General features: G+C 44.7%; 1 protein-coding gene across 1 annotated transcript; it reads right to left on the bottom strand.

Annotated features, from left to right (window-relative positions):
- Positions 1–27,944: 27,944 nt before the first annotated feature.
- On the bottom strand, positions 27,945–62,235 carry enox1 (ecto-NOX disulfide-thiol exchanger 1). The gene is made up of 14 exons (XM_039014269.1): positions 62,199–62,235; positions 58,638–58,790; positions 49,728–49,895; positions 48,936–49,142; positions 48,116–48,349; positions 42,061–42,273; positions 40,778–40,884; positions 38,449–38,566; positions 37,216–37,406; positions 36,073–36,180; positions 33,014–33,073; positions 32,335–32,437; positions 28,231–28,316; positions 27,945–28,076 (listed from the first exon to the last, which is right to left on the bottom strand). The coding sequence occupies exons 1-14, from the start codon at positions 62,233–62,235 to the stop codon at positions 27,945–27,947; spliced, it is 1,917 nt and encodes a 638-aa protein (XP_038870197.1).
- Positions 62,236–72,089: the final 9,854 nt, after the last annotated feature.

Genomic DNA, 72,089 nt, shown 5'->3' with positions numbered 1-72,089 from the left:
ACAGGTCAGGGCTCGTGTGTGCTTGGCTGATCTCTGCTGTCCCTCCTGTGCATGGGTCTATTTCTAGCCATTCCTCTTCCTGTGAAGAACCCACATGGCCCTCCTGAGCCTCTCTTTCCCTGACCCCTCTCTCCCACTGCCACCCCACCTTCTCCATCAGGGTATCTTTCCATTACCACGTGTGAAAAGATTTTGCTTCGCCAGCTTCCTGCTGTCCAAAAGGTTTGTTTTGCCAAGCTTCTGCATCTGTGCGGTACTGCCATGCTGGAGAGGGGAAATGACTCGCTTTTATAACCCACACCTCGTAAAAACTCTTAACAGCTTGTGCAAACATACATATGCAGGGCTCTGGGAATTTACTGATAAAAAATAAAGCTAACTGCCAAAATAAAGGAAACTTGTGTAAATGAGGATAAAGTATATTGAAAGCTTGTGCTTTTTCGCATGTCTGGTTCCTGAGTTAATTAAGCAATTAAAAACATCCCATCATGCTTAGGGTCATGTATAAAAATGCCCAGTTACCCATTATTTTGGCTACCATGGCTAGAGATTTTGGGGTGTGTGCGCAGCTGTCACCAGATCTCAACCTAATTGAACACTTCTGGAGCGGTGCCTGAGACAGCGCTTTCCACCACCATCAACAAAACACAATTATGTCATTTCTAGTGGAACAATGGTATTGCATCCAGACACTTAGAATCTATGGCAAGGCGCATTGAAGATATGCTGGAGGCTTGTGGTGGACCAACACCCTATTAAGACACTATGTTGGTGTTTCCTTTACTTAGGCAGTTATCTGTATTTATACCATGGCATTGTCGAATACTGATTGGCTTGAAGGGCATTCTAGAGCTTGCATTATTTAAGCAATAAGGCCCGAGGGGGTGTGGTATATGGCCAATATACCATGGCTAAGGGCTGTTCTTAGCACGATGCAATGCGGAGTGCCTGGATATACAGCCCTTAGCTGTGGTATATTGGCCATATACCACAAAACCCTGAGGTGCCTTATTGCTATTATAAACTGGCTACCAACTTAATTAGAGCAGTAAAATGAATCATGCAGCACCTTGTGTCGCGAATGCAGATTTTAGAGAAACAACATATGTCGGTACGTATAAATTATTGTTAATATAACTGCACTGTCCAATTTACAGTAGCTATTACTACGAAGAAATGCCATGCTATTGTTTGAGGTGTGCTCCTAACAACAAAACACTTTTCTTCACCGCGATAGGTTTGATAAATTCATCTTGCTCTGATTTATCATCCAAAGGGTCCCAGAGATAACATGAATTGTCATTTTGTTAGATAAAATCCTTTTTCATATCCTAAAAAGGTCCATATAGCATGCACGATCGATTTTGTATTTCCACTCATTCAATTTGCAAATAAAGGAATCTGTGAAAATCTAACCCTAAACGTTGTGTCAACCAGGCAAATCACGTTCGTATGTATTCCTCAGAGATCCTAGAACATAACGAGACTTCACTATATCATTAGGGGTGTAGTATATCCAATAGGACACCATATTTGGTCAGAGAGCGACGCCTTCATGACACGCCGATGATGCGGTCGGCCTTCACTTGAACGACTCCAACTTTGTCATATAAGCACCAATCGGGGTCAAACAATGCTAGCTAGATAGCCAATGAGCTGGGCTTTACGGGAGTATCCGGACCCAATCATAAACCAGGTATTTACGGGAGTATGGGCCCAATCATAAACCCTATATCTGTCGTAAAATGTAGCTGCTAACCTTGTGCGACAGCAAGCCTTTTCCTTTTGGACAACAATTATAAGAATATTCAGAGTTATGAAGTTATGAAAACTGGTTGTTTTGCAAATGTTGAACTTATATGAATACTAATACTGAAAAAGCTAAATCAAAGTCCAAGTATACAGATTTGACGATATTCTTGCAGAAAAATGTCATATGAATGCAAATGTCTCCTTCACGATTTGCCCAAATGTACCTGGGTGACTTCACACTAAATGTCATTTAGTTCGCACATACTTCAAGTGATCCGTCTGAAACTTTGCACATACACTGCTGCCATCTTGAGGACACCATCGGAATTACAACAGTGATGGCTGGAACAGGGACCTTTCTTTCTGCATTTCAAAGATGGTGTTAGGAAAAAAAAACTGTTGTTTTTTCTTTGTATTTTCTTCTGCCAGATCTATTGTGTTATATTCTCCTACATTCAATTCACATTTCCACAAACTTCAAAGTGTTTCCTTTGAAATGGCACCAATAATATGCATATCCTTGCTTCAGGGCCTGAGCTACAGGCAGTTAGATTTGGGTCATTTTAGGTGAAAATTGAAAAAAAGGGGGCTATCCCTAAGAAGTTACCAAATTAATTAGAGCAGTAAAATGAAATGTTTTGTCATACCCATGGTATATAGTCTGTTATAAACTGGGTGGTTCGAGACCTGAATGCTGATTGGCTGACAGCCCTGGTATATCAGACCATATAGCACGGGTATGACAAAACATTTATTTGTACTGCTCTAATTACATTGTTAACCAGTTTAAAATAGCAATAAGGCACCTTGGGGGGTTGTGGTATATGGCCAATATACCATGGCCACAATGCAATACAAACTGTAGTCACATGTCAAACTCTGCTGGCCGTGAAGTGTAAAATTGAATCAACAAGGTTAGATTTTCGGCATGTCAGAAAATAATATAAAGCTAGCTTGCTAAAAAAATATATATATAGACATTGATTTTAGCGTTGGCATAGTCTCGTAGTGAGGGGCCTATAAAACGTAGCTCGGTTCATAAACATATTTTGGGGAATTTTGAAATGTATTGAAATAAATGACCAAACTATAAAACTAGCTAACGTAAACTCACTCACTTTTGTACATCGCCATTGGCCTTATTTTAGCGCCCCAAAAACATAATACTTCCAGATCAACTGTAATGTCAATACCATTGTAAAGCACAATTTCTCCCCTTTCCAACAGAATCAATGACATGACCTCCACGCTGCCCGTTTCTGCATGATTCAAGAAGGCAATGAGCTCCGTCGAGTCTTTTTAAAATTGGCGGGTGGGGAAGTGAAACTAATGCATGATAGTGAGAAGGAGAGATATCATGTGGGAAAACAACTTTTTTTCACTCGATCTGTCCAACTTATCGCCTCTAAAATGTAAATAAAACACTATAAAGAGTTTATATAATGTGTCATTACATACCTATTTGAAGGTTTGTGTCGAATTTGAATCGGGTTTTTAGGGCGGTGCTAAAGTGATCTTCAGAAGTAAACATTGTCTTTTGAGAGTCATGATCGATTGTAGTGAAGGCGCAAAAAATGACTAGGTATTCCCCATACCCCCGTCACTGTCCATTTCTTGTTTTTAAACGATGAGAGAAGTGCTACACCTGGTGGAGAGAGATTGTAAGACAGAAATAGTTGCTTTACGCGTGCTGTAATTTACGGCATGACACGTCACGATGTAACTGAGGGTCCGTTTTTTCAACTTTCTCCAATACTGTAGAGCCATTACCATGTCGATCAACGCTTGAATAGAAACGTAGTTCACACCCCAGATTTTGAAGTCAACACAGTCGCATTAGTTTTCTTTGCAGCCTCGTTTGAATGTCGCGGTTGCGCACATTTGTACGGAATGGGGTGAGTTTACGTTAGCCAGTTATGGGTAACTGTAGCTAGCTACCTGACAGGAGTGCTAGCTAGATACGTTAGCTTACTAGGTACATTAATAGCTTTAGGTTGGTTGTTTTAAACTCAACTTCCAGATTTCCAAGGACGTTGCCTCTTCGATCATCACTCTTTCTCGCTTGGGCAAGGGACATTTTAAGGTACACTCGGGTGTAAAACGTCATTTGAGGGTTTAGGGTCCAGGGCTGTCTACTTTTAGTTTGAAATGCCGCCGGACTGATGGTTTAGTTAGCTAGCTAAACTAGCAAGTATGTTTGTTTTGTTACCACGGCAACTGCTGTAACTATCTAGTAAACTTGCTAGCTACTGCAGTAGATGTTGGACACATTTTTAGCAGCAAATGTGTTACATTATACCCATCGTATCAAAGGTATAATCAACTCGGGGCTCTATGCATTCTCTGGAAAATAATGCAACTCAGTGGAATGTCAGTTCCACTCCGCTAGCACATCGTTGAACACACCTTCCACGTCTTTCATTATTTTCCATAAAACGCATAGGCCCTCATTGATCATTATCCCAACCCTTACATATCAAATGTTTTACATAAAGATATCACATGATATACCCTGAGACAAGAATGGACTCAGGAATGTATTGTGTGGCATGCCCTGTTGTGATGAGTCAGATTCATCATATTATCTTTCATAATATTCTAGACAGAGCATAGCATTCCAGAGCAATCTATTGAGTTCTAGAATTCCGTCACTCTTGCCATTCAAAACTCGTTGGATGCATTGTATCCTCAGGTGTATCCTTAGCTGCTGTGGATAGACTCTGGCAGACAGACTGACAGGCACGCAGACAGGCACACAGACAGGTCTTTGATCCACATGTCTGTTTCCTCTCCTCTCATATAGCTATAACAGAGAAGTGCAGTAGCGCTGCAGCGGTGATGTCCTCCACATGTCTCTGAGCAGCACACCATCAGATCAAGACTCTCTCTCTCTGTCCCACTAATATCTTTCCACTGTTAATATCACAATAACATAACCCAAACCATATGGCAGAGTATCCAGCAGTCACATTGAATATTTCCTCATTCTTTCCAACTGGCAGCAAAAAGCAGTGAGATGAATGATCATATGGTCCACAACAACAGAATGTGAGAGAGAACAAAAGAGTGGACGTGTAGCTCAGGGAATGTACTCTCGCCATGATCTAGATTCTAGAGTATTTTGGATGAATGTGAGTGTGCATGCATAGATATATCTCATTCTAGTTGTGTGTGTGCATGCATAGATATATCTCATTCTAGTTGTGTGTGTGCATGCATAGATATATCTCATTCTAGTTGTGTGTGTGCATGCATAGATATATCTCATTCTAGTTGTGTGTGTGCATGCATAGATATATCTCATTCTAGTTGTGTGTGTGCATGCATAGATATATCTCATTCTAGTTGTGTGTGTGCATGCATAGATATATCTCATTCTAGTTGTGTGTGTGCATGCATAGATATATCTCATTCTAGTTGTGTGTGTGCATGCATAGATATATCTCATTCTAGTTGTGTGTGTGCATGCATAGATATATCTCATTCTAGTTGTGTGTGTGCATGCATAGATATATCTCATTCTAGTTGTGTGCATGCATAGATATATCTCATTCTAGTTGTGTGTGTGCATGCATAGATATATCTCATTCTAGTTGTGTGTGTGCATGCATAGATATATCTCATTCTAGTTGTGAGTGTGCATGCATAGATATATCTCATTATAGTTGTGTGTGTGCATGCATAGATATATCTCATTCTAGTTGTGTGTGTGTGTGCATGCATAGATATATCTCATTCTAGTTGTGAGTGTGCATGCATAGATATATCTCATTCTAGTTGTGTGTGTGCATGCATAGATATATCTCATTCTAGTTGTGTGTGTGCATGCATAGATATATCTCATTCTAGTTGTGTGTGTGCATGCATAGATATATCTCATTCTAGTTGTGTGTGTGCATGCATAGATATATCTCATTCTAGTTGTGTGTGTGCATGCATAGATATATCTCATTCTAGTTGTGAGTGTGCATGCATAGATATATCTCATTCTAGTTGTGTGTGTGCATGCATAGATATATCTCATTCTAGTTGTGTGTGTGCATGCATAGATATATCTCATTCTAGTTTAGTGTGTGCATGCATAGATATATCTCATTCTAGTTGTGTGTCTGCATGCATAGATATATCTCATTCTAGTTGTGTGTGTGCATGCATAGATATATCTCATTCTAGTTGTGAGTGTGCATGCATAGATATATTTCATTCTAGTTGTGTGTGTGCATGCATAGATATATCTCATTCTAGTTGTGTGTGTGCATGCATAGATATATCTCATTCTAGTTGTGAGTGTGCATGCATAGATATATCTCATTCTAGTTGTGTGTGTGCATGCATAGATATATCTCATTCTAGTTGTGTGTGTGCATGCATAGATATATCTCATTCTAGTTTAGTGTGTGCATGCATAGATATATCTCATTCTAGTTGTGTGTCTGCATGCATAGATATATCTCATTCTAGTTGTGTGTGTGCATGCATAGATATATCTCATTCTAGTTGTGAGTGTGCATGCATAGATATATCTCATTCTAGTTGTGTGTGTGCATGCATAGATATATCTCATTCTAGTTGTGAGTGTGCATGCATAGATATATCTCATTCTAGTTGTGTGTGTGCATGCATAGATATATCTCATTCTAGTTGTGTGTGTGCATGCATAGATATATCTCATTCTAGTTGTGTGTGTGCATGCATAGATATATCTCATTCTAGTTGTGTGTGTGCATGCATAGATATATCTCATTCTAGTTGTGTGTGTGCATGCATAGATATATCTCATTCTAGTTGTGAGTGTGCATGCATAGATATATCTCATTCTAGTTGTGAGTGTGCATGCATAGATATATCTCATTCTAGTTGTGAGTGTGCATGCATAGATATATCTCATTCTAGTTGTGAGTGTGCATGACAGTCTCAAGGTAGCGGTTGTTTAGCTGACACCGTCCTAGTTGAAAAGAGGACATGGCTAGTATTAGGAAATGAGGAGTCATCCTTTACCAGTGACTGATGCTGAGATACACACTGGTCTCTGCTCTGAGCTCTGATCACCACAACAACAACACCACCAGACAGGTCACCTGCTCTGCTCTGTTCTCCCTCGATATAATTACTTCACACAGATTGCTTAGAAACTGTTATTCAACATTCTGTTGTTTACAATGTTAAAATGTCAAGATGCACTTAATTAGTTGCAGTAAAGAGGTCAATGGAACTCAACCCAAAAATTGAAATTCCATGGAAACTTGTGGGGGAAGAATCCCAGATCTCCTCATTGCCCGCTAGTAAAATGTGCCTATATTTATGGATGTCAACCCCAACACAGGTTCATGTCATCGTCACCAATCAACTGCATTGCAGTTAAAAAAAACTTTGACGAGCACCACTGATGTCTGTATGCCAGCTATGCTACCAGCTTATACAAAAAGGAGTTATCATTTATCAGTCACTTCTTCTATACCTGAAAAGAAACAACTTCTACATGTTATGCAGCAAAAACAGCCAAATATATCCAAATCAGACTTTAGTAACCACATTGTGGGGCTGTTACAATACATCAATCATGACGGATTAGACAAATATCCACTTTGTTAGATCAGATTTGTTTTATGTGCCCCAATCCTGCGTCCTTCTTCTATCCCCCACAGTCTGCGTTCCATTGACCTCTTTACCACATCTATGGCTCTATTGTACTGTATGTGAGAGGCATTCTGAAGGGCAGAGTGTCAAAACCACTCTTGATCTGCCAACTATGAGATCATATGACAGGTTCATTCGTAGTGGCAATAATTTAATTGAGAAAGCATTTCAAAGATTAGCACGTTTTGGTTTTAACTCAGTGGGATAACTCAGTGTTGTGGTGCACAGATGATCCTGGTTCAATGTCAGTCACTCACACGTGCACGCACGCACGCACGCACGCACGCACGCACGCACGCACGCACGCACGCACGCACGCACGCACGCACACACACACACACACACACACACACACACACACACACACACACACACACAGGCTACTGCTCTGCTGCATCTCCTCTTCTCATCCCCTCATCTTTTGACACAAATAAAATCTCTTCTCTACCTGTCAGTCCTCACCTCTCAGATCTTAGAGGATTTCTCACCTCCTGCAGCTGTGCTGTAAGACACACGGGAGGACTAGAGGTTCTGTTCAGATGTAGGCCAGCCAGAGAAGTTACACCATCAGCCCTCAGGATGTCTGCTCCAGGGCTGGGCGCGGTGGAGTGTCTGTCTGGCAGAGAGATGGCTGGAACAACACATGCAGTGAGGCCTCAGTAAAGAGGCATGACATTTGAAGCTTTGAAACAGGTGGAATGTGAAATGCCTCAACGCTGTAAACAAAGACACAAAGGCCCTTGGCTAATTAATGCTGTCAACAGACGTCATTAGAACAGACTGTCTGGATAATGCTGCTGCTGTCTGCACTCCCTCGGCTGCTAACACTACTGATATTTATAGATGGAGCCCTCATTTATACACACACACTGACATTAGCAGGCAGACACAGGAGCGCACACACACACACACACACACACACACACACACACACACACACACACACACACACACACACACACACACACACACACACACACACACACACACACACACACACACACACACACACCTACCTAAGCAGACAGACAAGCACACCTCTGAGCTTAGAGAAGCAGCGACAGATTTCTTGACCCAGAGGCATACATGTTGGTAGCCTAGCTGACAGTCTGCAGCTCTCTCTCTCGCTCTAAGATATTTATTTGCATTGTAGAAATGACTGTAAATAACCGCCATGTCATTGAAGGTCACAATAACGTAGTACTGTTGTCTATTATCATACGTAAATCAATTCTCTTTGTTTACTCCTTACTGTCATATGGGCCCAATCATAACTGGAGATACAATACAAGTGCATAAATCAAACGTTTGAACTGTTGTGTAAATCTTACATTATGTCAATGGGAGATTTCCTCAATTTCCCTAGACACTTCCCAAACTATTTCAAATATTATGGTTTCCTCTTGTCTTGGCCTTTGTTTCATGTCGACTGATATAGATGATAGACTGTATGGGTTTCCAAATATTGCCTCCACTCCACCTATCCTGGGTTTTCAGATCCAAGCATATGAAGGAGAGGAGACAAGAATAGAAGCCAACTTGACACAATGAAAGGAGATGAGTATAGTAACTACTCCAGAATATTGAGACTCTTGGATCCCAGCAGACAACTAGACTATACGACCTCTGTATCTGCTAGCAGCTAGCTGGTGATGTCACACACACCAGAGAACAAAAAAGACAGAATTGGCAGAGAGAGATCATGAGCTCATGGGCTCATGAGTTCTGCAAAAAAATAGAATTATAGTAGGATAAATGTAGATAAACTTGGATTTTTTTCCCAAGGACTTATACAAAATACTACCCTCTACATCAAAACCTTCAAACCAAATCAAATTCCATTCTTAAAACCTTGATTTTGGACAAAATTACTTTTGGGACTGTCAAGAAAAAACTTCTAACAAACTAAAACCTGCAGAAGAAACACAGCGGAAACCTGGAAATACCATCCATAATGTTCAGTCTGAACCTACTTCTGAAGCCAAACAGTCAAAGATAAAAATCTCTAGGTAATTTTGTTATATAAAGCTTATTAAATAAGGCTACTAAGCTACCAAGCTGCTAGGACAGAACAGACCTGGCTGCAGCTTCAATTAGCACTGAAGTGAGAAGTGAGATGTGTGAAAACTCTTGAGCCTAACAATGGCAGCAGAGTTTCACAGCCTCCCCCACCCAAATGCAGAGTCCTTTGAAACCCCCTGTGCCATGGCACATCCCTGTGCAGATGTCATCACAGTAGAGTACCCCTTGGATATTAAAAATAACACTGCACAGAATAAGTGCAAAAAGAAGATCCTCAAGGACAATCCAGACATTTGCTGACTGCCACAAAGAGGGGAACGTAAGCAACTTCATTTTCCACACAGACCATCCCCTGGCATGGCCCGGTGCTACAAGAGCAGGGTGGAAACTCAGAATAACTTGTCAACGTGTACAGGTCTGGGACAGTAATGGTGCAGGGCATCCTCAAGCAGTTACAGCAGGACCTTTACGGGATAAAAGAGAGAGCACAGCAGGAAAAGCTCTCTCTCGGTGATGACTCCCCCTTCCTGAGTGAGTCTGATCACACCTCTTTAAACTGTCCTGCAGATGAGGATAGTCACCCCCCCAGCACTGAACACACCCAGGTCCCACAACTGCACTGCTCCTCCATCATAGAGAGGACGGCTGGCTGCACTCTGGACTGAGGTGAGAGAACTTAAAGAGGATGGAGATAAACACATGGCACAGCTAACAGCACTGAAGGAGGAGGTGAGAAAGCTGAGGTGTGACAGAGAGCAAGACACTCCTCCAGAAAAGCCAGCAGAACAGCCCACCTCAGACCCAGACCACAACCTCAACACCAAAATTGGACAGACAACACAGGACCCCATCAACCCAACAGAGCCCACCCCCTCCTAACAGCCCCCCCTGTTAGCTCCCCCGATAGCCCTCCTGACAACCCCCACACATCCACTGAGGACACTCAAAAGCCAGAAACTGTGCTCCTCATTGATTCAAATGGAAAATACATTCAAGAGAATAAGCTTTTTCCTAAAGACAAAGTGGCTAAACTCTGGTGCCCAAACCCTAGGCATGCCCTGGAGCTGTTGTCAGAGGACAGACTAGGTTTCCCCAGCCACATTATAATTCACACGGGCACAAACAACCTGAGGGCCCAGCAGGAAAGGGTGAACACAGCACTCAAGGGAGTGATTGAAAAATCTTCTTCCACTTTCCCCAACGCACAAGTGGTTGTTACCACAAAAAGACATTCACCTTGCCACCATACACTGGGTGAACGCAAGCATTTCCCGGGACTGTGCCTCAAACCCAAATGTTTACCTGGCCCACCACTCCACCCTGGACTTGAACAGGCTTTATGAGCAGGTCCACCTCTACAAGGCAGCAATCCCAACTTTTGCCAGGACCATGAAGGACTTCACCCTTAACCGCAGCTCCAGCACCTCACACAGGAGAAATAGAGCAATGGACACCCCGCCAGACCAGCAAGACACCCTCCCAGACCAGCAAGACCCCCTCCCAAAGGACCTGCACCGAGAGGACCCACGCCAAGAGGACCTACACCCAGACCACCTCAACCAGCTGAGACCACCCCAAACAAACCCTGGCCAAACCCTATACCCCCACCCCCAGATCAGACCTATGCCCCTTCTGCTCCCCCCATGCCCCCCTCCTTTGCAGCAAGTACCTCAACATATGCCCAGGCCTTGAGCAGAGCAACAGGCCCAACCTCCACTAATGCACCCCCCCCAAACCCCATCCTGCAACCTATGAGGTATGTATCAGATGCTCAACATGCTCTGCTCACACCTACTGTTACAACCTCATCTTGGAATATACAAGGTCTAAAGTCACCTGCCTTTGGCCTAAAGAGCAGGAACTGTGACTTCGTCAAAGAAATTGCAAATACAGACATTGTCATCCAACAAGAAACATGGTATAGAGGAGATGGACCCACTGGTTGCCCTCTAGGTTACAGAGAGGTGGAAGTACAATCCACCAAACTACCAGGTGTGAAAGAGGGTATGCTCACTTGTCAGTGCAGACCTAACCTACTCTATTAAATTAGTCTAAACAGGAACATTTTACATCTGGCTAGAAATTAATAAGGAAATGTTCTCAACAGAGAAAAATGTCCTCATGTGAGCTACCTATATCCCCCCAATAGAATCCCTATACTTTAACGATGACAGCTTCTCTATCCTAGAGGGGAAGATCAACCATTTCCAGGCTTAGGAACATGTACTAGTCTGTGGCGACCTAAATGCTAGAACTGGACAAGAACCTGACACTCTCACCACACAGGGGGACAAACACCTAACTGGAGGTGACAGTATTACGCTCAAGATTGAACTACCAACGGGACATTCAAAACTACAATATCTTATGCTTCACGGAGTCGTGGCTGAACGACGACACTATCAACTGGTTATTAGCTGTACCGGCAGGATAAAACAAGCGATGTCTAGTAAGACAAGGGGCGGCGGACTATGTATTTTTGTAAATAACAGCTGGTGCATGATATCTAAGGAAGTCTCGAGCTATTGCTCGCCTGAGGTAGAGTATCTCATGATAAGCTGTAGACCACACTATCTACTGTGGCGTACAGCAGGTCAGCCACCAGGGGGAGACTCGTCGAGGCCTGGTGACAGACGGAGTATACATCAAGAGGCGATGGCTCCATCTGCTGGAAGTGCCAGGTCTCGACGGGCTCTCCAGCCAGGACTAATTAGGGCTGATTGGGGATTGGGGAGTAATCAAGGGCTGATTGCTCAGCAGCTGTACAAGTCCCATAAAGCTGCCAGAAGGGCAGCACACAGGAGAGAGACTGGGGGAGGAAAGGACTCCCGTGTAGTTGGGGATGGTACCAGAGGTAACAGAAGGGAGTTCAGTTTTTGATCCCCACAGGATACAGCAAGACCCGGAGCCCAGAAGACGGTATCCCGGAGAGGGTCTCTTGGGGGATACCTATTATTTTCTTTTGACTTATGGCTGCAGGGGCAGTATTGAGTAGCTTGGATGAAAGGTGCACAGAGGTGCCCAGAGTAAACGGCCTGCTCCTCAGTCATAGTTGCTAATATATGCATATTATTATTAGTATTGGATAGAAAACACTCTGAAGTTTCTAAAACTGTTTGAATTATGTCTGTGAGTATAACATAACTCATATGGCAGGCAAAAACCTGAGAAAAAATCCAAACAGGAAGTGGAAATTCTGAGGCTGGTCGATTTTCAACCAAGATCCTATTGAAATCACAGCGAGATATGGATGAGTTTGCACTTCCTACGGCTTCCACTACATGCCAACAGTCTGTAGAACCTTGTCTGATGCCTCTACTGTGAAGGGGGGCCGAATGAGAGAGGAATTAGTCAGGTCTGCCATGACCTGACCATTCTTTGACCATGCGCGTTCACATGAGAGGGAGCTCTGTTCCATCGCTCATCTGAAGTCAATGTAATTCTCCGGTTGGAACGTTATTCAAGATTTATGTTAAAAACATTCTAAAGATTGATTCAATACATCGTTTGACATGTTTCTACTGACTGTTACGGAACTTTTTGACATTTCGTCAGCTTTTAGTGAACGCGCTTCCTGACGTTGGATTTGTTTACCAAACACGCTACAAAAATAAATATTTGGACATAAATGATGGACATTACCGAACAAAACAAACATTTCTTGTGGAAGTGGGAGTCCTGGGAGTGCATTCCGACGAAGATCAGCAAAGGTAAGTGAAGATTTATAATGCTTTTTATGAGTTTTGTTGACTGCACAATTTGACGGGTAACTGTATGGCTTGCTTTTGTGGCAGAACGCTGTTTTCAGATTATTGAATATTGTGTTTTGTCGTAAAGCTTTTAGAAATCTGACACAGCGGTTGCATTAAGAACAAGTGTATCTTTAATTCTATGTAAAACATGTATCTTTCATCAAAGTTTATGATGAGTATTTCTGTTATTTGACGTGGCTCTCTGCAATTTCTCCGGATATTTTGGAGGCATTTCTGAACATGGCGCCAATGTAAACTGAGGTTTTTGGATATAAATATGAACTTTATCGAACAAGACATATATGTATTGTGTAACATGAAGTCCTATGAGTGTCATCTGATGAAGATCATCAAAGGTTAGTGATTAATTTTATCTCTATTTGTGCTTTTTATGAGTCCTCTCTTTGGCTGGAAAAATGGCTGAATTTTTCTGTGAGTTGGTGGTGACCTAACATAATTGTTTGTGGTGCTTTCGCTGAAAAGCCTATTTGAAATCAGACACTTTGGTGGGATTAACAACACGATTACCTCTAAAATGGTATAAGATACATGTATGTTTGAGGAATTTTAATTATGAGATTTCTGTTTGAATTTGGCGCCCTGCACTTTCACTGGCTGTTGTCATATCATCCCGTTAACGGGATTGCAGCCATAAGACGTTTTAATAAACACCTTTGAAACTGAGCTAATCCTACTCTGTCTGTGTCTGATCTGTGTAAACGTTTTGACCCAACCCCCTGGTCTGCTACAAGTGGTGGAGAATGCAGGCACTCTGACAACGTGGTCAGATCAGGGTTGACATTTATGCAGCGTCAGCATGGACGAGTTGATAGCTCCGTTCATCTGGGCCCAACAAGCCCAACAGGCTTAGGAACGAACGCTGGAGCAACAGCGGCTACAAAACGTTCGCCTCATTGAGGAAATCAGGAAGCTACAAGGAGGAGCGTCTACAGAATCACATCCAAACCAGTTTTTAATCAAGCTAACAGAAGATGACGACATCGAAACAGCCTGGCCCATCAGGCTCAACTATTCCACAACTGGAGGTTCGTAGCTGACGCATCCCCCCCGAGCCCAGATGAGCGACCTACTACGCGTAACCAGGGGATGGCTCCAAACCGATGTACCCACCCTCTCCCTCCTAGACAAAGTGGTTCTGGATCGCTTCCTACGGGCACTACCCCACGACATGAAGAGGGCAGCGAGTCTATGCGCGCCCCAGACCTTGGAGGGCCTCCTGGAAGCAGTGGAGAAGCATCAGAACACTCGGGCCCTGCTGAGTGGGAGCCGGGCCAAGTCGGCAATCCATTCGAGGAGTCGGAAGGACAACCCCACTGCTGGGTACCCCGAACCGACAGTTGGCAGGGCCAAAGGACCGCAAACCCATGGAGAGACGGCTGGGGTAGGGCCGACCCGTCACCGACGACCCCAGGTAGATGGAGACCAAAGGAGGTGTTTTGAGTGTGGCGCCCGGGGGCACGTGGCCTGGAATTGCCCTGCTCGAGAGGAGTCGATGCCATCAGCAAGCCCTGGAAGCGAGGTGGGTCACGCAGTGAACTACGTCACCTCCTGTTGGGCACACCGACACGGAAGCTCTATTAGACTCCGGAAGTATGGTTACCCTCGTAACCACGAGCCTGCTGGACCAGGAGACCGAACGTGGTAGGGAGATGTCCATTTCCTGTGTTCACGGGGACACAAAGCAGTATCCAACCGTATGGGGCAACATCGTGACGCCACAAGGGAACTGCCAGATGGCGGTGGGTGCAGTACCCGAGTTGCCGGTACCTCTCCTAGTGGGACGAGATTGTCCACTGTTCGCAGCCCTGTGGGGGCACGAGCTGAGGAAGAAGGTACGAGCCGTCCAAAGACAAGAGCAAGGACGACGCATCGCCTGTGCGGCCCGGAAGCAAACGGTTGACCAACCTGTATCTACGGGTCTGGAGTCGGAGGGGGTGCTGGAACCCGACCCCCCTGGGGAACCACAGGAGAAAGAGCCCAGCCTCCCCCTCCTCGATTTCGAGGGGCCAGTCGAGACACCCCCTGGAGGCCAACTGAGGGGACAATTCGGGACGGCCCAGTGGGAGGACCTTAACTTGAAAGCCGCCGCCGCCCAAGTGATAGCGGTGGATGGACAACTACTTCCGGGGGTGAGTGACTGGCGATACCCCCATTTCCAAATCAAGAATAACCTTTTGTATCAGGTGTCGCGCCAACAGGTGGAACTTCGAGAAGAAAACAGCACGAGGACACCGGTACATCATGGTAATAGTAGACAATGCCACCCGGTCTCCCGAGGCCATTCCCCTACGGGCGGCGGTGTCCAAGGGAATTGCCTGGGAGCTGTTCCACCTCTTTACCCGGGTGGGCATCCCGAACGCGATCCTGACAGACCAAGGTACTGAGTTTATGTCCCGCCTAATGAAAGATTGGTGAGCTCTCCTGCAGATCCGGACCTCCGTCTTTCACCCGCAGATGGATGGGCTCGTTGAGCGGTTCAATAAAACGCTCAAACAAATTCTGTGGAAGGTCATCGAGCAGGACGGGAAGAACTGGGACCAGCTACTACCCCACCTAATCTTTTCAATCCAAACAGTACCCCAGTCCTCCACAGGGTTTTCCCTTTTCAAACTCCTCTACGGGAGGAGGCCACACGGCCTACTGGACCTCGCCAAGGAGGTTTGGGAAGCCCAACCGACTCCCTTAAGCAGCGTGGTAGAGCACGTGGGGACGATGAGGGAGCGGATGACAGCCATATGGCCAGTCGTGAGGGAACATATGGAGAAGGCCCAACGCTAAATGACTTAAATGTAAATGTAAATGTAAATAGGCAAAGCGTCAATACAGCACCAAGATCGAATCGAACTACACCGGATCTGACGCTCGTCGGATGTGGCAGGGCTTGCAAACCATTACAGACTACAAAGGAAAGCACAGCCGAGAGCTGCCCAGTGACACGAGCAAGTGTCTTCACTGACATTTTCAACCTCTCCCTGTCCGAGTCTGTAATACCAACATGGTTTAAGCAGACCAGCATAGTGCCTGTGCCCAAGAACACTAAGTAACCTGCCTAAATGACTACCGACCTGTAGCACTCACGTCTGTAGCCATGAAGTGCTTTGAAAGGCTGGTAATGGCTCACATCAACACCATTATCCCAGAAACCCTAGACCCACTCCAATTTGCGTACAACCCCAACAGATCCACAGATGATAAAATCTCTATTGCACTCCACACTGCCTTTTCTCACCTGGACAAAAGGAACACCTATGTGAGAATGCTATTCATTGACTACAGCTCAGCATTCAACACCATAGTTCCCTCAAAGCTCATCAATAAGCTAAGGGACCCTGGGACTAAACACCTCCCTCTGCAACTGGATCCTGGAATACATGATGGGCTGCCCCCAGGTGGTAAGGGTAGGTAACAATACATCCGCCACGCTGATCCTCAACACAGGCCCCTCACGGGTGCTTGCTCAGACCCCTCCTGTACTGTTCACTCATGACTGCACGGCCAGGCACGACTCCAACACCATCATTAAGTTTGCCGATGACACAACAGTGGTAGGCCTGATCACCGACAATGACGTGACTGCCTATATGGAGGGGGTCAGAGACCTAGCCGTGTGCCAGGACAACAACCTCTCACTCAACGTGATCAAGACAAAGGAGATGATTATGGACTACTGGAAAAAATGTACCGAGCACACCCCCGTTCTCATCGACGGGGATACAGTGGAGCAGGTTGAGAGCTTCAAGTTCCTTGGTGTCCACAACACCAATAAACTAACATGGTCCAAGCACACCAAGACAGTCGTGAAGAGGGCACGACAAAACCTATTCCCCATCAGGAGACTGAAAAGATTTGGCATGGGTCCTCAGATCCTCAAAAGGTTCTACAGCTACACCATCGAGAGCATCCTGACTGGTTGCATCACTACCTGGTATGGCAACTGCTCGGCCTCCGACTGCAAGGCACTACAGAGGGTAGTGTGAACAGCCCAGTACATCACTGGGGGACAAGCTTCCTGCCATCCAGGACCTCTATACCAGACAGTGTCAGAGGAAGGCCCTGAAAATTGTCAAAGACTCCAGCCACCCTTGTCATAGACTGTTCTCTCTGCTACCGCACGGCAAGCGGTACCGGAGTGCCAAGTCTAGGTACAAGAGGCTTCTAAACAGCTTCTACCCCTAAGCCATAAGACTCCTGAACATCTAATCAAATGGCTACCCAGACTATTTGCATTGCCCCCCTCTTTTACACCGCTGCTGCTCTCTGTTGTTATCATCTATGCATAGTCCCTTTAATAACTCTAACTACATGTACATATCACCTCAACTAACCGGTGCCCCCGCTCATTGACACTCTACTGGTACCCCCCTGTATATAGTCTCACTATTGTTATTTTTCTGCTTCTCTTTAATGACTTGTTACTTTTATTTCTTATTCTTATCCATATTTTTTTTAAACTGCATTGTTGGTTAGGGGCTCGTAAGTAAGCATTTCACTGTACGTGTTGTATTCGGCGCATGTGACTAATAACATTTGATTTATTCCCTCCCAGATATGCCCTCCTAGACACAAGAATGACAAAACAACCAACAAAAATGCGTCAACTCCTGCAGCTCTGTCGCACGCTGGGGCTGTACATAGTCAACGGTAGTCTTCGAGGAGACTCCTATGGTAGGTACACCTACAGCTCATCCCTTGGCAGTAGTACGGTAGATTACTTTATCACTGACCTCAACCCAGAGTCTTTCAGAGCGTTCACTGTCAGCTCACTAACAACCCTTTCAGATTAGAACAAAATCACAGTCTACCTGAAAAGAGCAATACTCAATCATGAGGCATCAAAGCCAAAGAAGGAAAGTAGTGTAGAAACCTACCAAAAAACTATTAGGCAAGAACAAGTTAAATCCCTTTTAGACAACTTCCTGGACAAAACATTTCACCGTAATAGTGAAAGTGTAAACTTGGCAGTAGAAAGCCTAGACAGTATATTTGACCTTTCAGATTCCCTATCATATCAAAAAACGTCAAACAGACAACCTAAGAAAATGAACAACAATGACAAATGGTTTGATGAAGAAATCTAAAACCTAAGAAAGAAATTGAGAAACCTATCCAACCAAAAACATAGATACCCAGAAAACCTGATTCTACTGCTTCACTATGATGAATCACTAAAACAATACAGAAATACACCTCGGAAAAAGAAGGAACAGCACGTCAGAAATCAGTTCAATGTAATTGAAGAATCCATAGAATCTAACCACTTCTGGGAAATTTGGAAAACTCTAAACAAATAACAACATGAAGAGTTATGTATCCAAAACAGAGGTGTAGATAAACCAATTATCCAATATTTTTGGCACTATAACAAAGACCAAACAGCAAAAACATATACATGATCAATTACAAATCTTAGAATCAGCTATTAAAGACTACCAGAACCCACTGAATTCTCCAATAACATTGAATGATCTATAGGACAAAATACAAACCCTCCAACCCAAAAGGTCTATAGTGTTGATGGTATCCTAAGTGAAGTGATAAAATATACAAACCACAAAATCCAATTGGCTATACCTAAAACTCTTTAACATTATCCTCAGCTCTGGCATCTTCCCCAATATTTGGAACCAAGGCCTGATAACCCCAATCCACAAAAGTGGAGACAAATTTGACCCCAATAACTACCATGAGATATACATCAACAGCAACCTTGGGAAAATACTCTGCATTTTCATTAACAGCAGACTTGTACATTTCCTCAGTGAAAACAATGTACTGAGCAAATATTGAATTGGCGGTTTACCAAATTACCATAGGATAGACCACGTACTCACCCTGCACACCCTAAATGACAAACAAACCAAAACAAAGGCAAAGTATTCTCATGCTTTGTTGACTTCAAAAAGGCTTTTGACTCAATTTGGCATGAGGGTCTTCTACACAAATTCATGGAAAGTGGTGTTGGGGGAAAACATACAACATTATAAAATCCATGTTCACAAACAACAAGTGTGTGGTTAAAATTGGCAAAAAACACACAAAAAATTCCACAGGGCCTTGGGGTGAGACAGGGATGCAGTTTAAGCCCCGCATCTCCCACATACAGTTGAAGTTGGAAGTTTACATACACCTTAGCCAAATATATTTAAACTCAGTTTTTCACAATTCCTGACATTTAACCATAGTAACAATTCCCTGTCTTAGGTCAGTTAGGATCACCACTTTATTTTAAGAATGTGAAATGTCAGAATAATAATAGAGAAAATGATTTATTTCAGCTTTAATTTCTTTCATCACATTCCCAGTTGGTAAGAAGTTTACATGCACTCAATTAGTATTTAGTAGCATTGCCTTTAAATTGTTTAACTTGGGTCAAATGTTTCAGGTGTAGCTGAGTCTGGTTTCTACGCCTCCTTGCTTGCACACGCTTTTTCAGTTCTGCCCACAAATTTTCTATAGGATTGAGGTCAGGGCTTTGTGATGGCCACTCCAATACCTTGACTTTGTTGTCCTTAAGCCATTTTGCCACAACTTTGGAACTATGCTTGGGGTCATTGTCATTGGAAGACCCATTTGTGACCAAGCTTTAACTTCCTGACTGATGTCTTGAGATGTTGCTTCAATATACCCACATCATTTTCTTTCCTCATGATGCCATCTATTTTGTTAGACCGTGCTTCACAGTTGGGATGGTGTTCGTCGGCTTGCAAGCCTCCCCCTTTTTCCTCCAAACATAATGATGGTCATTATGGCCAAACAGTTATATTTTTGTTTCATCAGACCAGAGGACATTTCTCCAAAAAGTACGATGTTTGTACCCATGTGCAGTTGCAAACCATAGTCTGGCTTTTGTATGGTGGTTTAGGAGCAGTGGCTTCTTCCTTGCTGAGCGGCCTTTCAGGTTATGTTGATATAGGACTCGTTTTACTGTGGATATAGATACTTTTGTACCCGTTTCCTCCAGCATCTTCACAAGGTCCTTTGCTGTTGTCCTTGGATTGATTTGCACTTTTCGCACCAAAGTACGTTCATCTCTAGGAGACAGAACGCGTCTCCTTCCTGAGCGGTATGACGGCTGCATGGTCCCATGGTGTTTATACTTGCATACTATTGTTTGCACAGATGAACGTGGTACCTTCAGGCGTTTGGAAATTGCTCCCAAGGATGAAAGACTTGTGGAGGTCTACAATTTTTTTGTCTGAGGTCTTGGCTGATTTCTTTTGATTTTCACATGATGTCAAGCAAAGAGGCACTACATTTGAAGGTTGGTCTTGAAAAACATCCACAGGCACACTTCCAATTGACTCAAATGATGTCAATTAGCATATCAGAAGCTTCTAAAGTCATGACATAATTTTCTGGAATTTTCCAAGCTGTTTAAAGGCACAGTCAACTTAGTGTATGTAAACTTCTGACCCACTGGAATTGTGATATGGTGAATTATAAGTGAAATAATCTGTCTGTAAACAATTGTTGGAAACATTCCTTGTGTCATGCACACAGTAGATGTCCTAACCAACTTACCAAAACTATAGTTTGTTAACAAGAAATTTGTTGAATGGTTGAAAAATGAGTTTTAATAATGACTCCAACCTAAGTGTATGTAAACTTCCGACTTCAACTGTATATATATATCAATAAATTGGCAAGGGCACTAGAACAGTCTGCAGCACCCGGCCTCACCCTACTAGAATCTGAAGTCAAATGTCTACTGGTTGCTTATGATCTGGTGCTTCTGTCTCCAACAAAGGAGGGCCTAAAACAGCACCTAGACCTTCTGCACACATTCTGTCAGACCTGGGACCTGACAGTAAATCTCAGTAAGACAAAAGATAATGGTGTTCCAAAAAAGGTCCAGTTGCCTGGACCACAAATACAAATTCCATCTAGACACCGTTGCACTATAGCACGCAAAAAACTATCCAAACCTCGGCCTAAACATCAGCGCCACAGGTAACTTCCACAAAGCTGTGAATGATCTGAGAGACAAGGCAAGAAGGGTCGTCTTTGCCATCAAAAGGAACATAAAATGTAACATACCAGTTAGGATCTGGCAAAAAATACTTAAATCAGTATAGAACCCATTGCCCTTTATGGTTGTGAGGTCTGGGGTCCGCTCACTAACCAAGAATTCACAAAATGGGACAAAAATCAAATTTAGACTCTTCATGCAGAATTCTGAAAAAATATCCTCAGTATACAACGTAAAACATCAAATAATGCATGCAGAGCAGAATTAGGCCGATACAGAATCCAGAAAAGAGCCATTAAATTCTACAACCAACTAAAAGGAATTGATTCCCAAACCTGCCATAACAAAGCCATTGTCAAGTGCACTCCCTCTCCGGCCTCTAGATCACCAGGCTGCTCGTTAGGGCGCACACCTGTCACCAGCGGTACGCGCATAATGACACTCACCTGGACTCCATCACCTCCTTGATTAACTGCTCTATATATATCACTCCTTTGGTTTCTTCCCCAGTCGTCATGTTGGTGCGCTGTTTGTGTGTCTTGTTTTGTTAATATATTTATTAAATGTATTCACTCTCTGAACTTGCTTCCCGACTCTCAGCGTATATCGTTACAGAATGACGACTCAACAAAGGAAAGCATCAGGGAGTGTTTTTTTTGTTTTGTTTTTATGTTGGGGGTGATGTTGGAGCCGGTGCTACCTTGGAGGCCTCAGCCGGTTTTTAGGCTCCCATGCCTAAGCTGGGTGAACAGGTTCCCGAGTCTCAATCAAGGCAACCGGGGAGGGCTCATCAGGCTCTCACTCCTCAGCCGGTTCGCCAGGTTTCTGCACCTCAGGTGCACCTCAGGTGACCGGCCCGGATCCCCGGGATCTTCCCTGTGGTTGGCGTCCTGCGGCTGGAGCCGAACGCGCCGGGGAGGGGGTACTGTCACATATGCTCTCTCTCCAGCGCTCTAGGTCGTCATGCTCCCGCGCCTCATCCGGATTGACATGTTCCCGTGCCTTAGCAGAGGTGACTGGTCCGCTCCTGATCCCCGGGATCATCATCTTGGTCGGCGTGCGGCGGCTGGAGCCATGTGTCGGGGAGGGGGTACTGTCACGTGTGCTCCCTCTCCGGCCTCTAGGTCACCAGGCTGCTTGTTAGGGCGCACACCTGTAACCAGCGTTACGCGCATAATGACACTCACCTGGACTCCATCACCTCCTTGAATACCTGCCCTTTATATGACACTCCCTTTGTTTTTTTCCCCAGTCGTCATTGTTGCTGTTTCATGTCAGTGCGCTGTTTGTGTTTCTTGTTTTGTTTAATTTATTTATTAAATGTATTCACTCCCTGGACTTGCTTCCCGATTCTCAGCGTAAATCGTTACAGCCGTCACCTACATAGAGTAGGAGAAGAGTCCCCTAAGAAAGCTGGTCCTGAGCCCCTTTCACAAACACAAACAGAGCCCCAGGACAGCAACATAATTAGACCCTACCAAATCATGAGAAAACAAAAAGATAATTACTTGACACATTGGAAAGAATTAACAAAAAACAGAGCAAACTAGAATGCTATTTGGCCCAAAACAGAGAGTACAGTGGCAGAATACCTGGCCACTGTGACTGGCCCAATATTAAGGAAAGCTTTGATTATGTACAGATTCAGTGAGCATGGCCTTGCTATTGAGGTCATGGTAGGCAGACCTGGCTCTCAAGAAAAGACAGGCTATGTGCCACTGCCCACAAAATGAGGTGGAAACTGAGCTGCGCTTCCTATCCTCCTGCCAAGTGTATGACCATATTAGAGAGACATATTTCCCTCAGATAACACAGACCTGCAAAGAATTTGAAAACAAATCACATTTTGATAAACTCCCATATCTATTGGCGTGAAATACCAGTGTGCAATCACAGCATCACGATTTGTGACCCATTGCTACAAGAAAAGGGAAACCAGTTGAAGAACACACACCATTGTAAGTACAGCCAATATTTGTTTATTTTCCCTTTTGTACTTTAGCTATTTGCACATCGTTACAACACTGTATATAGACATCTGACATTTTAAATGCCTCTATTTTGGAACTTGTGTCAGTTTAATATTTACTGTTCACTTTGTTTATTTCACTTTTGTTTATCCATTTCACTTGCTTCGACAATGTAAACATATGTTTCCCATGCCAATAAAGCTCCTTGATTTGAATTGCATTGAGAGAATTGGTGAGGGAGAGAAAGGAAGAGAGAGTACAGGAGAAAGAGAGCGAGAGGGACGGCAAGAAACAGAATGAGAGAGGGACAGGGGGAAGGCAAGAGGAGAAGGATGGGGATTCTAAATTAGGCTTATAGAACAGGAAGCCATCACAGGCCCTATGTCAGCTTATGTAAACATTTGGTTGTGTTTTCCCCAGTCCCATTGGTCATTTGTCATTCTGCAACCATCATCATCTCCCAGGCCTGGCCCTACACTCCCAGATGGAGGGATGGTGTTCATGAACGACACAAAAACAGAGAAAGGGAGAGTAAGCACATACATCATGGACCACTACTGCATGCTGTCTGTGTACAAACACGGGGGCAACATTAACAAACTGTCTGGGCCTCCCATGAGCAAATTAAACATCCCTGTGAATCTTGTACTGTGTAATGAACTGTGTGTGCCGTTTCAGCGGAGTTCGCTGTGGTCTGCTGCCTTACAGCACCGGCTTGAGCTCTGCGATTATTCCTGTTCACTATTTAGGAGTGTAAAAATAGCAAATCACTGTGTGTATCCCTCATGGAAGTGATTATGTTTCTGTTTCAGCCAGGCCCAGAAGATAAGGAACTGTCATGTGTATGTATCTTCCTTAGCCAAAACCTCAGCCTAAAACAAGACTGTGGTACAAGCAGCTTTTAGAACTACAGTATACTGTCGCTTATCTACACGTGGTTCATTTAATCACATTTCTGACAACTGTAACTATCATTCATGCTTAAATGACAATAATACTTTGTCACTTAGATTTACAGTTAAATGAATCAATTAATGTAAACAATTACTTTTGAGATTGACCCTAAATGTGTTCAATGTCAGAAATGATCATTTTAAGAATTAATTTTGACATCAAGTGCATGTCTAGACAATCAGGCATTCCCGATAAGAGTAATTATGTCATTGCTTAATGATAATGTGTAGATTAATAAAACATTTAATTAATTAAATTGTTATAGTACAGTGGAAAATGCCGAATCTGCAAATATGACTTTATCAAGACATCATTCAGTTTAGATCTGAATTGTAGGGGTGGTAGTGTTTCCTGGTCAGCTTGCATGGTAAGGAAACATTTCTGACCCTATTTTCATTCTATATTTTCCCATTTTTTTACATCAGCTATTTTTTGTCTATTTGAGTTGCAAAATATGGGGTAGCCATGCAGCTAGGGGAAAATATTCGATATTTCATAATATTTCACCATGGACAAATATTTCATCAGCAAACCGAGTAAAGAGGAGGAATGATGTGATTCCTTAATTGATGTCTTCTCCAGCTGGACATCCTGAATATGTGTGCTGAAATCCTGAGGCAGATGAGAGAGTTTGTCTCAAGTGGAATCATATGGAGAGCAGAGCTGTGGGATGGAGGGAAAACTCAGCAAAGCCTTGGCTCCACTGCCAGGCATCAATCAGGGATTAAATATACATCTCTGAAATGGACTACACTCCAATCCAATCACATCTGGCCAGCTGATCTCTTTTGTGGATAGGAGGATTAATAGAATGAAAAGAGCAGTGGAACCAGAGCCCTATATGCATTACATGGGTCTGAGTGATACAGTGGCTGCAGTGGTCTGGTTTCTCCATCTACTACAGCTGCTTATGACAGGTCTTTGTCAGGCATATTATAGGCCTATGACCCTTCATACTGCTTTCTCCATGGTGACAGCAATCCTCTATCCATGAGAGAGCAGAAAGGGGTTAGTGCAGAGCAGACAGGGCCAGATTCTCCCATGTACTCCCCTGCTTACCCTGCTGTTGCATCAGTCAAAGCAATACAGTGTGTATTGTATGCAAGTGCGTGTGTGTGTGTGTGGTGCTTTACAACATGCTCTCAGTACAGATTTACCAGCATAGGCCTTAATTCCGACCCGAGTTAAGCGTGCGTAAATGGAACGGTATTCCCTTTTTATGAACTTTTCTCCTTATGTGTATTCTGACCTTGAATAGCATGGTATTCACACGCTATTCGTTCGGGTGGAGATCAAAGAAATTACGGTGTGGCGGAGGTGTGTCTACATAGATATAAGCCTTATTCTGACCTTGACTTAATTTCCTCATTATTCCTCAACCTTAACGAGCTAGGAAACCATGAAAAGGTCGAGCGACCCTGCCGGTTCCAAGTGGAAAAGGCATCTACTTTATATTTTTTCAATATAAATAACAGCATTCTCCATGCACTGTAATTTATAAATGGATAATATCTATTGATAAGAGCTAGGTAAATGAGTAATCCATTTGGAGAAGGTGATTGTAAATACACATAGCAATTGTTTTAGAGAATTGTTCCTTATGTTCCTGGAGATGAATGTGAAACCAGCCATATGGAAGCAAACTGAAAATCATATCAACACGACATGTATTGTGGCCCCTTTTCCACCGTGAAATAGGCTATAAATATCTGTGCCGTTAATCATAATTTTCATTGTGGGCCCTCAGAATTTGATATATGTACTTTAGAACGTTTTAATTGTAGCCTATGCCTAAGCTTTTCTTAGCTTTATTGTACAATGTGTATCATGTTAAATATTAGCCACTATTGGGAGCCACCATCAGTAATATCCTCATACATTTATAACTGTCATTTTACTTTTCCTTTTCTTCAATTTATAGCTCACATTTTGCGTCATTCCATTCCGTTCTATTTACCTTGCTTTCCTCTGTCACCTCCATGTAAGTTGTTTGTGAGGGTCACTAGCATTAGTGGATCATATTAGACTAACGGTGTGGAATACCAGCTAGTGAGAAGTGCGTAGGAAAAGCGTGCGTAAGAAAGGTGTTATTTCGGAATCGGGCCTATACAGCATACCAGCACATGATCAATTCAGGGAACCCTGACCTGTCCACCGGACGTGCTACCTGTCCCAGACCTGCTGTTTTCAACTCTCTAGAGACCGCAGGAGCGGTAGAGATACTCTTAATGATCGGCTATGAAAAGCCAACTGACATTTACTCCTGAGGTGCTGACTTGCTACACCCTCGATAACTTCTGTGATTATTATTATTTGACCATGCTGGTCATTTATGAACATTTGAACATCTTGGCCATGTTCTGTTATAACCTCCACCCGGCACAGCCAGAAGAGGACTGGCCACCCCTCATAGCCTGGTTCCTCTCTAGGTTTCTTCCTAGGTTTTGGCCTAGCCACCGTGCTTCTACACCTGCATTGCTTGCTGTTTGGGGTTTTAGGCTGGGTTTCTGTACAGCACTTCGAGATATTAGCTGATGTACGAAGGGCTATATAAAATACATTTGATTGATTGATTGATTGATGATCAGAAGCTATAGGAGAGGAGAAATACCGGGAGAGGAGGAGAGAAGAAGAGAGGAGTACATATTAAACCTGTTCTGCTCCTCCTCTCTCTCTCTCTCTTCTCATCCAGTATTAATACATTGTTCAACCTCCGTCATCAGGGAGATGCAGCACATCATCCAACATGGAATATCAGCTCACTATCTGGATCACAAACATTAAACCAAAACAGACAGGATTTCAGATCTATGCAAAAGCGTGTATCTTTTGCCATTAACAGCCTTGTCTTGCCATTACCAGCCTGTGAATTTAGTTGCTTGTCATGGCGATAAAGCTTCTTGAATTGAAAATGTTTTTAGATTGATCAGAAGATGTTTGGATAAAAACCTTTTATTACATTAGAAAACATAATAATTTAAATGAGTAGATACCAATTAAACAGTGGCAGAACGCACAGCACACACTGGACACAGAAGGCCAGAGCAAAGAGAGACATCCAGAGGTGGAGACCTACAGTACAGTCCCAACCCAACCCAACAGTATCAGTACCAGTCATCAGTAGGCTACTAAAGTCAGTTCTGGGTCACAGTCAGACAGACAGAGAGAGAGAAGCTGGCTAACGCTGCAATCCTATTGGAGTGTGAAACTGGGTTTTACAGCAAACAGCCCCACAACACACTGGACGTGAGGGGTAGCAAGGGTTACAGTTATACATCTGTAACCCAATTCTCAAATTTTCCCCATTCCCATCCATATTTCGATTGCAGCAGTCCGATATTCCTGGATCCCTCCCAGCCTAGTGGGAGTCAGCTGTTGACAAATCAGTTACACAACTGCTCCAGGGAGAGAACAGAGAAAGAGAGGGAACAGAGAAATAGGCCTCACAAACAACTCCAGTCAATTAGAAGTTCTGTTGGCTGGGGTCTGGTCACTAGGTTACCATAGAGAATGTCTGCTCTGTGCCCTCCTTGGCTGACATCAGTGGATCTAGTTATACAGCATCAAGTGGAGATCCGTGTGGATCCCTCTACCTCTGTGTCAGCAAATCCCTCGCAAAGATATAACCTCGGAAAGATCCATCAGTGTCTGTTTTGTGTTTGAGTATCATCACCATGTACTGTGGATGTCTATGGATACACAACATACACACACCGTTCAAACACAGTCTGTGGATTTGACACGCCTTCTATTCATGTGTCCACCAGGCTTTGTGGCTGGTCAGGAAGTGTGTATGTTCCTGTACCACACGTGGTCTGTCAGGCCATGTGTGTGTCTTGGGTCATGTGATGTGTTTGTGTCCCTGTGTCACATGGAGGCGAGGCTCTGGAAGCCACAGAACTTCCAGCGTTTCTCCAGCGTGGCTCCCACTCCACTCAGCTCCTGTCTGAAGACACTGGGCAGACGACCCATCAGAGACTCCAACTCAGCCGCTGACACCTAGACGGGAGAGGGATGGGGACAGGTGACATCACCTAACGGGTCTTTCCTATTTGTGTAACAATTAGATAAGATTTCATATGCCCATTTCAGTTTTCCCCCCAGCTTTTTCCCTTTCTCTATTTTAGTGACTATTTCATGTCAATAAACTGACCGTAGTGTCCAGTCTCTGGATGTAGGACCACAGATAGTCGATGTTGGCTCCAAATGGATGGACATGGAGGAACGTAGATATGATGCCTGTAGAGAAACAGAGAGATTGAGAGATGAGAAACAGAGACACAGAGATATATTGAGAGATGAGAGAGAAACAGAGACACAGAGAGAGATTGAGCGATAGAGACAAACAGAGAGACATTGAGAGAGATAGAGAAGAGAGAGATGAGAGATAGAGACATTGAGAGAGATGAGAGATAGAGAAGAGAGAGAGACAGGGAGAGGGAAGAGAAAGAACATGCTGTTCAACTTCAGCTCTCCAGCAGAGCTGCAATCTGCATTTTCCCGACGTGCCATGCAATAAATGCATCCCGCGCCGCCATAAAAAACGCTGGTCCGAGTAGAAACAGCACTTGAGTTGATTACTTGTGAGAGGTCCTGCAGAGGTAACACAGCGACTCAGGGGGAGAGAATATAGTGCGGTCCTCTGGGAAGCCTGAGCCAATATTTATTCCCCTGATTTATATGACGGAACATTGCCCATTACAGACAGGACTAATTTACTCCCCTCAGCCACCACCACTCAGACGGAACCACCACACTGCATGAGGGGGGAAGGGATGGTGTGTTTGTGTGGGGGGAGTCTTAGTGTGTGCGTTCACGTCTATACGTGTTGTGGACATGTTGTTGTGTATGTCCATGCATGCGGATGCGTGTCTGTATGTGTTTGTGTGTGTGTAAAGGTGTGTATCCTTACAGAAAAATGAAAAGCCCAGAAGCGGTGTTGGCTGCAGTCAAAGGAGGCTGGTGGGAGGAGCTATTGGAGGACGGGCTCATTGTAATGGCTGGAATAGAATAAATGGAACGGTATCAATCACATCAAACATATGGTAGTCACATGATTGACTCCGTTCCATGTATTATATTCCAGCCATTACAATGAGCCTGTCCTCCTATAGCTCCTCCCCACCAGCCCCCACTGGCTGTGGCAGGCTGGGAAGCAGACAGGGTGGCTGGCTGGCAGGGAGATAGAGAGCTCTGCCTCTCCTCTCCTTCATGTTGGCTTTCTGTGGGCCGCGTTAAAAGAGATAAATGTGCATCTGCCTACTCCTCTTTGCTCTCCTCTCTTCTCCTCTTCTCTTCTCTCCTCTTCTCTCCTCTCTTCTCCTCTTCTCTCCTCTTCTCTCCTCTTCTCTCCTCTTCTCTCCTCTTCTCTCCTCTTCTCTCCTCTCTTCTCCTCTTCTCTCCTCTTCTCTCCTCTTCTCTCCTCTTCTCTCCTCTCTTCTCCTCTTCTCTCCTCTTCTCTCCTCTTCTCTCCTCTTCTCTCCTCTTCTCTCCTCTTCTCTCCTCTTCTCTCCTCTTCTCTCCTCTTCTCTGCTCTGCTCTGCTCCAACCGGCTCCTGGCTCTGTTTTACACCAAGCTGTTTTTACCTCCCTGCAGCACCAAAAGGAGCTCTGCTTTCCAGCTGCTAATCTGAGAATTTGCAAAGAACTATTTTGTGCTTGTGCCTACAGGAGATTCAGACAGTGAACAGAAACAAAAGGAAAGCAGGCTAATAAAATGACTCTAGTCAGAATCAGAATAGAAGCTGCTTTCTTTTTGTGATGAAACTACATTTCTGGGAGCTGAAATGGAGGGCAGGTAGAGGGGGAGGAGAAAGGGGGAGGAGAGAGGGAGAGGTAGAGGGGGAGGAGAGAGGGAGAGGTAGAGGGGGAGGAGAAAGGGGGAGGAGAAAGCGGGAGGATAGAGGGAGAGGTAGAGGGGGAGGATAGAGGGAGACGGAGAGAAGAGCCACGGGAGAATTAGGCAATTTGTGTTCTAGAGTCAGTCTCTCCTCTCGCCTGAAACCGGTTTGTCTTTTCTTCTGTTCTGGCTGACGGCGTCCTCGTCTATCTCAGTGTCCCCGGCGCCCTGCGATGGAGTGTGTTTCTGTGTGTGAACACAACCATAGCACCGCCGCGTGCAGCTGGGAGAGATCATGTGTGTGTTTGTGTGTGTGTGTGTGTGTGTGCCTGCATACGTGCGTTTTCCATGTGCCTACGTTCAGAGTTGATGTGTGTGTGGCCAGGGCCAGCGGAGTACTGCTTGGCAACCAGACCCATAGTACCTCTCACCTGAGCCCCCCTCCACCCAGTCCTTGGGTTCTTCATCCAAGAACACAACAGACCTACCTGGTCTCAGAGCAAAACATATTATATTTTACAAAATCTGTGCCACTCCATTTAGTGTGATACACTACAAGACCAAAAGTATGCTTGTCAAACATCTCATTCCAAAATCATGGCCATTAATATTGAGTTGGCCCCCCCTTTGCAGCTATAACAGCCTCCACTCTTCTGGGAAGGCTTTCCACTAGATGTTGGAACATTGCTGCAGGGACTTGCTTCCATTCAGCCACAAGAGCATTAGTGAGGTCGGGCACTGATGTTGGACGACTAGGCCTGGCTTGCAGTCGGTGTTCAAATTCATCCCAAAAGTGTTCAATGGGGTTGAGGTGAGGGCTCTGTTCAGGCCAGTCAAGTTCTTCCACACCGATCTCGACAAACCATTTCTGTACGGACCTCACTTTGTGCACGGGGCATTGTCATGCTGAAACAGGAAAGGGCCTTCCTCAAACTGTTGCCACAAAGTTGGAAGCACAGAATCATCTAGAATGTGATTGTTTGCTATAGCGTTAAGATTTCCTTTCACTGGAACTAAGGGTACTAGCCTGAACCATGAAAAAAAGCCCCAGACCATTATTCCTCCTCCACCAAACTTTACAGTTGGCACTATACATTGGGGCAGGTAGCATTCTCCTTGCATCCGCCAAATCCAGATTCATCCGTCGGACTGCTAGATGGTGAAGGGTCCAATGGCGGCGAGCGTTACATCATTCTGGCCGACGCTTGGTAAATTTGGGCTTGTGTACGGATGCTCGGCTATGGAAACCTATTTCATGAAGCTCCCGACGAACAGTTCTTGTGCTGATTTTGCTTCCAGAGGCAGTTTGGAACTCGGTAGTGAGTGTTGCAACTGAGGACAGATTACTTTTACGCGCTATGCCCTTCAACTTTCCCGTTCTGTTAGCTTGTGTGGCCTACCACTTCGCGGCTGAGCCGTTGTTGCTCCTAGATGTTTCTACTTCACAATACCATTACTTATAGCTGGCCGGGGCAGCTCTAGGAGGGAAGAAACTTGACGAACTGACTTGTTGGAAAGGTGGCATCCTATGACGGTGCCACATTGAAAGTCACTGACCTCTTCAGTAATGCCATTCTACTGCCAATGTTTGTCTATGGAGATTGACTTTGTGCTCGAATCCACTAATTTGAAGGGTTGTCCACATACTTTTGTTAGGTTAGGAGTTAAGGTTAGGGTTAAGGTTAGGGTTAGGAGTTAAGTTAAAGGGTTAAGGTTAGGGGAAGGTTTAGGTAACATGCTAAATAGTTGCAAAGTAGCTAAAAAGTAGTAAGCAGTTCTAATATGCTAAAATGCTGAAGTCCGGAATGAGATTTGAATGCGCAGCCTTTGGATTGCTAGACGTTCACATTATACGCCCGACCAACGACCTTCCATTTGTTTTTGCCTTAATTAACCTTTTTTTTACGAGGCAAGTCAGTTAAGAACAAATTCTTATTTACAATGACGGCCTACACCGCCCTATGGGACTCCCAATCACGGCTGGTTGTGAAACAGCCTGGATTCAAACCAGGGGGTCTGTAGTGACGCATCTAGCACTGAGATGCAGTGCCTTATACCGCTGTGCCACTCGGGAGCCCCCCGAGTGTCATACCCCCGAGTGTCATACCAAACGTAACATTGTCATACCTATTTGAGTGTCCCGGATTCACGTAGGCCAATTTAATGTAAACTATGTAAACTAACATTTCATACTAAATGGAGTGGCACGGATTTGAGTAAAATATTATATGTTTTGCTCTGAGACCAGGCTGGATAGACAGGCTTTCAAGACTGTTTCACCCCATTAACAATAGGCTCCCCTCCAACATGTCTAACGCCAACCATTAAAACACTCCCAGTCAGATGAATATTATCTAACAATCCAGATAATATTATGCATATGCTTTGTAGTACACATCAAATGTATATGTACTGTACCCAGTAGCAGAGCCTCTCTCTCTGATGTGAGGGCTCCTCTCATGGCTGCTTCACTCCTCCTGTCTCTGCTGCGGTACAGAGTGGTCACACACCCGTTCACTACCTACAGACACACAAACAAAACAGTGTTAGTCCTTATAGACACACAAACGCAATGTGAGCTGATGTGTGTGCACTCATTGGGGTAGTGCTATTTTCATGAGAGAGAGGAGAGTGGCTGGTGCTACTGATGCTACTCCATTGGGATACCCCCCTCTCCTTCCCCTTCTCCTCTCCCCACCAGTGCATCTCTGCCTTTCACAGGGCACAAGGGACATACACAAGGGACATACCCCCCCCCCCCCCCCCCCCCCCAATATACCCTTAATGCATAGGCCTACCCCCTGCCCTGAAGACGTCACCTCACACTGGCTGGCTGGGTCAATAAAATCACTCAAGAGATGTTGATTGCATGTGTGTGTGTGCACAGGAGGCTGGAGAGGGGAGGACAGCTCATAGTAATGGCTAGAATGGTATCACACATATGAAAACCAAGTGTTTGATATGTTTGATACCATTCCATTCATTCTGTTCCAGCCATTATTATGAGCTGCCCTCCCCAATTAAGGTGCCACCAGCCACCTGTGGTGTACAGTATTGTGTGGGTACTGTATAGTGGTGTATGTTGGGGCGAACTGACCTTCTCAGGTGTTTCTCCGTTGGTCCCCTGCACTACCACTACATCCCCGTTAGTCAGCATCTGAAAACAAGACACACAGAGAACAAGACAGAGACCAACATCAAGTACTGACCATTCATCCCTGGTAACCCTGGTAACAAACAGAGGCATAGAGCATGGTCTTAGTAACAGAAGCAGAATCCAAGTAGCTGTTGTTTAATGTAGCATCTTTAGACTGTATGGAAACAATGTATCCTCCCTGGATGTTCTATCTATCCTTTTATTTGTTCATCTATCTATCTGTTTTATCCATCTATCCACTGGCAGCTGAATACACTCTTTCTCCACAGGAGCTCTATTCCTATTGATGTTCCCATTATCTCAATCCAATAACAATGAAAAAACAGTTACAGTTAGCAGAATCAGATTGAATCAGAAAGGTACTTGTCCATCCACGGGTTGTATTATTCTCAGCAGTGGAGTGTGTTCATGGATGCCAAAGGAAGCCAGGCTTCCACATACATGTGACCAATGATACAGGCAAGTGATTATAACGTAGATTCTGATCTCACCATCAATTCAAACATTGTGCCACTGTTTGTTTTTGGTATCTTTACGTTTGTTTTCAGTGTATTAAACTAAGCATATGTAGCCTAGTTGATTTGATGATATTTAAATGTTTACGTTGAAATGGTGCAGGAATAGCGGAGGCAGTGCTCCTGTTGTCTGTGTGGTTCTAAATCAGTAGTTGTTTAGTAAACTGTCCGAACCATTCATTTGCTTGACCATGCTGTAGGCCAGTGGTATTCAAAGTCAGAGTAAACATTTTTAGGAACAAAAAATGAAGAGAACCGATTATTATATGGGACAATATATACTGAACACAAATATAAATGCAGCATGCAACAATTTCTTTTTTTATACTGATTTACAGTTCATATGAGGAAATCAGTCAATTGAAATAAATTCATTAGGTCCTAATCTCTGGATTTCACATGACTGGGTATACAGATATGCATCTGTTAGTCACAGATACCTTGAAAAAAAGGTAGGGGGCGTGGATCAGAAAACCAGTCAGTGACCACCACTTGCTTCATGCAGCGCGACACTTTTCCTTTGCATAGAGTTGATCAGGCTGTTGATTGTGGCCTGTGGAATGTTGTCCAACTCCTCTTCAATGGCTGTGCAAAGTTGCTGAATATTGGCGGGAACTGGAACACGCTGTCGTACACGTCGATCCAGAGCATTCCAAACATGCTCAATGAGTGACATGTCTGGTGAGTATGCAGGACATGGAAGAACTCGGACATTTTCAGCTTCCAGGAATTGTGTACAGATCCTTGCGACATGGGGCCGTGCATTATAATTCTGAAACATGAGGTGATGGCGGCAATGGGCCTCAGGATCTCATCAGGGTATCTCTGTGCATTCAAATTGCCATAGATAACATGCAATTGACTTCATTGTCCGTAGCTTATGCCTGCCCTTACCACAACCCCACCGCCACCATGGGGCACTCTGTTCACAACGTTGACATCAAATTCTCTAAAAATGACATTGGAGGAGGTTTATGGTAAAGAAATGAACATTCAATTATCTGGCAACAGCTCTGGTGGACATTCCTGCAGTCAGCATGCACGCTTCCTCAAAACATGAGACATCTGTGGCATTGTGCTGTGTGACAAAACTGCACATTTTAGAGTGGCCTTTAATTGTCCCCAGCGCAAAGTGCACCTGTGTAATGATTATGTTGTTTAATCAGCTTCTTGATTGGCCACACCTGACACCTGTCAGGTTGATGGATTATCTTGGCAAAGGAGAAATGCTCATTAACAAGGATGTAAACAAATTTGTGCTCAAATTTTGAGAGAAATAAGCTTTTTGTGCATATGGAAAATGTATGGGATCTTTTATTTCAGCTCATGAAACAAGGACCACCACTATATGTTGCGTTTATATTTTTGTTCAGTGTACAAACGTTTTTGACAAAGATTATTTGAAAAATACAATTTTATTAAGTAAATGTATATATTTGTTTCTTTTCATTTTGATAACAGATGAAAATGGAGTGAATGGAAGGTTATTCATTCTTGGGGAAAAAAGGGAGGGGACCAGGGTGGAGCAGGTGGAGCAGGGGTAGCCTCAGAAGAAAGGACAAACACACAGGCTGCTGCCTGTGCTCTCAGACCGTCTTGAGAGGAAGTTTGAGCCATTTCAGCCATTTCAGAGTCTGTCTGGCTTGGAGAGGAGTGAGTGGTGTGGAGAGTGAGAGGAGAGGGGGATGAGGGACGTGTGTGTGTGCCCCCCTACTGAGGGAGAGCAACGTGTGCAGAAACAATGATAGAAAGAGACAGAGATAGATAAAGAGGAGGGAGATAAAGAGAATATTTGAAGAGACAGCTATAGTAGCCTGCCAAAATAAATACTAGACTGCCACTACATCAAAACCATGTCCTTAACTCCCTCCTGCAGTCTGTATGTTTCACTATATTTAAGCAATAACGCCCGAGGAGGTGTGGTATTTGGCCAATATTCCACGGCTAAGGGCTGTTCTTAAGCACGACACAAAGCGGAGTGCCTGGACACAGCCCTTAGCCGTGGTATATTGGCCATATATCACACCCCCCGAGGTGCCTTATTGCTATTATAAAACTGGTTACCAACCTAATTAGAGCAGTAAAAATCAAAGTTTTGTCATAATCGTGGTATACGGTCTGATATACCACGGCTGTCAGCCAATCAGCATTCAGGGCTCAAACCACCCAGTTTATAAATACATTTCTATCCTTGTCAGTTACTCAGTATGTTAAAGACCCAACAGCCAACCCTACAGAGCTCAGGGGCCTCTGTACTCATATACAATACAGTACAGTGTGTTATCTGAAGGATCAGTAATAGGGACACCCTGGTACTGTTATGTGTAAGGAGGTTATTTTTGCCGTTTGTTTCTCTATATCTTCATAACCATCATGACTCAGAACCCTACGCTCCCATTTGGATCAGTGAGTGCGAGTTTCCACACTCGTGTGTGTGTGTCTGTGTGTGTGTTTACACATTTGTGTGCATGCATGTTCTCTCACCTTGTCTCTCAGGGCTAGGACCTCTCCCTCCAGGTATCGGTGTTCGTCTCTAGCCTGCTCCAGCTCCACCTCCTTACTCCTCAGCTGATCCTGCAGACTCAGCAGTTGCTGGGAGGAGAGAGAGACACACAGAGAGACAGTTACACAATAGACCACAACACCGTTAGATAGGGAGACACACAGAGAGACAGTTACACAATAGACCACAACACAGTTAGGTAGGGAGACACACAGCGAGACAGTTACACAATAGACCACAACACAGTTAGGTAGGGAGACACACAGAGAGACAGTTACACAATAGACCACAACACAGTTAGATAGGGAGACACACAGAGAGACAGTTACACAATAGACCACAACACAGTTAGATAGGGAGACACACAGAGAGACAGTTACACAATAGACCACAACACCGTTAGATAGAGAGACACACAGAGAGACAGTTACACAATAGACCACAACACCGTTAGATAGAGAGACACACAGAGAGACAGTTACACAATAGACCACAACACCGTTAGATAGAGAGACACACAGAGAGACAGTTACACAATAGACCACAACACCGTTAGATAGAGAGACACACAGAGAGACAGTTACACAATAGACCACAACACCGTTAGATAGGGAGACACACAGAGAGACAGTTACACAATAGACCACAACACAGTTAGGTAGGGAGACACACAGAGAGACAGTTACACAATAGACCACAACACAGTTAGATAGGGAGACAGTGCTGGGAGGACAAAAACAACAGAGAAGGTGATGACCACAGAGGAGACACCAGTAAGCAGGAACAACAGCAGGCAGATGTCTGACTGTGTTGTGGTCTGTCTGGGTCAGGTTGTAAAGGGAGGGAGTGAGAATGCGGTAGACAGGACAGTCAGAATAAATCAGAGTGATGTGTACTGTAGCTGCACTGTCCCTAATACTCTTTGTTTCTAGGTACCGGTGCTTTGGCCTTCAATTACCTTTTGCTAGTGAAAGCACAGGTACACATACCTGCAGCATGTGATGAGTGTTGGCACTGTATTCTATTGATGGTACTGTATATCAATTAGTGTTGGTATCAGCACAATCCCAACAGTGGAATCACAGGTGGAATATGATCCAGGCGTAGATGCTGTAATAATGTACCTGATGCATGTTGTGCATGCTCTGCTGTAGCAGGTGTGTGTGTGTGTTGAGGGAGTGTTCGGGGTCGTCGGGGTGGCAGGCCTTGCCCTGCTCCTTCCTCAGCAGCTCCACCTCGTTCCTGTAGGCATCCAGCTGCCAGCGCAGAGAGTCATTCTCCTCCCTCAGAGAGGCCCCAGACTGGCCACACACACCTTAAGAGGAGGGGAGAGAGGGTTAGACACAAGACACACACCTGGAGAGGAGGGGGGGAGGGGGGGGGGGTTAGACACAAGACACACACACCTGGAGAGGAGGAGGGGAGAGAGGGTTAGACACAAGACACACACCTGGAGAGGAGGAGGGGAGAGAGGGTTAGACACAAGACACACACCTGGAGAGGAGGGGGGGGGGGGGGGTTAGACAAAAGACACACACCTGGAGAGGAGGAGGGGAGAGAGGGTTAGACACAAGACACACACCTGGAGAGGAGGGGGGGGGTTAGACACAAGACACACACCTGGAGAGGAGGAGGGGAGAGAGGGTTAGACAAAACACACACACACCTGGAGAGGAGGAGGGGAGAGAGGGTTAGACACAAGACACACACACCTGGAGAGGAGGAGGGGAGAGAGGGTTAGACAAAAGACACACACACCTGGAGAGGAGGGGAAAGAGGGTTAGACACAAGACACACACATATGCATGCACGCACACACATACACACACAAACTGCAGTGAGTCAACTCTCTACCCAACCTGTGAGGTTCTGAGTCACTGGAAGTGGAGGTTTCTATTGTTCTCTCTCCTCCTCCATACATGTAATGTATTCAGGACACATCAAAGGGAGCTGTTCAGAGCTTCTCAGTAAAGCACTGCTGTCCTTTCAACAGGCTCCTTCAGCAGGCATTAGAATAGGCTGCAGCTTTGGAGCAGAGCAGTAATAGATTGTGAAGTGTTCTAAATCTGAGCAGCTTGGTCACTGTACCACCACAGCCCATCTAGAACATCCCATCACATCCCAGCTGCTGGATCGTTCTTCCTGCCATTTGACTGGCAGTGTCTAGGGTTCTGGGGCTGTGTGACAGGTCATGAACATCAACCACCAATATATACTGTAGCAGTCTGGTGATGTATGAGCTACACTGGTCTGCCATCATTAAAAGGTACCAGTGCCTAGGGGCTAGCAGCTAGGAGATAAGCGCTAGGGCCTAGAACCTAGGAGTAAGTTTGGGATTGGGCCTGTGTCTGACCTACCGTTGTCCTCCCTGCATATCTTCTTACAGGGGCTCTCATCCGAGTCGTCATCAGACATCTCCATCTCCTCCTCCCTGCGAATCCCCATTATCTCCTCACTGTTGGCGTTCTGCAGCTCCTGTCACATCACAAAAGGACACACATAGCGCAAGGACACCTCAGTGTCTCAGTACTTAACACCCACCCAGATGCCTGTCTAAAAATGGTTTCAACCAGACTGCCCTTTTAAGGATGGTTACTAACTTTATATATTGTACCTGTGGACAGAGTATGTGGTGGAAGAGGATCCAGTTACCCCTAGAGACTGAACTATGGTCAAATGAGTCATTCCACCTCAAAAAGCACAAGAAAGAGGATTTCGACACCCACCATCTCACCCGAAGCTCCGAAGCATGGCTTGCTGAAATGACATGGAATGACTCAGTTTTGTTTTCCTTCTGCAATGGTTAAGGTTAGGATTTAGAGGGTAATGTAAACTGATCCTAGATCTGTGCCCATGGGCAGTTTGAATGCTTCCTTTTTTTCACATGCTAAATTCAGAGGAGCATAGAAATCATCTCATTCTCCCAGCTGCTCTGATAACTAGTACTGCCTCAGCTGTGAGGGTGTCTAATACCACCACTGTGAAATCTCTCCTCAAATAAAGTAAATATGCTTAGCAATGACTCAACTAGGGGAGAGAGGGATAGAGTTATGAGAGGAAAAGGAAGAGAGAGAAAGGGAGAGAGGGTTGGAGGGAGAGTTTTGTTATGTGTGACTGTGAGCACAGAAAACCTCAGCTGCAGTACTGAACCAGCCAGAGCCTTTTTCTTAGAAGCTACAGTACGGCATGAAGACGGAGAAATCCAATGGTGTTTAGAGACTTATCTGATCTCCTGATTTCTGCCAACTCCTTTATCAGCTCATAATAAAACTGGAATTTCATATTACTGTCATGGAGGATGTTGATACTGACATCAGTAGCTAATTAATTCACAGCCATTTGTCATAGTTAATCTATGACGGTTCAGACTGCAGAGTTCCCTTACTTTAACTACTTGAACACTTACCAAGCATACTACTGAACCATAACAAAGGATTTCACAATGGTGGCATGCTAGCAAGACTCACTTCATAGTGTTTACTGTTAGTGTCTTCTTCCACATCAATGCCTTACCTCTGGTTGCTTTGAGAATAGACATGGCATGATTCGTTTCTCACTGACTTGACTTAGAGACATGTACAGTATGCCCATAGAGGGCTTACAGTATGAATGGTCATATAAAGTTAAAAAGATTATCCAGTACTTTTGTATACATTTTAGCCAGTAGTTCTGAAGGTCTTGCTCACAAGCCAAAAGTGGTCCCCTGAAATTGCAGAGATGTGCACCACGTCATTGCGCTCTCTCGCTTTGCTGTGTGTGCATCTTGCTAGCTGTCACTTAAATGGCAAGGGGCTGAAGCTCATTGGCTAGAACTCAAATTGCTAGGGGGCTGGCCCAGGTGGGGGGAAATGTAGGGAAAATGGCACAGCACAGCATCCAGAAAAACAGTCGCTTTCAAACTAGGGATTCCATGCCTAATGGAGGTATCTGCAGATAGATTATGCGTGTATGACCTATACATTGACACATCCAGCCCAAAGCGGAAGATTTAAAACATACTTAGTAGTCGCCAAAGTTCCTGGAGCATCTTTAACATCTGCCTGGATAATGCTGCCCCTCACAGGTAGACACTCTTAAATACCTGCTCATTACTTTTAATTCACTTCAATAAATCGGCATGGTCTCAAAATGGCCAAATCAAGACCAAGGTGGTGTAAAATAATCAAGGATTCAGATCTAGGTTTGTGTAATGTTTGTACAACCAAATATATCCCCATTCCATGAGATCAATAGGATGTTTTTGTTTAGTTCTAATGAAAGTGATAACTAACATAATATGTTTCCCTCCTGTAGAGAATGTTCCAGCATGCTGACTTGTTATAATTCCAATTAATTATTGATCTGTCTTAACCCTGGAAGCCTCTGTTGCCATAGCACCCACTCATACTTTCTAGGAGGCCTCAGATCTTTAGTTACTGTCATCTGCGCGCGTGTGTGTGTTTCATCAATGTGAGAAAAAAGTATACGAATAATATTGTAGGAGAGAACACACCGCATCCATAGATCAGAACAACACGGCTGTCTGTCTATCTGTCTGTGTATCTGTGAGGGCACAGCAGTCTGCAACAACAGCAACATGAAACACAGTAGGACTCAATCCTTCTAGAATGTCTGTCTGTCAATCTCTCCTGTCCTGAGGGGTCTAAACATGACAAGGAATAAGGGGAGTACGGAGAGAGTACCAACCTCACACTGCTTTCTCCAAATGTCTATGTTCTTGCGCTGCGCTTTAGTGAAATGGTCCCATGCCTTCTGCCTGGAGGCAGCGGTGAACACAGCCGTGATCTGCTCGACTTGGGGTGAACAGGAGAGTCAAGACAAGACTTTATGTAGCACTACTGTACCACCCAGGCACAACACCACAGAGAAGACACTAGGAGCCTCATCGTGCCAGCCTGGGTTCGTGGATCCCATTGCATTTACCTCTACCACCCACCAACATATTGAGAATCATTGGGTGGGCTGTGATTTTGACACATTGTTTTTGTTGGTTTGTAGGGCCTCCTAGGTTAAATGCTGGCTATAGTGTAACCTGGTGTCTCCTTCACAGTGCTGTACAGTACTTACATCTCATACCTGCCGATTCAGTTCCTTCAGGACTGACAAATACAACATTCTACAATGGATGGCTTGCTTTGTGATACTAGACATACTATTGCATTTACATAAAATTAGTATTTTGTCATTAATCATTCATAACTCTTTTGGGAGTGTTGTATTTACTGTAGTCATCATTATTCTCCCCACCAGTAGAAGAATGTTGCCTTTAAAGCTTGGCTCTGTTCTGATTGCATACTGTCATATTCATCTTCAATAAACAACAGGAAATTTAATAAATAGTGTCATTATTACTACTGGACAAGTGCACAGTGACCAGGTCAACATTAAAACTACACCCCCTCATCATCCTCTACGTCCACTCTGGTGATTTAATTCATATCTCTGGGACTTTGCTTCATGGATTTTCATATTAAACCAACACCAGAGGACTATATAGCTCCGTTTTTCTTCTCGGTGTTGAGCATAACAAATAAGACTCTAAATAGTACCATTTAAACAGTCATAAGCCATTGATCAATCGTGCTGTTGTTTCATTGTCTTTCCAGATGGTATTTCATATAATTTCAATATCAGTCCATAGTGTACATTGACATTGTTTGAGAGTGCCTGCTGGATGGACACTGTACTATGATGCCTACCTGGGAGGTACAGTAGGTAGATCAGCTGGTCCTGTAGTAAGTTCCAGACAGACACACAGAGGTTTCCTCAGGACACTGTACTGTACTTACCTCTGTCTGGTCTCTGACTACTGTCACCCTCCCTAACTACAGGCTCATCACTGCACAGCTGTGTAGAACAACTGGTCTTTAGTGCTATGTGAGAGGTACCTGTAGTTCTCTGTGTCTAGGAAGGGTTTAGGTCAATAAAGTGTTACAGGTAGTGCAGAGTGTGTCTAGTTAGATGCTTACACTGAGTCAGTATGGCCAGCAGGGAGTTTTTAAATGTCTCCTTGGCTAGCTCCATCTCCTCCTCGTGCTGGGCCTTCTCACTCATCAGTCTCCGGACGTGGCTATTGGCCGACTGGATCATAGAGTAGAAGTGATTAGCCGACCGCCGGTTGACCTCACCACGGTCAATCCACGTGAACAGGACCGCAGTCGCTTCACTGAACTTATGGTCATCTGGAGGGGGATGATGGGGGAGAAGGAGGGGAGAGGTTTAAAGCTGGTGGTTTAATTCTTACGGCTAGGGGTTCCGCTAGCGGAACGTTTCGACAACATCTGGTGAAATTGCAGAGCGCAAAATTAAAAATAAATTATTAGAAATATTTAACTTTCATACAATCACAAGTGCAATACACCAAAATACAGTTAATCCAGGCACCGTGTCAGATTTCAAAAAGGCTTTACGGCGAAAGCAAACCATGCGATTATCTGAGGACAGCACCCCATCAAACAAACACATGGCAATCATATTTCAACCCGCCAGGCGCGACACAAAACTCAGAAATAACGATATAATTCTTGCCTTGCCTTTGAAGATCTTCTTCTGTTGGCACTCCAATATGTCCCATAAACTTCACAAATGGTCCTTTTGTTCGATTAATTCCATCGTTATATCCCCAAAATGTCAATTTATTTGGCGCGTTTGATTCAGAAAAACACCGGTTCCAACTCGCCCAACATGACTACACATTATCTAATAAATTACCTGTAATCTTGGTCCAAACATTTCAAACAACTTTCCTAATCAAACTTTAGGTATTTTAAAATGTAAATAATCGTTCAAATTTAAGACGGAATAAACTGTATTCAATAGCGGATAAAATGCTTGCGCGCCCCAAACACAACAGTACACCAGACTCGACACTCAGTCTGAACAGCCATACTTCTTCATTACTCAAAAGAAAAACATAAACCAATTTCTAAAGACTGTTGACATCTAGTGGAAGCCCTAGGAACTGCAACCGGATGCCTCAGAAATCTAGATTCCCATAGAAATGCAATGGAAAACACAGTCACCTCAAAAAAGATTATTCCTGGATGGTTTGTCCTCGGGGTTTCGCCTGCCAAATAAGTTCTGTTATACTCACAGACATAATTTTAACAGTTTTAGAAACTTTTGAAAATGATATGCATATCCTAGCTTCTAGGCCTGAGTAGCAGGCAGTTTACTTTGGGCACGCTTTTCATCCGGACGTGAAAATACCACCCCCTATCCCAAACAGGTTTTAACGGTGAAGCTGAAAGCCTACAAAAATTCACTTGGGTATTCAAAGAAAGAAATTATATGGCGATGTACTTTGAAGAAATTCTACTTCTATCTTCCCCTCCGTGCTTCAGTGCACAGGAACTGAACAGCATGGGGAGGTTACCTATCAGACAGTTTCATATTTTCTGAGAGCCTGTGGAAGAGACCACACAGTCTGTTCTGAACACAAAATGCATTTCTGGGTTTGAAACTGGTTGTTGAGCGAGCGTAGCCTCTAACTGTCTGTGTCTCGGTGGGCCTTTGTCGAGTGCATTTTTCACATTTGTATAATAATTGAAAAGTGCCACAGAGCCGTGTCCGATTGTAGAGCGCAGAGTGAATTAGACATCGTTTAATGAGTTCAATACCCACTGCAACACGACCTGAGAGCACACAGATGCTTGGCTGAAAATACTTTTCACCTCACAGCTCTAGTCCTATTCAGGAGAGGCAGCAGCGTACAATCATACAGTCATATTATAATGCAGTCACATGAAGGTATTGTGGGCCAGCACAACACTAGGAATAATGAAAGTCTATTTCCCCTTTTCAATGAATAATCAAATAAAAAATATCACACAGTGTTTTGCTATGTGTAATATTAATGGAAAGCTTAGTGAACTAAAAGTCTCTAGAGTAATAGCCAGTGGTGTAGTGTAGGGTAAACCTTTTTTATTGTGTGCGAGCGTTTACCCACCTAAAATGTGACACACACAAACACACACATACACACACACAAACAAACAAACACACACATACACTGACACACAAACACACACATACACCGACACACAAACAAACACACACACACACACTCTCTTGCTCGCCCTCTACCTTCCCCTCCTCTTTCTTCCATCTGTGACCACCAGTTAGCCTTCCTCTACTGCTGCAGCCTCAGTCTGAAGGCTAATAACATTCCTTCATAGCAGCAGCAGCTGTATTAACTTCTTATGGCTGCAGGGGCAGTATTGAGTAGCTTGGATGAAAGGTGCACAGAGGTGCCAATAGTAAACTGCCTGCTCCTCAGTCCCAGTTGCTAATATATGCATATTATTATTCATATTGGATAGAAAACACTCTGAAGTTTCTAAAACTGTTTGAATGATGTCTGTGAGTATAACAGAACTCATATGGCAGGCAAAAACCTGAGAAAAAATCCAAACAGGAAGTGGGAATTCTGAGGTTGGTCGATTTAACCAAGACCCTATTGAATACACAGTGGGATATGGATGAGTTTGCACTTCCTACGGCTTCCACTAGATGTCAACAGTCTGTAGAACCTTGTCTGATGCCTCTACTGTGAGGTGGGGCCGAAGGAGACAGGAATTAGTCAGGTCTATCATGACCTGACCATGCTCTGACCATGCGCGTTCACATGAGAGGGAGCTCTGTTCCATCGCACATCTGAAGTCAATGTAATTCTCCGGTTGGAACGTTACTGAAGATTTATGTTAAAAACATTCTAAAGATTGATTCAATACATCGTTTGACATGTTTCTACTGACTGTTATGGAACTTTTTGACATTTCGTCTGCTTTTAGTGAACGCGCTTCCTGACTTTGGATTTGTTTACCAAACACGCTAACAAAATAGCTATTTGGACATAAATGATGGACATTACCGAACAAAACAAACATTTCTTGTGGAATTGGGAGTCCTGGGAGTGCATTCCGACGAAGATCAGCAAAGGTAAGTGAAGATTTATAATGCTTTTTATGAGTTTTGTTGAATGCACAATTTTGCGGGTAACTGTATGGCTTCCTTTTGTGGCTGAACGCTGTTCTCAGATTATTGAATATTGTGCTTTTGCCGTAAAGCTTTTGAAATCTGACACAGCGGTTGCATTAAGAACAAGTGTATATTTAATTCTATGTAAAACATGTATCTTTCATCAAAGTTTATGATGAGTATTTATTTTATTTGACGTGGCTCTCTGCAATTTCTCTGGATATTTTGAAGGCATTTCTGAACATGGCGCCAATGTAAACTGAGGTTTTTGGATATAAATATGAACTTTATCGAACAAAGCATATATGTATTGTGTAACATGAAGTCCTATGAGTGTCATCTGATAAAGATCATCAAAGGTTAGTGATTCATTTTATCTCTATTTCTGCTTTTTGTGACTCCTGTCTTTGGCTAGACAAGATTACAACAAGATGACCTTTAAAATGGTATAAGATGCATGTATGTTTGAGGAATTTTAATTATGAGATTTCTGTTTGAATTTGGCGCACTGCACTTTCACTGGCTGTTGTCATATCATCCCGTTAACGGGATTGCAGCCATAAGAATTAAGAGAGAGACCGAGTAATGCTCTGTAATATGGTAATGAACATGTTTAAGCTATTTACCCGCCTGAGAATGTAAAAGCATTAACCAGAGGCTGTTTGAATGAATATGATTATGGAGAAATAGAACACTTTCAAACACCACTCTGAACAGAGAGCAGAGACAGTGGAACAGGGTGACAAGGAAGATATGAGAGAGAGAGAGAGAGAGAGAGAGAGAGAGAGAGAGAGAGAGAGAGAGAGAGAGAGAGAGAGAGAGAGAGACCGACCACAGGTAACTTCCACAAAGCTGTGAACGATCTGAGAGACAAGGCTAGAAGGACATTCTATGCCATCAATAGGAACATAAAATTCAATTAGGATCTGGCTAAAAATACTTGCATCAGTTGTAGAACCCATTACCCTTTATGGTTGTGAAGTCTGGGGTCCGCTCACCAACCAAGAATTCACAAAATGGGACAAACACCAAATTGAGACTCTGTGTAACAGTATAACTTTAGTACGTCCCCTCGCCCTGACCCGGGCACCCTCTGCACACATCAACAACGGTCGCCCACGAAGCATCGTTACCCATCGCTCCACAAAGGCCGCGGCCCTTGCAGAGCAAGGTGCAACCCTACTTCAGGTCTCAGAGCAAGTGACGTAACTGATTGAAACGCTAGTAGCGCGTACCCGCTAACTAGCTAGCCATTTCACATCCGTTATACTCACCCCCCTTTCAACCTCCTCCTTTTTCCGCAGCAACCAGTGATCCGGGTCAACAGCATCAATGTAACAGTATAACTTTTAAACCGTCCCCTCGCCCCGACACGGGCGTGAACCAGGGACCCTCTGCACACATCAACAACGGTCGCCCACGAAGCATCGTTACCCATCGCTCCACAAAGGCCACGGCCCTTGCAGAGCAAGGTGCAACCCTACTTCAGGTCTCAGAGCAAGTGACGTAACTGATTGAAACGCTAGTAGCGCGTACCCGCTAACTAGCTAGCCATTTCACATCCGTTACATCTGCATGCAGAATTCTGCAAAAACATCCTCTGTGTACAACATAAAACACCAAATAATTAGGCCGATAACAGCAGAATTAGGCCGATAACAGCAGAATTAGGCCGATACCCGCTAATTATCAAAATCCAGAAAATAGTTGTTAAATTCTACAACAAAGCCATAACCTACAGAGGGATGAACCTGGAGAAGAGTCCACCAAGAAAGCTGGTCCTGGGGCTCTGTTCACAAACACAAACAGACCCCACATAGCCACAGGACAGCAACACAATTAGACCCAACCAAATCATGAGTAAACAAAAAGATAATTACTTGACACATTGGAAAGAATTAACAAAAAAACAGAGCAAACTAGAATGCTATTTGGCCCTAAACAGAGAGTACACAGTGGCAGAATACCTGACCACTGTGACTGACCCAAACTTAAGGAAAGCTTTGACTATGTACAGACTCAGTGAGCATAGCCTTGCTATTGAGAAAGGCTACCGTAGGCAGACCTGGCTCTCAAGAGAAGACAGACTATGTGCACACTGCCCACAAAATGAGGTGGAAACTGAGCTGCACTTCCTAACCTCCTGCCAAATGTATGACCATATTAGAGACTGTGGGGTCTGTTTGTGTTTGTGAACAGAGCCCCAGGACCAGCTTGCTTAGGGGACTCTTCTCCAGGTTCATCTCTCTGTAGGTGATTCGCTCTGTCCCTGTCTCTTTCTGTCTCTCTGTGTCTCTCTGTCTCTCTCCTAGCCCCCCCCCCCCCCCCCCCCAACGTGAGGCTGCCTAGGAAAGAGGGAACAGACCTGCCTCAGGTTATTTACGTCTCTCTGTCTGTTCGGTAAAGAACAGATGATAACACAGCATGATGTCGTAGATCTCTGTCCAGGAATGTTCACATGCTGCTATGATGTTTAGTGTAACACAATAGATGGATAATGAAGGGAAGGGAAGCCATGACTGTACTTCTCATGCAGAGAGAGAATGGGTAGTGTGTCTGAGAGAGCTCTAGCAGACAGAGTGAGATCAATAACTCATTTAGATGATAGAAGAAATTAGAAACGAAAACTGTATTTTTGTAACATAACATGATTGTGTCAGATTTTTTTTTCAATATCAAATCACCATAACATCAAGGGAATGTTCCATTGCTCTGTCTGTACTACACTAAGATATCAATCATGAGAATGTATGTTTCATTGTTTCCATACTGTGAATAAGGACCAGGAATAAATGAAGCATGTCTGAGTATGTAATACAGTGTGCAGCTTGGACCAGTTTACAGATTACACACGTTTACACACCACCATGGTCCATCTGCAGCACACACACTGAGCGTCAGCTGTGGGATGGGTGGCTATAAGAGGCACAGAACAGCCAGACAACATCAGTACTTCATCAGTACTTCATCAGTACTTCATCAGTACTTCATCATAAAAACCAAACAACACCGCCGAATCTGGGCTCAGAGCGACCATCCTCTCACCTTTCAATCTCTCCGCAAGCAGTCCTGCCTCGTGGTCTGAGAAGTGCATGATGGGAGGTGGCGAGGGTGGTCGGAAGAAGTCTTCGTGGATCTTGCGTCGGTGTCGTTCCTCCCTGGCCAGCAGCCTCTGTTGACATTCCCACTCATACAGGTCGTCTCTGGCCTGAGCAAAGTCCACATGCATCCTCCCTGAGTCCTTCTTATCTGTACTGGAGCCAATACGCATCCGGTACCCTGGAGAAACAGGGCATTTAGAGGTCGGGTACACTAAACACAACAATACAGAGACATTCAACACAGGTACACAGACAAACATACTGTGGACAAATGATGTATACAGTCATGTAAACTCATACTCCCACAGTCAGATACACTCAAAGTATACAGTATTACAAATGCTTACATTCTCTACCCCATATACCACCAGAAAGATCATTAGCAAATCGAAAGGACAAACTCTACATTTTCAACTATTCATAATGCAAAACTATTCATGTAGTCCTCCTCATCAATAGGCGCATCTCCAGCCTGCATAGCTACAGTCTATTTCTGCTCCTGTCTTGGCGTAACGGCTTTAAGTGTTGAGCTTCAGGACACAAGGTCACTGTTTTTACTCCTCTACAGTGTTAGTATCGTTAATACATATTCTATTAAAAAGGAATACTTTAAAACTGCTGCAAATACATAGTTATGCTGACCACTGACCAGAGAGGTAGAGCATCTCATTTGTGTGTTGTGTGTATAGTATAGCATTGGCATAGTATAGTATAGTATATTATGTGTATAGTATTCTATTTGTATAGTATAGTATAGTACTGACCAGAGAGGTAGAGGGACTTGTCCACCATGAACTCCTCACTGAAGCGGATGTGACAGAAGTTCTTCTTGCTCTTCCTGATGGCGATGATGTCACCACACGGATCAAACACCTCCCTGATGATCTCCTCGCTGGCATTCTCCGGCAGACCCCCCACAAACACTGTCTTACACCCTGGGGGGCGCTCCCGTGTTGACGGAGGAGGCAGGTCTGGAACATCATGCATGCTCAGGTCACATCTGGTGACAACTCTTGACCATAGTCCATATATCAATGTATTTATATTAATTTAGACGGAAAGGATAGAACAGCATGCAAGTGTGTGTGCGTCTGTGTGTGTGTGTGTGTGTGTGTGTGTGTGTGTGTGTGTGTGTGTGTGTGTGTGTGTGTGTGTGTGTGTGTGTGTGTGTGTGTGTGTGTGTGTGTGTGTGTGTGTGTGTGTGTGTGTGTGTGTGCATGGGTGGACGTGTTTAACTATACTTGTGTTTAACCCTACAAGAATAGTAAACAAACAGAAATTTGACCAACGGGACACTTTTCTTAGTCCCCACAAGGTCAAATGCTATTTTTAGGGGTTTAGTGTTAGGGTTAGAATTAGGTTTAGGGTTAGAATTAGGTTAAGGGTTAGGAGCTAGGGTTAGTAGCTAGGGTTAGGGTACAGGTTATGTTTAGGGGTTAGGATTTTGAGTGGGAATGAATTGTTTGTCCCCACATGGTTAGCTGTACAAGACGGTGTGTGTGTGTGTGTGTGTGTGTGTGTGTTGGTGCGTGTGCGTGTGCGTGTGTGAGTCTTACTGGGGTTCTGGGGGAACAGGGTGCAGCTCTGGCAGTGGATGATCTCCTTGATGATGGGGGGACCAGGGGGACCAGGGGGACCAGGGACCAGGCTGATACCTGCCATCATGGGGTTGATGGGAGCTAGGAGACCCAGCCCTGGATCAAAACCCTGGATACAGATAGAATCTGGAGGAGAGAGGGAGGAGAAAAAGAGTTTGTCTGGAGGAGAGGAGAGGAGGGAGAGAAGAGGAGCAATGAGACCCAGCTCTGGTTTAATTAAAGGCTTGGTTACAGGTACTGTATGGAGGAAACAGGGAGAGAGAGACACTTATTAATATCTTCAGAACACAGCATGATGAGACTGGGAGAATGAACAAGACAGAAATATCCCTTGCTGCTTGTCTCAGGCCCTATACAGTCACACAGGGTATGAGAGAGAGAACAGACACTGATCTACCTTAGAGTAGAAACCAATCTGACTGCAGCTGTCACACAAGCCTGTTGTTACTGTGAGGATACAGATAGTCATGGATACAGATTTAAAATGGAAGAATGTAGAACTGCAACTTCATATTTATGAAATCCTCAATCAAGTCCTCACTGCAGATTTGAGTTTGTCAGCAAAGGTGAGTGTGAAGAGTGTGTGTGTAGGAGGGAGAATGATTCTATTTGATGCTGTCACAAAGATTCCAGTGCTCAACATGAGTCCCTACACTGCAGTATTTACTATCCTAACAGGCTGCAAAGCAAAGAATCACTTCTACTGGCTGTGTCTGGCGAAGCCTCGAAGAGAAAGCGTCTGGCGTTGCGAAGCCAAGTGTGTTTTATTAAAGAGGAGGAGTTTTTAAGAGGAGCAGCAAATCCTTGAGGTTGTAGAGAGAAGCGAACGAGGAAATATATCTGGAAGATTATCTCAGATAAATCTGCTGAGTCACGATCAGGAGTAATCTGAGATTGTGTGGATCTGTGGAAAACTCATTTAAATGTTCGCTGTGGTGATCTGAACAGGTACATGACATGTCTCCTCTCTCCACCTTCATCTGTGATGATCTGAACAGGTACATGACATGTATCCTCTCCCCACGTTCATCTGTGATGATCTGAACAGGTAAATTACATGTCTCCTCTCCCCACGTTCATCTGTGATGATCTGAACAGGTAAATGACATGTCTCCTCTCCCCACGTTCATCTGTGATGATCTGAACAGGTACATGACATGTCTCCTCTCCCCACGTTCATCTGTGATGATCTGAACAGGTACATGACATGTCTCCTCTCCCCACGTTCATCTGTGATGATCTGAACAGGTAAATGACATGTCTCCTCTCCCCACGTTCATCTGTGATGATCTGAACAGGTACATGACATGTATCCTCTCCCCACGTTCATCTGTGATGATCTGAACAGGTAAATGACATGTCTCCTCTCCCCACGTTCATCTGTGATGATCTGAACAGGTACATGACATGTCTCCTCTCCCCACGTTCATCTGTGATGATCTGAACAGGTACATGACATGTCTCCTCTCCCCACGTTCATCTGTGATGATCTGAACAGGTAAATGACATGTTTCCTCTCCCCACGTTCATCTGTGATGATCTGAACAGGTACATGACATGTCTCCTCTCCCCACGTTAATCTGTGATGATCTGAACAGGTAAATGACATGTCTCCTCTCCCCACGTTCATCTGTAATGATCTGAACAGGTAAATGACATCATCCACTAACGCTGTTTCTCTTTTCCTCTCTCTTTGTTCTGGACTTTTCTTTTACCCTCCTGGTGAAAATAATTCAAGGCTGTTAGTTTTCCTCATTGGCCCCGGCCGTGCTCTGTTACGTCTGCCAGGGTAAGAGAGTTCACACTTTGTTTATTTGTCATTGTTTCATCTCTCTCTCTCTTTCTTTTCCTCTCCTCCCTCCCTCTGTTCTCCCCCTCTACTCAGCAGGTTTGTGTGTACGGCTGGACGCTGAGTTTGCTGGGCTCTGGATCTCCCCTCAGGAAACAGCTGCTCATAATTACTGTGAAGGTGAGACGTCATCCATCACACACACTCCATAACCCCCAATATGTTTCTCCTCCTCTTCTCCCCCACTCTCTTTTCTTTCCCTTCGCTCTCTCTCCTCCGGTCTCTGAGCTGTCCCCCAGTCTCTCATTCCCTCTCTCTCATTTCAGTTCTCTCTCTCTCTTGGACCTGAGGTCTGTACTCCAGGAGGATATCAGTCTTAATCCGTCTTTTCCTTGGCGCTGGGGAAGGAGGATCCAGTCCAGCTGTCCAGTCGTCCCTGCTGTCTCTCAGCTCATTAAGGAGGAGAAGGACTGTACAGTACTGACCCGATGGAACTACAGTGACGATGGGCTGCTCTGCTTCCTTCCTTCCTTCCTTCCTTCCTTCCTTCCTTCCTTCCTTCCTTCCTTCCTTCCTTCCTTCCTTCCTTCCTTCCTTCCTTCCTTCCTTCCTTCCTTCCTTCCTTCCTTCCTTCCTTCCATCCTTTCCCAAATTAATCCCAGATCTGAGAGGGTTGGATAGGTGAAACCAATCAAATCAACCAGTCAAACTGTGCCTTGACTTTCCAGTCACGTACAGATCTGTGTTTTCCTCAAGAAATACATAACCTATCACACTTAATGCAGTGACCCCCCCCCCCCAACCCCCCGAGTGAAATAATAGTTCTATATATACGGCTTCATATTACAATAGATTTTCTCCATACAACTCTCAGCTTTCCTGAGTTAAATCCATGTATTCAGTTATTCAGGGCTTACACAAACTCAGCCTCCAAATCTCCTTCCGTGCTCTTCTAATGAACATCACAATGCAGCTCTCACAATGACATCTAAGAGGGCTGCAACATATAGGGACTGAACACAGTGGAACTATCCAAATCCTTAGAGAAAATCACTTTGCTAATGGATTTCATGAAACAAGTTGAAGTCCAAATAAAATGGTAGAGTACCTGTACATTTGAAGGAGCTTAGCGTTTTTCATATAAATCCATCAGTGAAAACATAATAGCAGTGAGATCAGTGTGGTTACATTTCAACCACAGACTCACTAGGGATCATGACAGAGGCCCAAACTATAGGTACTCAACATGTATAGTATTACATATGATCCATATAATATAAGAGAGGTTCCTTTTGTTAGAGACTTGAATAACATTAGAGAGGACTGAGAACAAAACATACATATTTATTACAACCAGATGTTGGGGACATTTTAAAGCTGAGTGTTTAAAGCCCTGTCCTCCTTAACTGTTGTAACAGTCTTATTGGTCTGGAAGAACCTCACTCGGCTAGTTCTCACAGTGTGTACCTGTGTGTGTCTGGGGTTGTACATGTGTACCTGTGTGTGTGTCTGGGGTTGTACATGTGTACAAAAGAAGCATTCTTGCGTTCTAACTACCCGCTATTCAAAGTGTTCTGAACAAATTACACTGCTCAAAAAAAAAGGGAACACTTAAACAACACAATGTAACTCCAAGTCAATCACACTTCTGTGAAATCAAACTGTCCACTTAGGAAGCAACACTGATTGACAATAAATTTCACATGCTGTTGTGCAAATGGAATAGACAAAAGGTGGAAATTATAGGCAATTAGCAAGACACCCCCAATAAAGGAGTGGTTCTGCAGGTGGTGACCACAGACCACTTCTCAGTTCCTATGCTTCCTGGCTGATGTTTTGGTCACTTTTGAATGCTGGCGGTGCTTTCACTCTAGTGGTAGCATGAGACGGAGTCTACAACCCACACAAGTGGCTCAGGTAGTGCAGCTCATCCAGGATGGCACATCAATGCGAGCTGTGGCAAGAAGGTTTGCTGTGTCTGTCAGCGTAGTGTCCAGAGCATGGAGGCGCTACCAGGAGACAGGCCAGTACATCAGGAGACGTGGAGGAGGCCGTAGGAGGGCAACAACCCAGCAGCAGGACCGCTACCTCCAACTTTGTGCAAGGAGGATTAGGAGGAGCACTGCCAGAGCCCTGCAAAATGACCTCCAGCAGGCCACAAATGTGCATGTGTCTGCTCAAACGGTCAGAAACAGACTCCATGAGGGTGGTATGAGGGCCCGAGGTCCACAGGTGGTGGTAGTGCTTACAGCCCAACACCGTGCAGGACGTTTGGCATTTGCCAGAGAACACCAAGATTGGCAAATTCGCCACTGGCGCCCTGTGCTCTTCACAGATGAAAGCAGGTTCACACGCACATGTGACAGACGTGACAGAGTCTGGAGACGCCGTGGAGAACGTTCTGCTGCCTGCAACATCCTCCAGCATGACCGGTTTGGCGGTGGGTCAGTCATGGTGTGGGGTGGCATTTCTTTGGGGGGCCGCACAGCCCTCCATGTGCTCGCCAGAGGTAGCCTGACTGCCATTAGGTACCGAGATTAGATCCTCAGACCCCTTGTGAGACCATATGCTGGTGCGGTTGGCCCTGGGTTCTTTCTAATGCAAGACAATGCTAGACCTCATGTGGCTGGAGTGTGTCAGTAGTTCCTGCAAGAGGAAGGCATTGATGCTATGGACTGGCCTGTCCGCCATCCGCCACCTCATCAGGAGCATGCCCAGGCGTTGTAGGGAGGTCATACAGGCACGTGGAGGCCACACACACTACTGAGCCTCATTTTGACTTGTTTTAAGGACATTACATCAAAGTTGGATCAGCCTGTAGTGTGGTTTTCCACTTTAATTTTGAGTGTGACTCCAAATCCAGACCTCCATGGGTTGATACATTTGATTTCCATTGATAATTTTTGTGTGATTTTGTAGTCAGCACATTCAACTATGTAAAGAAAAAAGTATTTAATAAGAATGTTTCATTCATTCAGATCTAGGATGTGTTATTTTAGTGTTCCCTTTATTTTTTTGAGCAGTGTATTTTAAGGGAATCGTTCACAAACATTGGCACATTCTAAAATCCGATGATAGTCTCGGTAATGTGTTTTCGGACCTTCCCTTGGTCGTATTCTCGTGGGGCAGAAATCTCAGAGACTAATTGGTACACTCTGATTTACCACACCAAGATATCCCTGAACAACGTCTATTTGCGCCCCTACTGGATGGAAACTACAAGTGTAATGGCTGTGCTCAATGCAATGGCACTTACAAATGTAGATCCTTCAAACACCCTCAAACAGGGAAACAGATCCCAATCAAACGTGCTGTCACGTGTTCCACTAAGGCAGTTATTTATCTTATAACTTGTCCTTGTGGTAAAAATTATGTGGGTAAAACAAAGCGCGAATTAAAAGTATGTATCTCGGAGCATCGTAGCACCATTGTCACGTTCTGACCTTAGTTCCTTTTTTATGTCTTTATTTTGGTTTGGTCAGGGCGTGAGTTGGGGTGGGCATTCTATGTTTTGTTCTATGTGTTGTATTTCTGGGTTTGGCCTAGTATGGTTCCCAATCAGAGGCAGCTGTCAATCGTTGTCTCTGATTGAGAACCATACTTAGGTATCCTGTTCCCACCTGTGTTGGTGGGTAGTTGTTTCCTGTTTTGTGTTTGTTTCACCATTCAGGACTGTTTTTCTTTGTCATTCACTTTGTTATTTTTGTCTTTTTTCGTGTTCTGTTATATTAAAGTAACATGGACACTTACCACGCTGCATTTTGGTCTGATCCTTCATATTCCTCATCAGAAGAGGAAGACAACCGTTACAGAACTACCCACCACAAACGGACCAAGCAGCGTGGTAACAAGGAGCAGCGCGATCTGGAGAAATGGACATGGGAGGAGATATTGGACGGCAAGGGACCCTGCGCACAGGCTGGGGAATATCGCCGCCCCAAAGAAGAACTGGATGCAGCTAAAGCTGAGCGGCGGCGATATGAGGTAAGGCAGCGCAACAGGCACGAGAGGCAGAACCCAATTTTTTTTTAGGGGGGGCACACGGGGATATTGGCGGAGTCAGGCGATAGACCTGAGCCAACTCCCCGTGCTTACCGGAAGAAGTGCAGTACTGGTCAGGCACCGTGTCAAGCGCACGGTGTCGCCAGTACGCGCTCATAGCCCGGAGCGCTATAGGCCAGCCCCCCGCAAGTGCCATGCGAGAGTGGGCATCCAGCCAGGACGTATTGTGCCGGCTCAGCGTGTTTGGTCTCCGGTACGCCGTTTGGCCCAGGGTATCCTGCGCCGGCTCTGCGTGCTGTGTCTCCGGGGCGCTGGGAGGGTGCAGTGCGCCCTATGCCTGCGCTCCGCCCGAGCCGGGCGAATGTGGGCATTGAGCTTAAGGGAGAGGTGCGAGTGGTATGCACCAGATCTCCAGTGCTCCTCCACAGCCCGGTTCAACCTGTGCCTGCACTCTGGAGGGTCCGGGCTAAAGTGGTCATCCAGCCTGGAGGAGTGGTGCCAAGGCTGCGCACCAGAGCTCCAGTGCTCCCCCACAGCCCGGTTTATCCGGTGCCTCCTCTACGCATCCGGCCTCCTGTAGGTCTCCCCAGCCTGGTGGGCCCTGTGGCAGCCCCACGCACCAGGCTGTCTCTGCGTCTCCTCCCTCCAGAGTCTTCCTCCAGTCCGGACCCTCCAGCGATGCCCTCCAATCTGGAGCCTCCAGAGTCTCCCTCCTGTCCGGAGCTGCCAGAATCTCCCTCCTGTCCGGAGCTGCCAGAGTCTCCCTCCTGTCCGGAGCTGCCAGAGTCTCCCTCCTGTCCGGAGCTGCCAGACGCGCTGAGCTGGCACAATCCGCCCTGGCTCAAGACCTGAGCAAATTCCCCGTGCTTACCGGAAGCAGCGTGGTACTGGTCAGGCACCGCCTGACTCCGCCAATCTCCCCGTGTGCCCCCGCCCCCCAAAAATTGGGGCTGCCTCTCGTGCCTGCTGCCCTGCCTTGCCTCATATCGCTGCCTTGCCTCTCAGCTTTAGCTGCCTCCAGCTCTTTTTTCGGGCGCCGATATGCCCCAGCCTGTCTCCAGGGTCCCTTACCGTCCAATATCTCCTCCGATATCCAGGAGTCCTGAACCCTCTGCTCCTCCATACCACGCTGCTTGGTCCTTTGGTGAAAAGGACAACTACCCAGAAAACAACTACCCACCAAACACAGGTGGAAAAAGGCTACCTAAGTATGGTTCTCAATCAGAGACAACGATAGACAGCTGCCTCTGATTGAGAACCACACCTGGCCAAACACACAGAAAAGAAAACATAGAACACACAACATAGAATGCCCACCCCAACTCACACCCTGACCAACAAAAATAGAGACATAAAAAGGATCTCTAAGGTCAGGGCGTGACAGTACCTGTGTGTGTCTGGGGGGGTTGTATATGTGTACCTGTGTGTGTCTGGGGTTGTACATGTGTACCTGTGTGTGTCTGGGGGGGTTGTATATGTGTACCTGTGTGTGTCTGGGGTTGTACATGTGTACCTGTGTGTGTCTGGGGTTGTACATGTGTACCTGTGTGTGTCTGGGGTTGTACATGTGTACCTGTGTGTGTCTGGGGTTGTACATGTGTACCTGTGTGTGTCTGGGGTTGTACATGTGTACCTGTGTGTGTCTGGGGTTGTACATGTGTACCTGTGTGTGTCTGGGGTTGTACAAGTGTACCTGTGTGTGTGGGGGGTTGTACATGTGTACCTGGGTGTGTGTGTGTGGGGGGTTGTACATGTGTACCTGGGTGTGTGTGTGTGGGGGGTTGTACATGTGTACCTGGGTGTGTGTGTGTGGGGGGTTGTACATGTGTACCTGGGTGTGTGGTGGGGGGGGGGGGGGGTTGTACATGTGTACCTGGGTGTGTGTGTGTGTGTGGTTGTACATGTGTACCTGGGTGTGTGTGTGTGGGGGGTTGTACATGTGTACCTGGGTGTGTGGTGGGGGGGGGTTGTACATGTGTACCTGGGTGTGTGGTGGGGGGGGGGGGGGGGGGGGGGGGGTTGTACATGTGTACCTGGGTGTGTGTGTGTGGTTGTACATGTGTACCTGTGTGTGGCTGGGGTTGTACATGTGTACCTGTGTGTGTGGGGGGTTCTACATGTGCACCTGGGTGGGTGTGTGGGGGGGGGGGGGGGGGGTACATGTGAACCTGTGTGTCTGGGGGGGTTGTACATGTGAACCTGTGTGGGGGGGTTGTACATGTGTACCTGTGTGGGGGGGTTGTACATGTGTACCTGTGTGTGTGTGTGTGTGTGTGTGTGGTTGTACATGTGTACCTGTGTGTGTGTGCATAGGCCAAAACATCATCCAGCGAGAATCTATTAAGCAAAGTCACCTCACGAGAAGCACCGCTAATCATCCTGATGATCCATGATGGATTTCTCAGACCTCTCAAGACTATGACCGAAATCTGCTCATGAATCTGCTCATTAATTTTTATCAGATGTATTTCTCTCTATCCTCGCTGGCTACGCTGTCAAAATGGTAATTACAATAGGATGCACACACACACACATGCTATCACACACCATTAGCATCAGCAGAGAGACAGACACATGTAGTCAGGCCATTAGAAAAGAGACCAGAGAGATTTTATTTTGTATTGTTCCTATCCTCAGTCAGTCTCTCTGCACGGACTGAACAACGTGTAGTTAATAATGTCTTATCTAGCTGCTGATGGGGGACACAACAATTAGCAGCGCTGGTTTGGCAGAGCATGCTGCATTCTGGATATCCTGCCACAGGGGTATAGGCTAAGGTATCTATCTAGTTCTAGAGTAATCATTGACTGTCCTGCCCTGAGTGGGTGGAGCTGTGGAGGTGATTGAGTAGTAGGATGCCACCATGGAGGCTCTGGATGGAAGTGCCCAGTTCACCTGATGCCTTTACCATCTTCTCAAACGTTTCAAAACACAGTCCATGGGGACTCTTTCTTTTCTTATGGCCTTGACAATACTGAGAAATTAGAATGAAGAGTTTGTTAGCAGAGGAGAGGGGGATAAGGGAGGAGAGTGAGGACGATGAGAAGGGGTGAGATGGAGGCCTGCCAATGCTCTACCTGAGACCAGCTGCTGCCTGCCGAGGCCCATGGGTACGATGCCCAGGTTGTTCATAGCGGTGGCCCAGGCACCGTGGTCGTTCACCACATAGTCATGGGCACTGAGGTGCTGCTCCGGCCCCAGGCTCCTCAGGCTCCCTACACCATCTGCTGCTGCAGGGGACAGGAGAAACAGGAGGGTTAGGAAGAGGAAGGAGAAGACCAGAGATGTAGTTAACATATTAGTGAAGGTGTAGTAGCTAGTGTTATAGTCCGTACCGCTGGCCATAGCAGGTCCTGTGTGCTCCTCTCTCTGGGTCTACCTCCCAGAGGTCTGCTCAGAACCACAGCTCCCTCAGGCTGCACACCAGACCAGGACAGGACGGAGAGATAAGGAGAAGGATAGTTGGATGGAGGACTCCCAGTTAAAGATAGGATCCCATCTATCCTCTGCTAAATCCTGGGGATGAAAAAGAGAGCAGTTCAGTCAAGCAGCTTAAATCAATGTTTTTCAATCAAACCGTTGCAGCTTAAGATAGCATTAGAACAATGCAATCAGAAAGACATTGTTACTGATGTCCTACTTCCGCCCATACAGAGACAACCATGCACACATTAAGCATTACAGCCCCCCCTCTCTCCCCTCTCTCTCTCTCCCCTCTCTCTCTACAAAGCTCCCTGCCATCCAGGACCTCTATATCAGGCGGTGTGAAAGAAGACCCGGAAAAATCATCAAAGACTCCAGCCACCCAAGCCACTATTTTCTCTGCTGCCGTACGGCAAGAGGTACCGGGGCATCAAGTCTGACACCAACAGGCTCTTACAAAATGGCCTATTTATTGCCTTAACTCCCTTATCTTACCTCATTTGCACTCACTGTATATAGACTTTTGTTTTCTTTGTTCTACTGTATTATTGACTGTATATTTTGTTTATTCCATGTGTAACTCTGTGTTGTTGTATGTGTCGAATTGCTATTCTTTATCTTGGCCAGGTCGCAGTTGCAAATGAGAACTTGTTCTCAACTAGCCTACCTGGTTAAATAAAGGTGAAATAAAATAAAAAATAAATCAAATTAAACAACTTCTATCCCCAAGCAATACGACTGATAAATAGCTAACAAAATAGCTACACGGACCATCTGCGTTAACCTTGCATCTTTATTGACCTTTTATTTCAATCTTTGCACTGTTGCTATGCATACTCTGAAGGTCCTACTCACTCACACACACTGTCACTCCAACACACATACAAACACTCACTCCATCAGTTGCTCACTCACACATAATATGCACATACATTTATCCTGACTCTACACACCCACTCACATACAAGCTGCTGCTACTCTGTTTATCAAATCTAATGTATTTATAAATCAAATCAAATGTATTTATAAAGCCCTTTGTACATCAGCAGATGTCACAAAGTGCTATACAAAAACCCAGCCTAAAACCCCAAACAGCAACCAATACAGATGTAGAAGCACGGTGGCTAGGAAAAACTCCCTTATCATATATTCTGTTGCCTAGTTCCCTTACCCCTATATGTATCTACCTAGATCATTCCAGTATCCCTGCACATGTAAATATGGTATTGGAACTGACTTTAAATATTTCCTGAATATAGTATGCTTACTTACTTACTTAATTGTATATTTCTTATTTCAGGTTTTTTTCTAGCAATAGATTGTTATTGTTATTGCATTGTTGGGTTTTGAGTTTTGCAAGAAAGACATTAAAACTTGAAACATGAAACTCTCTCACTCACACACCTCCAAATGAGACCCAGCTGACCAGCCACTCAGTTGCCATGACATCACGTTATCCTGCTTTCTGTCAAATGTCTTATGGGGTGTGTCAGCGATGACCTTTAACCCCTAACCCTCCCACCTAATTACACCGCCCCCCAGACCCCATAACACTCCCAACAGCCACAGCCATACTGTCATCTTTAAAATCAATGGTTTTGAGTAGGAACGTCCCATTTCCCTGTGAAATGTGCCAGAATTCTGATTGATCCCTGATTAACACAATGAGGTAATTGAGGAATGTGACCCTCTACAGTAAGCCAATGAACACAGGACTCTATAGAGGATTCTATTCCATCAACATAATTAACCACTAGTTCTTCAAGGAAAGGCTGAATAGCATTCTGTCCATGGTGTGAAAAAGCAGTTGAGATCTTATTCCATGTTTCCTGTTACAAAGCATGTTGTTCTCTGTGTGGTTCCTAAGGGGCTCTAGTTAGCTGCAGTGTGATCTGTATTCCGCTCACGCCTCCACCGTCGTCTCAGACCACCCCGCAGTAATTATCATTATTCAACTCTGACACCAGGAAATGAAGTCAGCCCAGCTACACCATCCAGATGTAATTAAGACACAATCATATGAACAGTTTTTCATTAACAACAGTTGCCTTCCTTCAAAGGCTTTGGGATGCGATGCCCGTTTCTGAAACGTTTCCCCTCACTAGGGTGACAAACAGTTATTTTTGGATTTACCTGCTGTATGTCAACACATTACTGTGTTTTCAGGCTGATAGGACCTGCCACTGTTCTCATCACAAGCACATTACAAACACTGAGCAGCGCTTCAAATAATAATGGCACACAGACACACAGTGGAAGTAGAATTGCAATCAGGCCTATAAGGGAGGTGGATACATTTCGGGATTGTGAAAACAAGTCATTGTGAGGACAGTTCCACAGCTGTCTTATAATAAATATCTCATAACATCTTATAACAGCTTGTAACTCCAGTCCTGGTCAGGTATGAGGCCTATGTCATTGTTGTAACTCTGGGCTTTTAGCAGCATCAGCCCAGTTCAGAGCCTACTACGTTGAACAGCTTTTTACACAATAACTGCTATACTGTATACTGTTCCTATTCATAGACAATCATGTATCCAATGGGCCACAGCAGACAACATCTACTCTACTATCACACGGGGGGCAAACACTAGGCTAGATTTTATCCTCCACTGTCTGTCTTCCGGCTCTTCTTCTCTCCCTCCCTCTCATTCTTTCTCTTTCTCTCTATCTCTCCAGGTGGTGCCAGCGTGCTGAGTAGTGAGGTAATGTAGCATCACAAACATAAAGACATGCACCCCCCCTCTCTCCTCCCTCTGACATGCACCCCCCCTCTCTCCTCCCTCTGCTCCTGTTCTCTCTCTCCTCTCCACCGTCTTCACTGCAGCCTGATGGAACATCTTACCCTCCTGACAAGTGACAAGGCTGTTTCTCTTCACCCCTCTGCATCACCCCCCCCCCCCATACTCTGTCAAACCTCCTCTCTCCTTCCCCCTCTCTCTGACAAACCTCCTCTCCTCTACCTCTAACCCCCCTTCTCTGTACACTCCTCCACCTCCTCTCTCCATCGCACATCCCTCTTCTTCTGTACACTCTCCCTCATTCCCTGACGCCTTCTCTCCCTCCGATCTTTCATCTTCCTCCTCTCACTTCTTCCTTCCCTTCTCTCTCATGGTTGTCTGTAAATATCCAACCCCGCCGAGAATTTCTTCTCACTTTCACACAGCATGAAATATTCACAGAACGCGTGTCCTGTTCATTATTCAGGAGCTCACTTGACATCTCTGAATCTTTCACCAGCAGGCGTAGCATCACTCAGACCTGGAACTGCTGGGCGCACACACACACACACACACACACACACACACACACACACACACACACACACACACACACACACACACACACACACACACACACACACACACACACACACACACACACACACACACACACACACACACACACACACACACACACACACACACACAAGCTCAGGAAACACAACAATATACACACAATGAACACAAGCATGGAGGACAGGAGGATAACATTTCAGGGAGAAGGACGGCTCTGTTCCAAGCTGAATGTAGCATACTACATAGAATGAGTCCATGTATTGGGCATGCATCCTAAGTGGTACGCTAGTATGGATGGATGGACATACCCTAGGTACATTTTAATAACAGGACAGTGTGGTAGTGGGAGAGAGATCGAAATGTCACGCCCTGATCTGTTTCACCTGTCCTTGTGATTGTCTCCACCTCCTCCAGGTGTGGCTTGTTTTCCCCAGTGTATTTATCCCTGTGTTTCCTGTCTCTCTGTGCCAGTTGGTCTTGTATGTTAGTCAAGTCAACCAGCGTGTTTTTCCCGTACTCCTTTTTTTATTCTCTTTTGATAGTCTTCCCAGTTTTGACCCCTGCCTGACTCTGGACTCCTTTCCCGCCTGCCTGATCATCCTGCCTGCCCTGACCTTGATTCTGCCTGCCCTTCGGTACCTTTTGGACTCTGAACTGGTTTTGACCCTTTTGCCTGTCCACGACTATTCTCTTGCCTTCCCCTATTGGATTAATAAATATTGTAAGACTCCAACCATCTGCCTCCTGTGTCTGCATCTGGGTCTCGCCTTGTGCCTTGATACTAAATGTGCTCCACATCCGGTATGTGGCTGGTGCTTATCAGTCCCAAATGTTACGCAGGATGTCCATATCTAAGAATACAAAAACGTTCAGAAATCAACATTAGAGTTATAAGCTTCTCACTTGTTTCAAAGAGATGTGATTCCACAGAAGTGAGAAAGTCCAATATGTGTCCAGCTGAATTCTCTTTGCCATCTTGGGCAGTTCATCAAAAATACAGGAGGAAAAAAAATCACCGTCTCTCACTTCACCTATCACCATAATCTTTCAGGTCACTTTTACTGCTGACTTAAACGTTTCAATCTTTACCTTTTACATTGACACATTTCTTTGAGAAGACATTGGAAAAAGCCCTAATCCATGAGCATGAATGGTTCACTTCAGCCCAAAGCTGCAATACACACAGCGAATTTCACACGCCATAGATATGCTAATTTGCCCTGTCACACACGAATTTCAGCGGTTAAATATTTGTTTGACTCCAGTGTATATCATGCTATCCCTCTACCACTGTCTGTGAGGGGTTCATAATGCCTCATAAATGTATTTATATGTCACGTTCTTGACCTGTTATCTCTTGTTTTGTATTTATTTAGTTGGTCAGGGCGTGAGTTGGGTGGGTTGTCTATGTGTTGTTTTCTATGTTGGGGTTTTGTGCGTTCGGCCTGGTATGATTCTCAATCAGAGGCAGCTGTCAATCGTTGTCCCTGATTGAGAATCATACTTAGGCAGCCGGGGTTCACGTGTGTGTTTGTGGGTGTTTTTATTTCGTGTCAGTGTTCGTGCCACACGGGACTGTTTGTCGGTTAGATTCTCTTTTGTTATTTTGTTACTTGTAGTGTTCAGTTTATTTATAATAAATATGGACACTTTCCACTCTGCGTTTTGGTCCGATCCCTACACCTCCTCTTCTGACGAAGAGGAGGAAATCTGCCGTAACATTATAACACATAATAACAGAGAGGATGCACAGGAAGAGTCAGAGGAAACACTCCTGTGCTCACACACACTTCTATCACACAGTTTTCATTTTTTGTACATTTATTGAAAGCAGTAACTCCCCTCAATGTACTCTGAACGTTTCATTACTCTATGACCAAGAAAATTGTGACTCTATTCAAAATAGCTTCTGAAGTTTCATCATTGTATGTTCGTTAATGGGAAATATGGTAATTTTTCCATTTCCGGATAAGTTTCTGTTTTGGAGATAAGAGGTTTTCACTCGACAGCGATGTTATATTAGCTCACATGAACCCTCAGCACAGTAGTGTACATAACACATGGTACAGTAAAAAGTAACTCTGCTAGGTCATCTAAAATGTCACGCTAGGAAAGCCAGTGCTCTTTGTAAACAGCCCTTTCTACACAAAGAAATTGGTATTCAAACAAAAAGTTCTACTATATGTAAAGCAGTCGTGCCAAAAGCCACATTCTCTTACACTTGTCCTCTATAGGAGCCTACGTTAAGACTGTCAGCCCTCTTGTACCATTCAGCACAGAGACAGGGGCATGGTTGGGACAACAGTCACTGCTCAATGACCTCTAATAAGGACTTTAGAAAAGCACCATTAAACAGAACGAGAGAGAGAAAGAGGGAGAGAAAGAGAGAGAGAGAGAGAAAGAATCACCAGACCTGGCCATCAAGAATAGACAGGCTATGTGCACACTGCCCACAAAATGAGGTGGAAACTGAGTTGCACTTCCTAACCTCCTGCCAAATGTATGGCCATATTAGGGACACATATTTCCCTCAGATTACACAGACCCACAAAGAATTTAAAAACAAATCCAATTTTGCTAAACTCCCATATCTACCGGGTAAATACAACAACCCATATTTATGTTTATTTATTTTCCCTTTTGTACTTTAACCATTTGCACATCGTTACAACATTGTATATATACATAATATGACATTTGTAATGTCGTTATTCTTTTGGAACTTCTGTGAGTGTAATGTGTACTGTTCATTTTTATTGTTTATTTCATTTTTGTATATTATCTACTTCACTTGTTTTGGCAATGTTAACATGTGTTTCCCATGCCAATAAAGCCCCTTTAATTGAATTGAGCGAGAACAAAGAAAGAGGCAGTGAGTGAGTGAGTGTGAAAGTGAGAGTGAGAGAGAGAGAGGCAGAGAGAGAGAGAGAGAGAGAGAGAGAGAGAGAGAGAGAGAGAGAGAGAGAGAGAGAGAGAGAGAGAGAGAGAGAGAGAGAGAGAGAGAGAGAGAGAGAGAGAGAGAGAGAGAGAGAGAGAGAGAGATCAGAGCCCTCTGTGGAGGATGGTCACAGAAGCAAAGCCAATATGCATTTAATCCCATTGAAACCATCAGAGGAGCTTTCTGAGGAAAACTTCTATAAACGATAGGTATATTAAATATCAACACTATAGGACTAAATACATATCTTAGGAAATATCTCCCGGGTTTAATAATACATAAACATGATCGCAATTCAAATAAAATGTGATTAAATGGTAGAAAGAACATAGATGTATTGTGTCTAGCCTATAGCAGATATCCAGGCCTCCCAACTCCTGTGATGTGTTTTTATTGGCTGTAGGCTGTGTGTTGCCAAAGCACCATTATCAGTTGATCAGGTTACAGTAGCGTGGCAGGACTCATAATTAGCCCTGTCTATTATTAGCTCTAAAACAGAGCAGCTTTAGCCTCTCATAAAAAACGTCTACACAGCACAACAACCAGCAATTAACACCTGATACTGAGGTCAGCACTCTCTCTCTCTCTCTCTTGCCCTGCCTGCAGAGCTGGCTTTGGAACGTGGGGTTTCTGAAGAATAAAGGAGCTTCTGAGCTGCTACCCAGGAAAGAAGGATTTGGGATTCAGGAGCACCCTTGGTTACAGGGGCCAGACTACTGCGCTGTGATGTCTGTGTGTGTGTGTGTGTGTGTGTGTGTGTGTGTGTGTGTGTGTGTGTGTGTGTGTGTGTGTGTGTGTGTGTGTGTGTGTGTGTGTGTGTGTGTGTGTGTGTTGTATTCTGTGCATGCTCGTAGATACACACACGCTCAGTAGAGAGTAAATAAGAAAGACAGTGAATTCATAATATTGCACACACACGCACACGCAAACACAACTGCAGTGAAATGGAACCGACAGAGAGACAATGAATGCATAACAAAGCCTGTGGCCACATCACAACTCAGATTAAGGCATGTATGCTAAATCCAACAAGCTCTCACAGTCTCACTGCAGAATTAGGCGTTAATCCACGTTTCTCCAAACGTCAAATTTCGAAGGTTAAGGTTCGGAATAGAAGAAAATGGAAAAACAAGTATCTACCACTGGGGTCGAACACGCAACCTTCTGATCCAGAGTCATGGGATTTGCTCCAAAAGTCAAATTTAGAGGGTGAGGTTTTTGATAGGATTTAAACATCCCGTTTAAGCATTCCAAATTATTAAGGTAATGTTTAAGGTTTGGGATAAGTTTAAAACAAAAACATTTAAAATGAGTGTCTACCACTGGTATTAAACCTTCTGATCCAGATTGAACATTCTGATTCAGATCAAACACGCAACTTTCTGATCCAGACTCATGGGATTACGCCCATCCACCACCCCCGTCCACAACACCCTAGCCTTCTTGATGATAATAGTGCTCACTGTTGTCCCTAGTGGCCAGTTTTGAAGGCTTTTCTCGACGTCCTCAGGACATGGATAGACGCCCAATTTCGAAGTCACTCTTGTGCGATCTGCCTGGCTAAATCTGGGTGTTGTGTGTGTGATAAACTGAACTCATTTAATGCCTCAGACTGCTAATTGTGTATTCTGTTTAAATATAGTACAGTTTGTCCAGACAACTCCCAGACATCAACTATTCCCATTAGAGTGATTGTAGACACACTGCTTGTCTCCGTTACAATACCGGCCTCTTTACCATGTGAATCAATCCAGCATGGCACGCTTAAAATTCAAGAAATGCTATTAGCAGTGCTCCAGCTCGCATTTCACATCCATTTAATCCACTTAGGGCTGAGACAGGAGAGAAGATGGGTGGAGAGGAGAGGTGAGGAGGAGAGGAGGACGGGAGGAGGGGAGGAGAGGACCAGAGGGGGGAGGAGTGGCGGCTCTGTCAATATGTTGCCAGGTTGTGAGAAGTGTTCTTGGGGAGACATGAGAACCCTCATAGGGCTGGCTAATGAGAACTCTATGCCAGAAGCTCACAACTGGCAACCCCATAAGACTGGCCTGTTTTTTCACACACACACCAGGGAAACTCAAAGGGAAGTGTCTGTCAGAGAAGTGTGTTAGATTTGATCGTGATGTTGAGTGACAGTCAGACTCCCAGAAGGCCGAGGGGCAGGTTGGCTCCTTGCCAACTGTCTCTACCCATACATAGACATACTACAGTATATACACACACATTACTCTTAACCCTGAATCCAATCCTCCCTGTCAGATTGGCTCACCGTCCCTGGCTCCTGGACCCCCTCGTGTATCTGTTTGACCCTCAGTTGCTAAGCCGATCTGTCCACACCACTGGGGCTGGGGAGTGTCTCTATAGAGAGAAACAGGGACAGGGAGTAGGGGCTTTCTAATGCAATACACTATATACACAGACACAGTACAAAAACATCATGATGTACATTATATAAACTGTATAAACACTAAGATCTACAGCATATCAATTGTTTAGCTTTCCAGCAAAGTGGGCTGGAGAATGTTCACACTGTGAGAGCAGGGGGTGGTGGAAGTTGCAGCCTGCAGCTTGTGAGGGGGTGATGGCTCTTAGTCACACAGAAAGTGACCAGATGGACAGAGAGAGAGAGAGAGAGAGACCAGAGTGTGTGTATATGTGTGCGTATGAGAGCTGTAGCGTTCCTCCAGCCGTGACTGCTCTCTGCATTTTAAACACCTTCCCTTCTGTTGCTCACAGCCCCAACCCTGCAGGACGGCCCAATTAGCGTCGCTCGACATTTCACAAAAACACACACACACACAGTGTCAATCTGGGCTAAGAATATTTACACAGTCGAGAGAGAGAGAGAAGGGGCAAGCCGTGTAGGGTAATGATATCATTCTAAAAAAGGCAACAGTCTGAGTTTAGATCACAGAGAGCAACAACAACCGAGTTGTAGCTTTTGTTCCCACAGCAGTATAATGTCTGCTACATCTACAACACATAGGGCATGGAGATCACACACACACACACACACACACACAGATGCAACGTTAACCTAATGTAAACCAACGTAAACCTAAAACCCTCTTCACACACACACACACACACACAAAAATAATTATGATTGTTTTAATTGGGTGTCAGGAAGAAGAGGAGGGGGGTGTCAGGGAATATGTTCTGTCAGTTCCCTGCAAGGACATCTACAGCAAAGCCAGCCAGTGCCATTAATAGACACATCCAGAGAGAGAGAGAGAGAGAGAGAGAGAGAGAGAGATCAGAGCCCTCTGTGGAGGATGGTCACAGAAGCAAAGCCAATATGCATTTAATCCCATTGAAACCATCAGAGGAGCTTTCTGAGGAAAACTTCTATAAACGATAGGTATATTAAATATCAACACTATAGGACTAAATACATATCTTAGGAAATATCTCCCGGGTTTAATAATACATAAACATGATCGCAATTCAAATAAAATGTGATTAAATGGTAGAAAGAACATAGATGTATTGTGTCTAGCCTATAGCAGATATCCAGGCCTCCCAACTCCTGTGATGTGTTTTTATTGGCTGTAGGCTGTGTGTTGCCAAAGCACCATTATCAGTTGATCAGGTTACAGTAGCGTGGCAGGACTCATAATTAGCCCTGTCTATTATTAGCTCTAAAACAGAGCAGCTTTAGCCTCTCATAAAAAACGTCTACACAGCACAACAACCAGCAATTAACACCTGATACTGAGGTCAGCACTCTCTCTCTCTCTCTCTTGCCCTGCCTGCAGAGCTGGCTTTGGAACGTGGGGTTTCTGAAGAATAAAGGAGCTTCTGAGCTGCTACCCAGGAAAGAAGGATTTGGGATTCAGGAGCACCCTTGGTTACAGGGGCCAGACTACTGCGCTGTGATGTCTGTGTGTGTGTGTGTGTGTGTGTGTGTGTGTGTGTGTGTGTGTGTGTGTGTGTGTGTGTGTGTGTGTGTGTGTGTGTGTGTGTGTGTGTGTGTGTGTGTGTGTGTGTGTGTGTGTGTGTGTGTGTGTGTTGTATTCTGTGCATGCTCGTAGATACACACACGCTCAGTAGAGAGTAAATAAGAAAGACAGTGAATTCATAATATTGCACACACACGCACACGCAAACACAACTGCAGTGAAATGGAACCGACAGAGAGACAATGAATGCATAACAAAGCCTGTGGCCACATCACAACTCAGATTAAGGCATGTATGCTAAATCCAACAAGCTCTCACAGTCTCACTGCAGAATTAGGCGTTAATCCACGTTTCTCCAAACGTCAAATTTCGAAGGTTAAGGTTCGGAATAGAAGAAAATGGAAAAACAAGTATCTACCACTGGGGTCGAACACGCAACCTTCTGATCCAGAGTCATGGGATTTAGTCACACAGAAACAGGAAATTAAGCACTGAGGATGAGCTACGGTTCTTTATCGCTGAAACGCACAGTCGACACGAACCTCTCACTAAACGCTCCACAATAATCCTGCTGCTTTATTGTCCTGAGAGCTACAGCAGCAAACAACAAAGTTTATTCAATTCCGAATCTGAGATGGTTCGGTATGTAACAAAGAGCTAAATCTATTCTGGGTGCTGCTGCAAGCTACCACCACTGAATCACACACGCACGCACGCACGCACGCACGCACGCACGCACGCACGCACGCACGCACGCACGCACGCACGCACGCACGCACGCACGCACGCACGCACGCACGCACGCACGCACGCACGCACGCACGCACGCACGCACGCACGCACGCACACACACACACACACACACACACACACACACACACACACACACACACACGTATGCGCAAAGATACAGCCATTTGCATGCACACACACATACACACACACACGCACACACACACACACACACACACACACACACACGTATGCGCAAAGATACAGCCATTTGCATGCACACACACATACACACACACACACACACACACACACAGAGTCCTTTCCTGTACAGATGGGTCTCTGGTGATTGTAATGGAACCACCGTTGCATGGAGGAGCTTATTCACAGAGCAAGCAGCAGCAACTCCTCGTCTGATACACAGCAATTAAAGAACAGAAAGCCTTAAGGCGAGATAAAAATAAGAGAGATTGAGAGAGAGGGAGAGAGAGAGGGGAAAGGAGATGATAGAGAGTGAGAAGGAGAGAGAGATAAGGGAGGAGGTTCTCTGTGCTTTCAAACCCCTCTTCCTTCCCCACCATACAGCGTCTATTTGTCAGACATTAGTACATTTCTTCAGTAGCAAGGAGGGACATGTTGTCTATTGACACTTTGACAATGGCTGTGCTACTGTGCTGCTGTACTCCTCTGCTGTGTTGTGCTGTGGTTGGCGAGATAGACGTGGTGAGGGCTGTCAACACTAGCAGGCCTTGTGCTAGTTGTTATCACACTGTGATCAAAGGCACAGAGATGTAATTAACTACTGAATACTAATTTACAGTTACTACTCTCACTCTGCTATTCTGGGCCTGAATCATAGAAACAATATAATATTTATGAATAATAACAAAATTAGGCTTGGGCATTATACCGTATATACAGTATTTGGAAATAGCCAAGGGATGGTTTTTCAATAGTGTCAATACCATTGTAACTATTTATTTGAAGTTTTTCAATACATTTTAATAATAGCAGAACAGGAGTAAGCAGGAGCAGATCTGTGTATTGACAGGGGTCGAGTTTTATAATGAAAGTCAACAGTGTTTTTTTTGCATCAATAGAGTGATCAGGGACGTGCAACTATGGTTTTCCTTCACAGAAAATACATTAGTGCAACACAATTGGCAGAAAATAGCTTTATTTTCATCAGATGACAACAGAAGTGCAACACTGTTTGGCTGGCAGCCACACAAGTAAATGAGCTTACAATGAAACAGCAAGGTATTTTTTGCAAAAACAATACATGGCCGTCATATTTCTCATCTTTATCATAGAAAGAATGTAGCCAGCTACATTTCCTAATGTTTTGCTTAAAGTTAATATTTTTACCTGAGAAAAGTTGGCTGCTACACCGAGAAAAGTACTGGGAAAAAGTAGCTACACATCAGTCAGAGCATCTTCTACTGATAGGATCCCATCGTTAATTCTCATCCGAGTGAACAAGTGCAACTGGAGCACAAAATTAGTATGATGCCGAGCAGAAATTATAATAACAAGCATTTTACATCTGTATTTACAAAACACAGCAAGATATTTCTTATGTGTTATATTTTTTTCCTACATGAAAAATGCAGAATTCTGCGTCAACCCAACCCCTAAATGTAACTTGCTAGTTAATCTAAGTACATGGCTGAATTAATAAAGTTAAGGTACATAATATTGTTAGCTGTCTGCCATGTTTGAGAATTCAAAGCCCTTTGGATTAGTTAAGTATGTGTACAGCTGCCACCGTCTTGATTTCCTATCGGTTTCTTTTCTCCTCTCTGTTCTTGCCCGTCTTCTCCTCCCCCATCTACTTTGAATAGAGCAAGCAGTCCCGTTGCCCTAGCGACTCCAGGCTCCACACAGACACATGATGCTCTTGAGCCAGTACTGTTCTTCCTTCAGACAAGCATGCGTGAAAACTTTGTCTCTCGTTCACATTCGCTTGTAAATGTTCAAACTCACCAAAAATGACATTCGGGAGTTCCTACCTACAGTACCAGTCAAAAGTTTGGACACACCTACTCATTCAAGCATTTTTCTGTATTTTCACTACTTTCTACATTGTATAATAATAGTGAAGACATCAAAACTATGAAATGACACATGTGGAATCATGTAGTAACCATGTAGTATTTTATATTTGAGATTCTTCAAAGTAGCCACCCTTTGCCTTGATTACAGCTTTGCACACTCTTGGCATTCTCTCAACCA

This window comes from Salvelinus namaycush, chromosome 19 (genome assembly GCF_016432855.1).
Source record: "Salvelinus namaycush isolate Seneca chromosome 19, SaNama_1.0, whole genome shotgun sequence".
In the NCBI taxonomy this organism is placed as follows: Eukaryota; Metazoa; Chordata; class Actinopteri; order Salmoniformes; family Salmonidae; genus Salvelinus; species Salvelinus namaycush.
This window is presented reverse-complemented; position numbering and strand designations above follow the sequence as displayed.

Excerpts from the sequence above, each read along its gene's own strand:
- enox1 (XM_039014269.1), bottom strand. The coding sequence starts at position 62,235 with ATGCTACGCCTGCTGGTGAAAGATTCAGAGATGTCAA. Across the intron at positions 37,407-38,448 it reads GATATGCAGGGAGGACAACG|GTGTGTGTGGCCAGTCTGGG; the intron begins GTAGGTCAGACA and ends CCTCCTCTTAAG. Across the intron at positions 28,077-28,230 it reads TCCAGAGACTGGACACTACG|GTGTCAGCGGCTGAGTTGGA; the intron begins GTCAGTTTATTG and ends TCTCCCGTCTAG.